The sequence below is a fragment of the Enhydra lutris genome, unplaced genomic scaffold (genome assembly GCF_002288905.1).
Source record: "Enhydra lutris kenyoni isolate GAN:26980312 unplaced genomic scaffold, ASM228890v2 scaffoldscaffold6, whole genome shotgun sequence".
NCBI lineage: Eukaryota > Metazoa > Chordata > Mammalia > Carnivora > Mustelidae > Enhydra > Enhydra lutris.
The window spans coordinates 11,533,328-11,604,066 of NW_019154090.1; the positions used below are offsets into that span (position 1 = coordinate 11,533,328).

The window sequence follows — 70,739 nt, forward strand, 5'->3', positions numbered from 1 at the left end:
GGAGTCCCTAATAACCAGCGTGTTCTGAGTGCTAAAAATGTTCTAGACCTACACTGAGCCTTTATGTGCATTATGTTCCTTAATTCTTAGAACAACTGGCAGGCCAGTACTAAGATTGTCTCCATTTTAGAGGAAAGTAGACTGAGGGTCCCTGTAGTAACCAGGCCAGGGTCACACAAGTAAATGACAGAGCTGGGATTTGAAACCAGTTTTGACTGAGTTCTGCTCTTTTCACTGGAATGGTACCCAGCATCTCATATCACTAAAGCACAGTGGGTGGGCTTCAGAGTCACTGCAGGGAGGGGGCTGGTCTGCTGAAATAGAGAACCCACCTAGCATGGACCCAGGGATCTGCACTGTGAGCATCTCCTAAGTCCGTTCTCAGTGATTCTGATGCTGACCATCTACGCACCACACTTGGGAAAAAAGACTCTCTCAGACCCTGCTGTTCCTCCTCTTAAAACCCTCAGTGACTCTGTTTTCCCTCAGAATGGAGTCTAAAGTTCTAGGCCCTCCTTTTCTCATTTCTGAGTTCTTGAGTTTGTGTCCTGCCTCACACCCCTGGGCCTTTGCACATGCGGCAGCCCTGCCTGCTGCCATCCCTCTCCCTCTGGGTGGTTCCTGCAACTGCTGGGCTGAGAGTGAGGACTTCTGGGTCTTAGCCTCATCCGGCAGCAGTCACACAGTAAAACTTTGGGCATGCCTTCACTCTTGAGGGGCCTCTGCTTCTCTACTGGAGCCACAAGGATCTGACCAGATAATGGCTGCGGGAACAGTCGGCCAGAGCGGGATCTAACCACCAAAGGCAGGCATTTGGGCTGTTGCACTTGGCTGTGGGTCAGCAGCCTGCTTTCCTGGCAGGTGCTAAGCACTAAGTCATGTTACTGGGAAGTCCGGCCCCAGAGTCTTGGCTAAAGCCGCTTTGGCCAAATCAGTGTTTCCCCACCTTATCTCCAGCCTACTTGCTCATAATATTTAGACATTTGGTCTTAAGTTGAGAAATCTGGTGACTCAGAGAAAAAGCAGCTTTGGCCAGCCCCCGATCCTGGAGCCCTCCGCCCCTAACAAGGACGCACCCTTCCACACAGAGAAATGTACTTTCCTCCTGCCGGCAGCCCTTCATGGTGGAAAGAGCAATCTGAGGCCCAGAGAGGGAAACCAACTTCCCTAAAGCCACACAGCCAGCCAGCAGCATGCATGCATTAAATATTTTCTGAGTACCTACTATGTGCAAATCTCTGTGGCAGGTGCTGGGAAGACAGTGGTGAACAGGACAGAGAAGGAAACGGTCCTTGTGGGAATTTTAGCCATGGCCAAAGGCTCTCCAGTGGGTTAGATGCTGACACATACAAAGCTCTTATCGTGTGCTTTATGTGATGACTTGATTTAACCCTCATCTTAGCCTACTGAGGTAGCTGCTGTCATTTGACAGTAAGGAAACTGAGGCACAGTGAAGTTAACACACTTGCCTGAGGTCACACAGCTAGTGTGGTAAATGGTGGGCTTCCAAAATATCAGGTCATAATCCCTGGCACAGGTGAACGTTACTGTATATGGTGAAGTCTTTGCAGATGTGACCAAATTAAGGATCCGGGGATGAGATGAACCTGGATTAGCCACATGGGCTCTCAGTGCCACCAAACGTGTCATCAAAAGGGGGAGAGTAGACAGACACACAGCAGAGGAGAGGTGATGGGGAGTCAGAAACTGTGCTAATGTGTCACCAAGCAAAGGGATGCCAGCAGCCGCCGGAAGTGGGAAGGGCTGGAAGTGGGAAGGAGCCAGAGATGGTACCCCACCCGCCCCCGAGCCTCTGGAGGGAGAACCTTGGTTTCCACCTGGTGAAGCTGGTGTTGACCTTCTGCCCCCCAGAACTGAGCCGGAGTAAGTTTCTGTTGTCCTAAGCCACCAAGTTTGTGGTAATTTCTTATTTATTTATTTATTTGACAGAGTGAGAGAGATCACAAGTAGGCAGAGAGAGGGGGAAGCAGGCTCCCTGCTGAGCAGAGAGCCCGATGTGGGGCTCAATCCCAGGACCCTGAGATCATGACCCGAGCCAAAGGCAGAGGCTTAACCCACTGAGCCACCCAGTTGTCCCTGTGGTAATTTCTTACAGCAGCCACAGGAAACAAATACAACTAGTAAATGGCCAAACCAACATTTAAACCCTGGCAGCCTTCCAACGTTCAACGTCCTAGATGCACCTTATTTCTGTTCCACAGGCTGGAGCTAGTCTCACGGTCAGCCCGGATTCAGGGCCATGCTGCTGAGGGCTCGGATCCAAGGAGATCATGAATTAGGGCATCAAGGCAGTGAAACTGCCCCAGTCCCCACCTCCTGCTCAGGAAGTGAGCTGGAGAGCCAGAAGGGCCAAGAAATAATAATAATAACTATAATAATTATTATTACTATTATTTTGCTTAAGCCAGGATGAGTTGAGTTTCTACCCTCTACAACGAAAAACATGTCGACTATTCTACATAGACAAATGGTTCTCATACCGAACCCTTTGTCAGTAAAGCAGAGAGTTCTTCCCTTAGGGATTAAGTGACATGGGCCAATAGGAGCATAGGAGCTTCTGAATGGGGTCCCATCACTTGGAACCGGAACACAGTTGATGGGAGCAGAGGAAAGCCAGGCTTTGCAGTCCAACATTCTGGAGTCTCTGCCTCCCCCATTACCTGCAAGCTTCTAAACCTGGTTAAGGGAGTCTTGAGTCCTGCCATGGGGGAGGGGGTCCGGGGGGTGGGGGAGGTGGCGTTATGAGGATTTGAGGACCTCGCGCACCTGGGCCTGCTTCGTGCAGAGGGGACCCTCACTAAATGGCACTCAGGAACCTCAACTTTTCTCCTCGGAGCTCTGCTTCGCTGTGACCAGGGCAGGGTGCAGGCAGATGCCATCGTGGAGAGAAGCAGGGGAGGAAAGAAAACGAAACAAGCTCCCTTGTCCCTGAAACAGCCAAGCGGAACCCGTCTTGCCTCAACAAACAGTTTAAATTATCGTCCTAGCTGAAGATTTTGCATTTGTCCCCGCACGAAGACTCATGACAAGATCAGGCTAGGGACCCAAGCAGAAACTTCTGTGGTACTTACTCTATGCCAGGCCCTGGTCACATGGGTCCCAAGGGAAACTGAGGCCCAGAGAGGTTAAGTGACTCGCCTGAGGTCACACAGTAAGCGGCAGAGCTGGGATTTGAACTCGGGTCCTCTGGCTCCATAATATCCCTTAACCATTGCACTCTTAATCATTGCACTAGATGACACCTAAGGAGGGTATAAAAGGCTAGTTTTTCTTTGCATATCCAAATTCAAAGTAAGGAAATTTGTAACTTAGTGCAACCCTGTCAGTGTAGGCCCTTGTAGTGGGGCCTTAATCTTTGTGTGCACAAAGGAGCCTTTCAGAACTTACATGGGCCATCCTTAGGCTGCCCCTGACCTGCACAGATTTTGTTTATCCATGAAGTGTTTTGCATCTTGAATAACTAAACCTCCCACCCACCCTGCCCCAACCTTCCTGGCTTCTCTTAAAAAACACAGGGCTGGAGCTGAGGGGCAAGCCTGGATTTGAAGGGAGTGTCTGTTCACTGCAGAAAGAGAAAGCAGAGGAGGCCTAGCCCCGTGAATACAGCTCAGTCTGAGGTGGTTTCCTGTGCCCAGAAGACCTTGTCTGGGTCAGGCACATCCCCATGATCCAGCCATTCATTCCTGCCAGGAGCACAATGCCTCCTTGTTCCCCTGACGGCCTGGAGGCCCGCAGGGGAATGAAAGCAAAGGGTCTCTGGTCAGAACCCCACCGTCCAGGGCTCCACCGTCCAGGGCTCTGTGGCCTTGCTGATTCCTGTCCCTCTCTGGGCTTCCCTTTCCTCCTCTGTAAGGTGGGAATGCAGTCATCCCTGCCCAACATCCCACCTCCCCACCCCACTGTTTGGTCCTCCTTGGGGGATCTACTCCTCTCACCTTGTTTGGCTGTCCATCAAGGTCGGTCGGGGGTCACATGACCCAAACTCAGCCAATCAGATTCTCTCTCGGGAGAAGAGTCACTAAGGAGAAATTAATGCTAAGAGGGGGAATACTTGGTGCTCCCAAGATCTGGCCCTTTGGTTCCTACTCCCCACAACCCTGGATCCTGCTTCCTGTGTCCCTGGAGCTGACTGAAGACTGTCCCTTCCAAGTCCCAGCTGGTCAACTTCTCCTTCCATTACCCTCCTTTCTGCTTTTTTTGCTTAAATTGGCCAGGGTTGGCTTCTGCTGCTTGGCACCCAGGAACTCTGCCTGATGCCAGCGTGACAGCTGTCGCTTCTACAGTTGGCGTGATGGCCACATCATACGCACTAAAGTAAACTGTAAAGTGCCACAAAAACATGAGGAACTGTCGAGACGCTGCATGTAGATCTTATTCACTTGGGCCTTGGAATCAGAATGAGACTCCCGGTTTTACCCCTTTCTTGTTGTGTGACCTTGGGCTACTTGGGACCCCCTGTCTTGAGTACCAAATATGGAACAGAAACTTTTGTGTGCTATTCTTACTTTATTCAGGCCTCAGAATGGACAACTATTTATGATTACAAGTGACAGAAACCCAACCCAAACCAGCACAGCAAAAAAGATAATCTAATTGTTCCTGTAGTCAGGAGTGGTCCGGCTTCAGGCATGGCTGGATCCAGAGGTTCAGATTATGCCTAAAGAAATTAGTTTTTCCCCATCTCATGGCTCTGCTTCCCTATGTGTTGGTTTTGTGTTCAGACAGGCTCTCACATGGCCCCAGTATCCCACCAGCTCAGAAATCCTTCTGATCACCAAGGCAGGAGACATCTTCCTTCACCAAAATGAGGGAAACAGCTATAGATCTCCCTTTATTCCTCGTGTGTGTGTGTTTAATTAGTAAGGTCAGAAGGCTATAATAAGTATGCTTACCAGGCTACATTTAACTAATGTTTCTAATACTTCCAGATACTAACTTTTTCATCCTCCCAGCCGTCCTGTGATATAGGATCTACGACCATCCCCATTTGCTACATGGAGAACTGAAGCACAGAGAGGTTAAGAAATTGCCTGGGGCCACACAGCTTTTAAGCGGAGGCACCAGGCTTTGAGTCCACTCAGCCTGGCTCTGGAGCACAAGCTTTTACACTTATAACACCTCTGTGGAAGCAGAACCATAGACATTTGGGCTCCGTGATGACCTGGGCATCAGAATTTGGAGCTGTGGACCGCATGCGTGACTGAACGGCCACCCAAAGACTTCCTAACTCACCACTGATTTGAGATGTTAACTATTCCCGTTACCTGTGGGTGCAGAAAAATTACCTCAAAAGTGGCTAAAAAAAATAATTTCATTAATGGGTCTTCAATCTGAATAGGGATCGGTAGGGAAGACTGTGTTCCACTTAACATCAACTGGACAGAGACCACCAAGGGCTAGAGGATCCACTTTCAAGATGACTCGCTGACATGGCTGGCAAGTTGGTGCTGGTTGTTGGCTAAGAGTCCAGCTGGGATGGAGATTTGGGGACCTTGATATGTCTCCACACGGACCTCTTTAGGTGCCCCGGGCTTCCTCCCAACCTGGTGGCTAGGATCTGAAGGCAAGCATCTCCATACAGAGGGAGAGAGCCAGGCAGAGGCTGCATTGTCGTTATGACCTAGCTTCCAGAGCTAAATAGCATCACTCGAACAGTACCTTTTTAATTAAGGTAGTCACAAAAGCCTGCCCAGGTTCAAGGGAGGGTGAAGGTCTGGAAGAGTTTGTGGGACCAGAAATACCATCATGGCTGTTTTTAGAAAACACAACCTGTCACATTAACTTTGTCATATACTAGATTCCTGAGTGGATTTGGATCTATTTCTGGTTTTGTTCCATTAATTTGTCTGTTAATATCCACCAGTACCACAATGTTTTAATTTATCAAGACTTTATAATTTAGCCTAATATCAGATAGAGCTCTTCTCCCCTCATTGCTCCTCTCTCCCAGAAATCTCTTGGATATTTTTGCTTGACTAATTTTTTGTATGATTAATTTTTAAATTAGCTCATCTGGTTAAAAAGCTGTTGGTATTTTACTAGGATAACATTGAACTTAGAAATTCATGTAAGGAAAACAGACGCTGCTTTAATGACGAAACTTGCCACCCAAAATCATGATGTATCTTTGTTCAGGTATTTGAAACATGTAATAAATACATTTGTTCAAGGTTTTTTTGTGTGCCGTTCAGTAGTGATTTCAAGATTTCTTCGTGGAGGTCTTACTTATCTTTTACGTATTCAATCTTGATTTTGTTACTGTAAGTGGGAAATTATCTTTCGGTAGATCTTCCACTTGATAGTCGTTTGAATATAGGGAAGCTATGGATTGATGTGTGCTAATTTTGTGTCTTGACATCTTACCGCATTATCCTGGGTTTCCCACAGACAGGATCATTTTATATATACAATACTGGTAATTTTACCTTCTCCTGTTCAGTCTTCATGTCTCTGTAACCCCTTTCTTTGCCACTTAATTTAGCACTGACTGATGCCATCTTAAATATCCAGTTCTATGTTAAATTATAGTATTGAAAATGGACATTTTTGTCTTCGTCCTTTCGTGGACACGCCCCTAGGAATTCTCCAATAAGCATGATGTACTTAGATATATTTTATCATGTTAAAGAGGCAAATACCTATTTATACTTTACTGAGTATCTATGGATTCTTATTTATTGAATGCATGAGTGTGTTTTCATCAAGAATGGATGTTGAACTTTCTCTAATGCCGTTTTAGCACCTAAAAAGAATCACATCTATTAATATCATAAATTACATTAACAAGGGTGCTTGGGTGGCTCAGTTGGTTAATTGGCTGACTCTTGATTTCGGCTCAGGTCATCATCTCAGGGTTCTGGGATCTAGCCCTGTGTCCTGCTCCGCTTGAGAATTCTCTCTCCCTTTCCCTCTGCCTCTCCCTAGCCCATGAGCACACACACACACACACACACACACACTCTCTCTCTCTCTCTCTCTCTCTCTTTCTCTCATAAGTAAATAAATCTTTTAAAAAATTACATTAGCAGATTTCCCATTATTGAACTAGCTTTGCATTCCTAGAATAAAACCCACTTGGTTATGATGTCTTGTGCTTTTTTTCCCTAGATTTTACTTTTAAGTAAGCTCTGCACCCCACATGGGACTTGAACTCACAACCTTAAGATCAAGAGTTGCATGCTCTACTGACCAAGCCAGCCAGGTGCCACTGATGTGATATTCTTTTATTGTGTTTCCAGTTCTGTTTGCTAACATGTTATTGAGAATTTTTGCATGGACAGTTACAAGTGAAAGTTGTTACTTTCTTTGTGCAAGCCAAGGCTTCAATCTCAACCTCACGCTTGCTTCTCAAAAATAATGTCAAAGTTTGTTGTTTTTTTTTTTTTGCATATGCTCCAAAAGGACTTAAACACCTTAGAATGGTTTATTCTTTAAAAGTTTCAGAGGATTTCCCTGTGAGGCTACCTAAGTAGGTATTTTTGGTGTTGGGGGTGCAGATCTCCGACAGCCTCCTCTATTTCTCCCATGACCTTCACCCTCATCCAGACATAGCAGCAGCATCTGGGAGATGCTTTACAAAATTGAGGGTCTCGGGCAAAACCCCAAAACCAGAATCTCAATTTTAACAAGATCTTCATGTGGTCTGTGTGCTTCTAAGAGCAGCATTTCTGTGGGAATCAGTCTGGTTTTTTCCTTCTGTTCTGAAGCCAAATATGGTAAATTATATTTTCCTGGAGAATTCTTCTTTTCATCCAAATTTTCAATTTCCATTACAGAGAGGTGAACAAAGTAGATAGACCCCTGTGATCTTTTGAATTTTCTCTTTTTCTGTGGCTAATTCTCCCCTTATTATTTCTTATGATACATGCTTACATAATCTCCGTTTTTTCTGGATTGTGTTAACTAGTGATTGATCTCTGCCATCATCCAAAGAACCAGCTTTGGGGATTTATTTATCAGTCTTCTATTCTTCCCTCCGTTTTACATGGCTGCTCATTAAAACAAAAATAGATATTTACCTCTTTAACATGATAAAGATTGATTTCTGCTGCATTCATATTAATTACTTTTACTTTCCTTCAGTTTGTTTTCTTCTGTAATTACTTTTCATAAAACATTTTATATTTTACCTTTTTTATCATTTCATTTTTATTAACATAAAATGTATTATTTGTTCCAGGGGTACAGGTCTGTGATTCATCAGTCTTACACAATTCACAGCGCTCACCATAGCACATGCCCTCCCCAGTGTCCATTACCCCACCACCCCATCCCTCCCAACCCTCTCCACTCCAGCAACCCTCAGGTTGTTTCCTGAGATTAAGAGTCTCTTATGGTTTGTCTCCCTCTTTGGTTTCATCTTGTTTCATTTTTTTCCTCTCTTCCCCTATGATCGTCTGCCTTGTTTCTCAAATTCCACATATCAGTGAGATCATATGATAATTGTCTTTCTCTGATTGACTTATTGCACTTAGTATAATACCCTCTAGTTCCATCCACGTCATTGCAAATGGCAAGATTTCATTTTTGATGGCTGCATAATATCCCATTGTGTGTGTGTGTGTGTGTGTGTGTGTGTGTGTGTGTGTGTGTACACCACATCTTCTTTATCCATTCATCTATTGATGGACATCCAGGTTCTTTCCATAGTTTGGCTATTGTGAACATTGCTGCTATAAACATTGGGGTGTGGATGCCCCTTCTGATTATATTTTATTTTATTTTTTAAGTAATCTCTATGCCCAGCATGGCTCTTGAACTCACATCCTGGAGATCAAGAGTCACACGCTCTACTGACTGAGCCAGCCAGGTGCCCCTTAATTCTGTCATTTTGGGATTTTTGTGGTGGGAGAAGGGGGCAGTTAAAAGTATTTCACTGTGAATTCTGCTTCTCCAAAATTTGTTTTGTTTTTTTCAGGCGATTCTTCCAATATTTAGTGAAGTTTGGAGTCTTTTTCTAATGGCTCCTTTTGTGCATATACCATATAATATCCATAGTCCCTTATCTCTTTAGACAGTGTCTATTAGTTCTCTTTTATAAAATTGCATTTTACTTCTATAATCGTTTACTTCTACACTTATACGTGATAGATCAGTTTTGAATTGTATGCTCCAACTCCCAGGTATTGCAAATGACATCTTTTGCCCAGTTGTCCAAAGATTCTTTCTTTATCTTTAATGTACAACGAGTACTGGCATGTGGCTTCGTGTCATTTTCCCTGGCACAGAATGTGACCCCCTACTGTGTAGATTCAAGCCTTCTTTCACTTCAAGTTTTCTTGAATTATATCTTTAAATGTTCTGTTCAATTATTTTGTATTTCTTCTTTGTAGGTTCCAATCATGCACATATTGGCTCTCTGCTGTCTCATCTCCTTTTCTTGTCATTTTCTTTCGCCATTCTCTTCCACGTCATTTTCTCCCCCTTTCCTCGTTTCCGTCATCTGTGTTCCTCACTGTATTTTCCACAAGGTCTGTTCTTCATGTTTCTTCCAAGTTGGTCTTACTTTCTGTGCTTTTTTTTTTTTTTCCTTCTGTTTCTTTCCTGATCTCTGCTGATTCTTCGTCATTATCTCCTTGGACCATCTTCTGAGTTCTTCAGTTATTGTTCTCCTTCATAGAGGTAATTTCTCAGTCAGTTTTTATTCATTCCAAAATTATCTGGGTGCAATTTTCATCCTCTCTGTGTTAACCTTTTCCATCTGTTGGTAGAATTTAATGCTCTTTTCTGCAGGATTTAGTACAATAGCTTTGTATCAAGGCTTCTACATTTATTTTAAAAAATTTTTAAATTTTATTTATTTTTTTCTTAAAGATTTTATTTATATATTTGAGAGAGAGAGAGAGAGAGAGAATGAGAGGGGAGGGGTCAGAGGGAGAAGCAGACTCCCTGCCGAGCAGAGAGCCCAATGTGGGACTCGATCCGGGTACTCCAGGATCATGACCTGAGCCGAAGGCAGACGCTTAACCAACTGAGCCACCCAGCTGCCCCTACATTTATTTTTTAATATTGGAAGGGCTTGCTTTTCCTGGGTCCACTATTTGCTGATTGTTCCGGTGGGTGTGGGGAAGAAGGATAGTTGCCTGGCTTCCTAACTGAATGGTTCTCCCCTCTACCGCCAGAGAGACAGACTGTTTCCTGTAAATGTCTTCTCTCTGTACTCCTCTGTTCTACTCTGTTTCTCTGAACGAGACCAGATCCAAGAGGGCTTCTGGGCCAGCACAACTCTCCCCAGGGTCTACATTCATAGCTTTCTACCCTGGGGCAAGTGCTAATCCCCAGAAAGTATTTTTGCTCCTGCTTTCTGAGATTTGCCACCCCTGAACCCACTCACTACATCATGTGTGGCTTCTGCCCTATTTTAAATCTGCTTTTGGAAAACTTCTCATACACTATGAAGTTTATGGATTATATCCTTCTCCTGGTTTTGCTAAAAATGGAGTTTGTGAGGCTTCTTCTTCTTCTTTTTTTTTTTTTTTTTAACTCTCCTTGATGCTTTGGTATCATTTCAGGAAGGAGAACGGGGAAATGTTGCCATATGCGGCCACTTTTCCTACCCCCATTATCTTCCTGGGTTCTCTTCAGCTACTCTGAGACATAACCAAACAATGATGATTGCTGTCCCCACGTTTCTACATGAGGAAATAGGGGTTCTAGAAAGTTCTCAGAGTGCTGTATTATTGTATTGAAAATGTATTGGGTGTATTGTATTGAAATGTATAGGGTGACACGAGGATCTGCTCTTGCAGATTGGATCCACATGGGTCTGTTCTCTCCTTGTCCTCCCTGTCAGGCTTGTGCTCAGGCATGAGTGGAGGAGACGGAGGTCTGGTGGCATCAGTTTTTCCGCTCCAAAGTGCCAAGGCAGCTGGTTGGGAGCCATGGGATCGCCCATACCCCCGTCCAGGGGGCAATCGAAGGAGGGGAGGCTTGCTGGAGCCCCTCTCCTCAAGCACCCTTCCCCTTTGGCAGATAGCCCGGAGACAGGACGAGACCCCTCCTGAGCATCATATCCCACCCTGGGAAGCCTGAGAAAGTTACAGAGAAGCCTGCCCAGCTCAGCCTTCTTGCGTCCATCTGGAGAGCTGCCCCCAGCCTCTGGGCTCTTTGCCGACTACATAATGCATTCCCTGCATAATCCTGGCTCTCCTGGGGAAGGATGCTGGAGGATAGCTTCATGGCAGCTCAAAACCTTGTTCTTTAGAGAACCTCCAGTCTCCTAACCCATGGGTGTGCCCCCATCATAGAGACAATCAGCAGCAAAGCCTGGATGTCAGAAAATAGGTCATTCCCTGCAGCCTTTCTTTGCCTCCAATCCAGATATGTTTTTTTTCTACTCCTGTACGAAAATGACCAAATACGGAATGTTTTCCTTCTTTCCTACTTCTAAAATTCTCAATAAAGAGGCTTACACAGTGCTGGCAAAGAAATACTCAGCAAGTGTATGCCGAAAGAATTACACTACGTCATTTTTATTAAGCACTTACTGTATGCGCTAGACACACAATCTTCTTGACTCTTTCCATCCATCCTGGGAACGAGGCCCTGTCATTACCCTTGAGAAAACCAAGATTCCAAGCATAAAAAGCAGCTTACTCTGTACGTAGCTGATACAAATGGCATCTAGTCAAACTGACACAGAAAAGTTCAGAGATTAAGGCATGCATTAGTCAGTTTTTGCTGGTAACAAAAAACCTCAGAATCTCCGTGATTTAGAATCATAAATCTTCATCTTCTTACTCACAGGTCTGCTGAGAAATCTCTGCTTCGGGCTTCAGGTTGAATTCCGATTTCTCCATGTGTCATGACTAATGACAGAAACCAAAAAGTTCAATGGAAATACACAGTTCCTCTTGAAATCTGTGCTCAGGACTGGCCCGTCCACCATCACTTCTTCACCTCCCACTGGTAAGAGCACATCACACGCCTGAGTCCAGCATCACTGGTGAGGGAGAGATCCTCTGCCCACCATGGGAGGCCCCGCGGGCATGTGGTAAAGGCTGTGGATGTTTAATTCCAATACAGGGAAAGGGTAAGAACAGGACACCATGGTCTACTCTACCACAGGACCGTTCCAGGGCAGTTAGTTAGCAGTAGGGCTTAGCCATGACTCTCCTCCGGGTCCAAGATGGCTGCCACAGCTCTGAACCAGTCTCCAACTTACCTTCATGTCAACCTGGCCTTCACCTCCTCGCTCTCAGGCTTCCTTCTAAAACTCCACTATCCTTCTCTGATTCTACAGAGCAGTTCAGTTCCACATCCCAACTCCAGATCTGTTTTACATGCCCCAAAGGGCTTAGCCACTGGCCTTTGGCACAGCTAAACTCCAGGGCCAAAATCAGGGGGCAGAAGGGCCTTGCTGATCTCTGTGGTGTTTTAAAATAATGTGAGCTATCATTTCTGGCTTCTCTTGAATCAGAAGACCTGGCCACACCGGACACGTAGTTCTACATGGCCATAGTTAATTCAACTGAGTAGAAGTGGCTTCCTTTTGGATGGCACAGGACTCTCCACTTTCCCCTGTCTCCACCCCTCCCTATTGCCTCCCTAATAGGACAGGCTCACTTCATTCGTTTACTGGACTTGCTGGCAGACTTGACTTTGCTGCCCTCTCTTTAGCCGCATGGGAACAATAGAAACTTTGCAGCTTGGGTCTCTCCTTCCCCCCGACCGCCCCCCACCTCTCAAACTGGCCCAGTGTCTCTAAACGGAAGATTCTATTCTTGCACTGATATGATTCATGCCTATAGAAGCATATATAGTCAGCTGATTATTATTATTTTTCTGGTTCTTGTTTTAGATGTACTTCCTTACTTTGGCAGCCATGACGTGCACCTGTCAGGTCTCCAGTGTGGGGCCTAACGGACAGATGGACCATGGACTCATCCTAACAGTCGAGCCAAGACCACACTTCTGCATCTCTTGGTTCAACAGTGAGCGAGGCAGGGAGGAAGGCTTCAGGTTGAAAGGAGAGGCTCCCAGGAGACACAGGGCTCCTCCAGAAGCACAAGAACTCTTTGTCGCATTATGGAATTTTCTCAGTATGGCACTGCAGTCTACAACTGCCCAATCTTCCTTCCCCCCTCCCTCCTGGCCTCCTCTGGATCCCTCCTCACTACTCCTCCCCCCAACCCTGGCATTCTCCCCCCAAAAAATCTTTTGGATAGTTCATCCCTTCTTGACTATCTCAGAGGACCGGGACTAACACCACTTCCCATAATAGATTTGGGTAAACTAAAAGAAAGAGAGAGGTCTTCCAGGCAGGTAAACAATTTGAATAAAGGTGTGGAGGTAGCAAAGCCCAGGGTGTGCTCACACCACATGTGTCCTAAGAGGACATCAAATCCCCATGCTATAGCCTAGCAAAAGAAGTGCTGTGTGACCTTGGGTAATTAACTGAGTCTCTCTGGGCCTTGGTTTCACCATTTGCAAACTGGGAATACAAATAGTACCCACTTTGCAGGCTCTTGTGGGGGATTAGACAAGTTAATATGAAAAAAAATTTTTTTTAAGATTTTATTCATCCATTTGACAGAGAGAGAGAGAGAGCACAAGCAGGGGGAGCAACAGAGGGAGAGGGAGAAGCAGACTCCCTACTGAGCAGGGAGCCTGATATGGGGCTCAATCCCAGGACCCCGAGGTCATGGCCAGAGCCGAAGATGGACGCTCAATGGACTGAGCCACCCAGGTGCCCCTGAAAAAGTATTTTGAATGGTCTAAATTACCAACTAAAGTTAGAGTCATAATTACAAAAATATTTAAAACTCGCCTTGTCTGATGAGGCTGTATTTTAGCTTTGAAGAAGGCAACACACATAATATTTTCCTTTCCAAACATAATTTGTTTGTGGTCTTTGAGCTATAGACATGAACAGGATCTGGTCCCTGGAAAAAACAGGGGTGTGGGAGGAAAGATGTCCTTTCTCAGCCGAGTCTCCCATTTTCTGGAGTTGGGTCTTGACATTGTCCTCATGACCCTATGGCAGCCAGATAAGAGAGCAAAGGTTAGGAGGGATAAGAGTGTTACCCAGATGTCTTGTCTCTGCTGAACAGTGGACATCTGGACACAAAAAGACTCCTACAGGGAACGTGTGGATGCTTGTCCCTGGGTGACATCCCCTGGGAGAGGTGGAGGGAAGAAGGAATTTCCTGAGACTCCACCTGACATGTGGGCTTCACCTCCCAGAAGAAGACTTGGACGCCAGAGTGGAAACCTGCTGGGTAACTCTCTGCCATCACCACTACTGGCAAAGTGCCCATTATACAGATGAAGTAGTTGAGGCACAGTGAGATGAAGTGATTTGCTTAGGGTCGTGCAGCGAGCGAGCTTGGGATTTGAATTTAGCTCTTAAGCCTTGTATGTCCCAGCCTTTCCACCACGGGCTGAAGGGATGGCCCTTGAGAAAGTTCTCCCTCATCTTCAGTCTTGAGGCCATACCAGCCCTCAGCAGGGCCCTGTCAGGCCTCCTGGGTCAGGGGAGTTTGGAATCTCTGCTTCTTGCCCTAGCCTGCCTGTTCGGCAAGACATCATAGTTGGAGTTGGGCCGTCTGTGAAGAAGATACCCTATTAGCTTAATCAAGTTAGCAAGCCTGGCCTGTAGTAAAAGTGAGGCTAATTAGATGAAGGGACACCCCTGAAAGCTCACATGGGCCGGTACTGTGAGAGGTGCTTTGGACGCATTTACCTCACGGGGTCCTCACACAGCCATGCCCCGAAGGTCGTCTTAGCTAGAAATGTTTTTGGCTGCACGTAAGAGAAAAATCTGACTCATGGTGTCTTTGGCAACACAGACAAATTCTTAAACAAAAGCCTGGAGATAGGTGGTTCCTGGGATAGCTATTCTTTAGCTCGGGTTTGGGGTTCTGCAATTTTCCTGGCCTCCCCTCAGGACACCCCACCATCACATCCTCATACTACAGCCTCCAGAGAAGAGGAGGCAAATAGGAAGGGAAAAAATCTCCCAGAATCCCCCAGCAGAGGTCCAGAAGGCTCCCACGTGGCCTCGCCAGGACCAATTCCTAGCAAAGAGGGATATCCCTGCTTGGGTCAGACCAATAGGAAGAAGGCGGGGCCACCTTCCTAAACATGTGCCCCATTCCTGAACAAAATCAGGTTCTATTAGCAAAGGTAGAGGCCAGGGGCCCCAATACATTCTTCTCTTATTGATGTGGGAACAGCTGGTCTCCTTCCCCCTGGGGTGAGGGAGGGGGAGTCGTCCCTAGATTGAGTAGGCAGGAGAGACATACTATTTGGGAGTGATTTGGACTGGGGAGCTGCTGGTTTACATTCAAGCCTGGGAAGTGAGGTGAAAGAACTGACATTTATTGAGCACCTACTGTATACCAGTCCCCATGCTGGATGATTTCTGTCTCTCATCGTGTAAACCAGTCCTCACAACAGACCTATGAGGAAGGAATTATTCTGCCCATTTTTCAGATGGTGAAACTGAGACCTAGCCCTGATCACATATATGGTGAGAGGCTGAACTGGATTAAGTGCTGACAGCAGTTCACTTTCACAAATGCTCCCTCGTGCATCTGGCATCCAAGACGTGTCCGCCAGATCACGTCATTTCCTCAGCTCCACTGACGAGGCACCTTGCCTCAGGGAGGTGAAGCAGACTGCTCAGAGTCACACAGTTGAGCATTGGCCAAGCTGGGCTGTGAACCCCACTGCCAGAAGGCTGTCCCATCGTGCTCCCCAAATTTGGATAAAACCCTACAGGCCTGTTCTGTGGCCTTTTTGGGACTGTTGGCTTTGTAGGCGGATAAGCTAGATAAATAAACAAGAGGTTCAGTCAACTCCTTTTGCCTCTTGATGTTCTGAATCCAGAGGACACATGAGGGTCATCCAGCTGCCTTGACAGCCAACATTAAACAGGCAAATAAATGAATCTTTAACATCATAGCAGGAATGTTAAGTACTGTCAAGAAAAAAACCGAAACAGGTTAAGGCAATAGAGAATGATGGCATGACCACTTTAGACCAGGTGGTCAGGGAAGGCCTCTTGGAGGAGGTGACAGTTGAATAGGGAGAGCGGGATGAAGGATGTGATGGAAAGAGCCAGCTATGCAAGTCTCTGAGAGATCGTTTGAGACGGAGTATTGCGTGCAAAGGTCCTCCTTGGGGAAGGACAAGAGATGAGTGTGGTTGGAGCAGAGTTCGGGAGTGGAGGGCATGAGGTTAGGGAGGGAAAAGTGGGAGGAGGCAGGTCATGCTAGTCGTTACAGGACCTCGTAAGGACTTGGAGCTGTGCTTTGAGTGAGATGGAGCCATGGGAAGTTCTGAGCAGGATTCAGTTACAGGATCTGACTTGGTTCTAACAGGATTCATCTTTGGAGCGAGGAGGCTGAAACCAGGAGACCAGGGAGGAGGAACAGCTCCTCCAGGGGGCTACTGGAAAGACAGAAAGGAAACCTGCCTAAAGGCACCAGCAGGGGTGCCTGGGGGCTCAGTCCGATAAACCTCCGTTAAACCTCTGGCTCTTGCTTTCATCTCAGGCCAGGATCTCATGCGTCAGGACGTTATCCGTGGGGAGGTCAAACCCAGCATCAAGAGATCACTCACGATCATCACGGAGTCCGCTTGCGATTCTCTCTTTCTCTCTCTGTCCACCCCCTTCTCGAATAAATAAATAAATCTTAAAAAAAAAAAAAAAAAGAAAAAAGGCACCCAAGCAGTAAGAAACAGACATGGGATTAGAATCAGACCTCCACCCACTGACTCACAACAGTCACCTGTGCCAAGCACAGTTGTTTGCAACCTCTTTTCACTGACAGGTTCACATTGATTTCTCACAACTTCGACATGTCTGTTCCGACCAGGAGCTGGCCTCAGAGCGGGTGTAAATCATTTGAGGAGTCAGTGGTGAGCGTGGGGGCGGGGGGTTTCCTCCTAGCACCCAGGGGTGGTCTCTTGCAGAGTTACAAGACCTGGAGACTGGCACCCTCCATCACTGAGCCCCTACTGTGCTCCAGTACGGGTCTGGGTGCCTTACCGGGTCTCCTGCAGCAGGGGAGGACTCGGTGACTCAGAGCTAATCCGGGGCAGCTGTTGTAGCTCCGTTCACTGTAGCTATTGAAGGTAACAGCGCCCTGTAATCCAGCCAACCCCACCTAGTCCAAACAGGCTAGAGAACTCCAGGTCCGGGGTGAGGATGGGATGAGACTGTAGGTAGAATATGGGCCTCTCCCACGCCTCTCACTACATCTACCCGTGTCCCCACATCACCTCCCATCCTCGTACCCCCTTCCCTATCCCCATCATCCCTGGGTTTCCCCATAGTCCATCTCCTCCTCCTCTTCTCCCACCCCTCCCTCCCAGGAACCCCTCCTCTTCCCTGCATCACCCCTCCCGTCCCACCTCGTCCATACCACCCCCCGCCCCCCAGCTGCCCTCCGCTCCATCTCACATTTTCCACCCCCCTTTACGGGCCCTGTCAGGGGGCCGCGCCGCCGAGCTGGAGGAGGGGCTCCCTGAGGGCGCCCCGCCCCCCCGGGACCCCGGCGCGGCCGGCGGGCCCGCCCCCTGCCCCACAGCTGCAGGCGCGCGGGGAGCGAGGGCGGCTGGGCGGAGAGGCACCTGAGCGCCCCGGAGCCCGCGCGCCGCCGCACCTCGCCCGCCCGCCGCCCCGCCATGTCCTGGGCCCTGCTCCTCGGGCTCCTGGCTGCGCTGCTGCTGCTGCTGCTGCTGAGCCGCCGGCGCACGCGGTGAGTGTCTCCGCCCGTCCCGCCGCCCGGACAAAGGGGCGCTTTCGTGGGGTCCCGAGCCGCGCCGGGCCGCCGACCCCGCTCCCCCGGCGGAGCCCCCCGCGAGGGGCGAAGGGGCTCGGGGCCGGTCCGCCGCCCCACCCCGGGGAGGGCGCCCGGCGGGGCCGCCACCTCCGCGAGAGGCTCCCCGCGGGGAGGAGGCACGGGAAGTAGGGGACGGGGTGGGGGACCCGTCCGATGGCTCCCGGTGCACAGCGCTCGGCCGGCACCTGCGCCGGGCTTTCGGGGGAGAGAGCCCGAGGTCTCCCGGTGGGGAGTGGGTACGTGGACGGGCTCGAGCGGCTCCGGGTGCGAGAAGACCCCTCCTGCTCCTCAGCCTCTGCCTGGGTCCCCCTATTGGAGCCAGTCCCCAGCCTCTGTTGGGTAGCCTTGCTCCTCGCCCCATTGCACAGATGCGAGTGTTGAGGCTGGGGAAGGCAGAGGCCCTGAAAGATGCCCTCTTACCGGCCCTGGAACCATTTTCCATGGGATACCCCCTCCTGGACGAGGGAGCTCGGTAGGCTCGGACCCAGAAAGGGGTCTCCCCTCCCCTGAGACCCCACAGCCTGACAGGGTAGACCAGGGACCAAAATTAACAGCTTTCTCATCCCAGAGGTTGTCCTGCTCTGCTATTTAGGATATGCAAATCTCATACATCTCAAATCAGGGACATGGCAGTAGGTCTTTCTTTTATAAAATATTTAAAAAATTGATTTGGATCGCCCATGGAATAGCTGAGTACATTTGACTTGAGTATTTGTGCTGTTATAGATAAGACTGAAGCCCTTCCCTTCCTTTCCGGCAATTCCAGACTTCTTTGTTGATCAGGGCTCCCTCATAGGGCTGCCTGAGAGCAGGGCTGGCGGGGAAACTTCCAGATTTTTTTTTTTTAAGTACGCTTTTTATTTTAGACTGCTTTTATATTTACAGAAAAGTTGCCAAGGTTGTACAAAGAGTGCCCAAATACCCGTCATCCAGTTTCCGCCATTGTTAACACTTTACACTATGGTGGTAAGTTCGTCAAAACTAAAAACCAAGACTGGTCCGTTAAGATCAAGCAAACTCCAGACTTAATTTGAATTTCGTCAGTTTTTCCATCATGTCCTCCTGTGCCAGGATCCAGATCAGAGTACCACACTGCCTTAATTATACCTCTTCCACGGGGCTGTAGGTAATACAGGGCAGTGTGTGTGTAAGCGTGAAATGAGAGTGCCTGAAAATTCCAGAACATTTCTGGGAACTTTTAATTTTTAAACAATGTATGTTAATTTCCAAACAATAAACTCATGATATTTTTCTTCAACCTCTGGACACCTTTTCAGGTTAGATTTAAAACTATGTATTCATTCATTTGCCTGAAAAAAATAAATGAGGAAAAAAGGAAAAAGGCAAAATGTAGTTTTTTCTATGAAGAAATGAATTATTCTTCGGAAGTGGTCAGGCTTTTTGGAAACTCTGGAGGTGTTTTCAGTCTGTGCGTTTGCTTTTTTTTTTTTTCCTCCAGATTTTAGTTTGATATCCGTCCATATTGCTACATGGAGATCTGATTCATTCTTTTGATTGCCTGTGTAGTGTTCCATAGTAGGAATAAATGGAATGTTTCTTTTTTCCCTTTTTATTCCTGTCCCCATTGATGGACTCTTAGGTTGTCTCCAGCGTTTTTGCTGTTTCGGACAAAGTGTTGTGGTCTTCCCGTGAGACCCACTCCTCTGTGCTCTACTCCGGGTATATGGGGCAGCCATAAACCACATGGATTCTGGGAGGCAGAGTCCCTGGGTGCTCAGCCTATGGAAATTCTCAGCCTCTAGGAATAAGAACAACCTGAGTGACTTCTCTCTGCCTTAGTTTCCCAATCTTTAAAATGGGGAGCATAATGGGAATAGGAGAGAGTGGAATTGCTGGGTTAGAAAAAATGCCAGTTAAACGTTGTTTGGGAAAATTCTTGCTCTAATTCAGAGAGCAAATTTATCTTTGAGGGTGTGCTGTTGATTTTTATACCTGGTGGCTTAGGAGGGCCAGCAAGTGGGTACTGGGGAGAAGTGTGGGTGTCGGGGTCACAGACAGCTCAGGGGCAGCTGGGAGGACCCTGGGGAGATCCCATGGGGAATCCACAATTCAGGTCTCAATCTTATTTTCTTCTCCCAGCTCAGTAGGGGGCACTCTTGTTCCTTCCATTTTACAGAGGAGGGAACTGGGCTCAGGGAGGCTAAGCTACTTGTCCAGGGTCTGCCTGGTTTCCAAATCTGGGCTGTAAGAATTTTGAATTCCCCGGAAAAACGAATTTCCATGCTCCCCACACAGTTTCTTTGTAATCTGAACACTCAAAAGTCTTAGAACCGTATGATGTTAAGATGGTAAGATGTGGCTGTAACCAGGAGGTTCTTAAGGAGGGACAAGTAAGTGTTGCAAAAGAGGCATCTGACCCTAATGCTGTGTAGAGAGTGAGCCAGTGTGAGTCAAACAAGGAAAGCCCAACACCTTCCCTTCTGCTCACTGACCCTCGAGGTACGGCTCACCACACTGCGTTATGGCTGAGGCCTGCAAGGGCTCGGTGATCTCCTCAGTGCCACACAGGAATTATATCCCACATCTAGCTGGTTCCAAAAATTCATGCTTTTCTCAGTAAAAAGCAAAAAGGAAAAGAAGAACGACTTCAGTCGATTAGCAGCTATCTTTACCTCTCGTTTGCTTTTTAAGTTAAAATTTGTAATTATGAAAAATCTCAACTATCCAGAAAAATAATAGCGTAAGAACCCCCACGTATGGATCCCCTTTTGATCTGACAGCATTTTTACCAAAAAATTACAGATGGTATAGTATCTCTCCAGGGAATATTTCAGAATGCGCATCAAAAACAACTACGGTTCTATTATTCTGCCTGAGAATATAAAAATTCTTAATGTCCTCTAGCCTCCAGTCCAGACTTCTGCAGTTACGGCAAGGATATTAAAACCCAGCTCGGTAACTGTGACTGTCTTCTGCTGGGACAGGTTGTGAGCTGGAATTGGGAGGTCTTGGGTCGGTAATTAGGAGTCTGATTTCTGTGACCACTGGGGCTTATGATCTGCAGACAGGTGTCAGAAACCTTCTTCCTGCTTTCCTTTCGGGCCTTGGTTTCTCCATCTGTACCCTGAGGTGGCTCACAGAGCTGCCGCTCGTGCCTTAGCCACTCTGCGGACAGAGTACATTGCCCTCTCTCGCTCTCTGGGCGCATGTGTCTGCTGCTTGCTCTAGGAGTATTGGAAGAGGTCTCCGGGTGGGAGGCCCCTCTTCCAGGGCACCAGAGGGCACCCTAGCATCAGGTGAGGGTCCCCTGGTGGCCCAGGATCTAGGCCTTTGAAGGATACGAAATTTCTAGGCACAATTAGATCTATCTCATTCCAACATGCACTAACCAGAGTCCGCCAAACGGAGGTCCATGGCCAGATTCAGCACCAATGAGGGGCTGCTATGTGCCACACAGAGAGCAAGAGGAGAAAATTGGGGGGTTTCCACACACAAAATTCCCCATTTCCAACTCCTCATGAAAAATGGGACAATGGAGCAGCACCTGAGGGGTGTCCAGAGAAGAGCCCTCTCCCAGCCTCACCACAGTCCCCACCACTCCTTGTTGCCTCTCTTGCCCATCTGTTCTATCACTCTCCTTGCTCTGACTGTTCCTTACTTTGTTGAGAATTCTCTGAACCTTCTCTATCAGTTACAAAAACGGGAAGACAAAAACTAGAGCAAAATGGCCACATGCTTTTTCTACACAGTGGGAGGCAAGGGGCAGGAGGTGGGAAGCCGAAAGGTGTTAACGGCAGACAGCTTGTGCGTGAGTCCTGGGAAAGGATGGGTCCAGCACTTTAAGTGGAAGCTCAGGTGGCGGAAACCAGCCCCCCGCTGCCCCCCCAGGAAATCGTCCCAGAGCCCAAGGCTCTGAATGGAGGCACACTACTGGATAGAGAGGAAGTCTACCCACACGGCACAGCTGAGTGACACAGCCTCTGCTCTGGGCAATCCGGAGTCCCTTGACTCCCTCAGCAACTCTGGGGGGCAGGTGGGGCTCTTTGAGCACCAACTGTATACATGAATCATGCATCTGACACGTATGTATTAGACGCCTGCTCTGTGCCAGGCACTGATGTAAGTGTTGGGGTCGACAACAGGTGTCTACTTTGGTGGAACTTCCATCCCGTGTAGGTATAATACTTGAGGGCACAAAGCGGGAGTGATACGCATCCTTAACTCCCTCCCCTTATTTGCAGAGTGTTGAGTGGGAGAGAGATGGGACAGGTGGCGAGGCTGGCAATGGAGTCTGTGAGTGAGGAGTGGGCAGTTTGGGAGGAACCCATGTGATGGGAATTAAAGCTGGGGCGGGATGGGGGGTGGTGGTGGTCAGAAAAGGTGTCCCAGAATCTGAAACAGGAAGGGCAGGCTGTGTGGGCAGGAGCTGGGGATGAGAGGGTCCAGCACTCCCCAGGGCCTGGCAGTGCCTCAAAATAGTGAGAGTGTCAGTGGTTGAGGCTAGAGACCGCAGACCCCAAAATAGAGCCTCCTTCATCTCTGCTAGCTGACGGCTGAGTCACCCTGGAATGTGGCCTGGGCCGGAGCTGGATTCAGAGCCCAGCCTCCGAGAGCCAGTGACCACATCAGGAGTCAGACGCCTGGGCTCCCAGCTTCCTGCCTTTGTCTGAGCCTCCTTGGGACTTTTCTGGGGGGACAATGGAAGTTGCCAGAAATAACACCTGACTTGTGGGAGAGTTCTGGCAGCAGCCTGGACAAAGAGCAAGGAAAGGAAGCTCTAGCCCTGCCCCTACCCCCAAAGATGTCTTGGGGGAAGAAAAGCCCCCTGTCCTGGAAGTAGGGGAGCCGGATGCTAGCCTTGCCTCCACTTCCATTGTTGCTCCCCTGGCTGATCACAGTAGTCTCTGTGTTGACACTTTTTTTTTTTTTTAAGGTTTTATTTATTTGACAGAGCGATAGAGAGTAGGCAGAGCAGCAGGCAGAGGAATAGGGAGAAGCAGGCTCTCCACTGAGCAGGAGCCCGAAGTGGGGCTCGAACCCAGGACCCTAGGATCATGACCTGAGCTGAAGGCAGCCACTTTAACCAACTGAGCCACCCAGGCGCCCCTGTGTTGAGACTTTTTTAAAGCATAACTTCATCACTTCCCAGCTCCCACTTCCAAACCTCTAGGGGCTCCCTATGGCACCCTGGTGGAAGCCTGACTCTGGCCATGGGTCATGTCCTGCCTCTCAACCCCCACACTCTCCATTATAGCTACACCGGCTCCTGCTGCCTTGAAAGCCTCACAGGCATGCTCCCACACCAGGGCCTTTGCACTTGCTGTTCCCACTGCCTGAAAGCCTCTTCTCCCCACTCTTCCACTGCACTCCCTTCTCATCCTGCTGGTCTTTGCTCACGTGGCACCTCTGTGGGGAGGCCTTCCCGGACTCCTTCTCTAAACCAGTCCCCCTCATTGTGTCCTATCACCCTTCTTTCTTAAGGACCTATAATTTGCATACTCTACCATTCAGCCTCTTAAAGTATACAGCTCAGTGGGTTTTAGAACAGCCACAAGGTTGTGCCATGATCACCACCGCCTAACTCCAGGATATTTTTTGTCATCCCTAAAAGAAATTCTATCCGCATTAGCACTCACTCTGCATTCTCCCCTCCCCTCCATCCCCGGCAACCACTAATCTCCTTCCCATCTCTATGGAGGTGACTTTTCCGGACATTCCATGGAAATAGATCATACGGTACGTGACCTTTGGTGTCTGGTTCCTTTCACTTAGCATGGTGGCTTAGAGGTTCTTGCACACTGTGGCGTGAATCAGTACTTCGTTCCTCTTTGTGGCTAAGAACCCGTCCGTGGCACGGGCACCCGTATTTGGTCTCTCAGTTCATCAGCCGATGGGACTCCCGCGTTGGCTCCCTCTTTTGGCTGCTGTGCATGATGCGTCCGTGAACACTAGCATCTGAGGTTGTTCCTGAGCTTCCGTTTTCAGCTCCTTGGGGTGCACTCGTACAGTAACTCTGTTTAACCTTTCAAGGACCTGCCAGGCGAGTTTCTGAAACAGCCGCCCCATTTTACATCCCACCAGAAATAGGGGAGGGTCCCCATTTCTCCCTGTCCTCGCCCGTGGTTACTTTCCTCGTTTTTCCTTGGATTACAGCCACCTTGGCTTGAAGGGGACCCACTCTGTGGTTTTGCGTTTCCCTCGTTCCTCAGGACATTAAGCATCTTTTCGAGTGCTGGCTGGCCGATCGTACCTCTTCTTTGGGGGACTAGACTGTCCATTCAGATCCTCTGTGCATTTTAAAATTGGGTTGTCCTTTTTTTTTTTTTTTTTTTTTTTTTAAGAGAGCGTGAGAGTGAGCTGGGGGATTGGCAGAAGGAGAGGGAGAGAGAAAATCCCAAGCAGACTCCACGCCCAGTGTGGAGCCTGACGCAGGGCTCGATCTCATGACCCTGAGATCACGACCTGAGCCTAAATCAAGAGTGGGGCACCTGTCGGAGCCATGGTGGCTCTTTGTCTTTTTACTGTTGAGTTATATCTCCTTTATCTTATCACACTTCACACTCCCTGAAATGCTTTTGCTTTTTTTTTTCTTTTTGTCTCCCTCCCCTTATGAGTATGGAAGCTCCGTGAAGTCAGGCGCCTTGCCTCTCCGCTCGCGGCTGTATCTCCAGCACGCAGAGCGGCGCCTGCTCCCTAGTTAGTATTTGCTGAGTGAGTAAATGACTCCACGGTGACCAGAGATGGGATGACTCAGTCATTCAGCAGACCGGGAGCTCTCTGCATCCCTGTGGTCCTGATAATTCTAAGATGAGAACACTCCTTCTAGTCTGGGTCAGTCATGGTGGTGACGTAGCTCTCCCTAGCTAACAGCCCCTCCCCCAGAGGATGGTGGGCCAGGGGCGGCCGGGGGTCAGTGATCAGGCTAGTCCTTCCACTATCTTCTGCCACTCCCCAGTCTTGACATTTCCCTGTGGGCATGACAGGGAGTATGACGTGACCAAAGCCCTGTCCAGGCTGGCTCAGGCAGAGAGCTCTGGGTCCTTGTACTATTGCGTTCTAGAAAGCTCTCGCACCCACAGGGAAGTGATTGGACTTCCTAACATGTACCAAGGTCTACTGGTCACCCAGCTTTTGCTCTTGGTCCCCTGTAATCCATCTTCTACTCAGCAGCCAAAAGGATTCTGGAAAGAGAAAAAAAAAAAAAAAGCCTAAGTCAAATCATGTCCCTTTGCTACTTGAGACTCCCGGGGCTCCCACCTCACTCAGGAGGAGAGGCTAAAGTCCTCACAAGTGCGTCCAGACCCCTGCATGGTCTGGCATCCATTACCAATCTGGCCTCAGCTTCTGCTGTTTCCCCTTGCTCCCTCCAATCCAGCCACATTGGCCTATTTATTGTTCTAGGAACACACCAGGCATGATGGAGCCTCAGGGCCTTTGCACTTGCTCCTTCTGTCCGGAAGGCTCTTCTTCCAGATATCTATGTGGCTCCTTCCCTCACCGCCTTCAGGTCTTTCTCAGATATTTCAGGGAAGCCTGCTCTGCCCTCTCTACTTAAAAATCACACCCCATGCCCCACTCTCTTTGTCTTCTTCCCTGCTTAATCAAATGGTGATAAGTACTGTGGCTTCTGCAGGCGACCTGGCGAGCCTCCCCTGGACCTGGGCAGTATCCCTTGGTTGGGCCATGCATTGGAGTTTGGAAAAGATGCTGCCAGCTTCCTCACTAGGATGAAGAAGAAGCATGGTGATATCTTTACTGTAAGTGCCTCCTGTGCCTCTAGGGGCAGGAAGGGAAGGAGATGAGCATCTGGGCTGGCCATACCTGGTGTTCGCAGATTCCTTCTACATCCTTCCATACACTAAACCCACCCATCCACTGGTCCTACCAACTTTCTATCCATTTTTCATCCAACTGTATAGCTGGCACTTAACTAACATCTGTTCCTTCATTGTCCCTTTAGCATCTTCCCATGATTGAGTTATTCGATGTCCAGTTCTTGTATGTCCATCCAGCCAACCCCTATCCATCCACCACCAGCTTCCATCTACCCAACAACCATCCATCCATCCAACATTTATCCATCTTCCTGTCTACTCAGTATATAAGCAGCGTCCTTCCATCCTAATATCCACTAAACCCTCATTCATGTACTCCGTTTCCATCAAACCTCTATCCACTCACCCATCGTTCCATAGATCTATCTAACATCTGTCTATCCATCCATTTATCCATCATCCAACCTTTAATCTGTCTACCCAAATGTATCTAGCATCCTTCCATTCATGTACCTAACATCTATCCAGTTTTTATCTAGACATTCAGTATCTTTTTTTGGGTGAGCCTAGTGTGGGGTTTGAACTTAAAACTGTGAGATCAAGACCCGAGCCAAGATCAAGAGTCAGGCAGTTAATTGACTCAACCTCCATATGTTCAGTTTCTACCAACTTCCATTTATCTACCCATCTTCCTGTCCATCTGCCACTATTAACCTAACATCTAGTTACCTATCCATCCAGTATCCAATGTCTGCACACTCTGTGTGCATCTATTTATATCTCCATCCATCCATCCATCCATCCATCCATCCCCTCAACATCCAAACACCAACACATCCATCTACCTTCCATGTGTCCTTTCAAGTTCCACCCATCCAGCATTCATCCTTCAATCCTTTTACCCAGTATCCACCGAGGACCCTGCCATCGTGTACCCAACATACATTCAGACTTTTAGTTTCCAGCTAACCTTTAGCTACTCCTGCATTCATCTTTCCATCCAACATACATTCACTGACGACATCCTTCTGTTTACCCACCCATCTAATAATCTGTTCAACAGCATATTTTCTTGGATATTGGCCTATATTTCAAAGATTTATTTACTTATTTTAGCGGGTGGGGGTGGGACAGAGAGAGAGAGAGGGAATCAGCACAAAGCCCAATGCGGGGCTTGATCTTATGACCCTGAGATCATGACCCGATGGTCTGTATTTTATAAGAGTTTGATTAACGTGACTCCCAGATCACACTTTGGAAACAGGGGCCAAGGCAGTGGGTGGTTAGGATTGTGTGACCTCCCCCCCCGACTCCCCCACCCACCCACCCCAGCAGATGTTTGAGGGAAGAATGCCGTTTCCTTTGTTAATTACAGGCTTACAGCTCTCCATGGCTCCTTCCCTTCTTGGGCAGCATAGCCTCCCACAGAAGCAGGTACTGCTGGCACGTCCGCTAGCCTGAACCCAACAGCATCCCTTCATCCGTCCGTCCGTCTGCCTACCCAAGACGCACACAGCATCCATCTGCTGCCTTCTGGAGGGCACACTCTGCTCTGGAGGCTGGGGATCCGGCAGTAACCGAGATAATGATGGGAGGTGCTTAAGAGCGAGGTGGTTAAGAGCACAACCTGTGATGCAGAAAAGCCAGTGGCTGTCCTCACTCTACCACGTCTCAGCTGCGTGATCTCAGGCACATCCCGTGCCTTCTCTAAGCCTCAGTTTCCAGCCATCAGTGGTCCCAACCTCATAGGGTCATCATGAAGGGTGGCTGAGAGGACACTGTGTGTTAAGTGTCTAGCACGAGGTGGGCCCCAGGCCCTGAGAGCTGCTGTCCTTCATAGCGGCTCTCCTCACTCTGTCCCTGCTGACCTCCCACAGGTGCTGGTCGGGGGCAGGTATGTCACCGTCCTCCTGGACCCCCACTCCTATGACGCGGTGGTGTGGGAACCTCACAGCAAGCTGGACTTCCACACCTATGCGGTCTTCCTCATGGAGAGGATTTTCGATGTGCAACTCCCACATTACAGCCCCAGTGATGAAAAGGCCAAGATGAAACCGTGAGTGGCTGGAGATGGGGCCTATGGGAGGCCGGGGAGGGGCTGATGGGCTTCTGCCTGGGTAGCCCAGGCGCCGTGCGGCCCGAGTTCCTCTCTGCAACAGGCATCCAGTAATGGCATTTTGTTCAGAGAAGACAGACAAACAAAACAAATAATAGCCCAAGAGAATTAGGCAGAAGGAAGGCTGCTTTCATCTTTATTCCTTTTCGGAGGCGGGACTGATTTCAGTAGGAGGAGACCGGGGTTTGGGTCGGCCAGACCTGGATTCAGATCCCAGCTCGATCACTTCCTAACTGTGTGACTTTGAGCAAGTCCCTTGCCCTCTCTGAGCCTCTGTTTCCTCATTGTAAAAGGAAGGGAAGTGGATGAGGTGATTATTATTTTTGAGTCCATATTCTGTGATCTCATTAGCTTTCCCAGCGATGCTGGAGGGTAGGTCACTCACAGCCCCCACTTTTTGGACGAGGACACTGAGACCCAGAGAGGAGCAGTGACTTGCCCTAGGTCACACAGCAAGAAAGTGGTGCCAGTCCTAAAACACAGGAATCATTCTGTCAACAAGAGGCTATGTGAGCACATTTATTCTGCATTCATTATGTCTGCAAATATCTGAGGACCTACTGTACGCCAGTCACCGTCTAGATGTGGGGCGGGGCTGCACCACGATGCCGACCTGCCTACCATATGCTGGTATTCGCTAGGAATGCTTGACTCTCTGTGCCGTTGCCTCAAGAGATAGGTACTTTCATCCCTATCTTACAGTTGAGGAAACAGACTCAGGGAAGTAAAGTGACTTACCCACAGTCCACCATTAGCAGATGGCACCCCCGAGATTTGAACTCAGGTTTGCAGACTCCACAGCCTAGTCCCCTCCAGCTGACGTACTGAGGAAAGAAGTCTCTGGGTCTGCTAGAGTTCACGCAGTCTGATGGTGATTCGTAGTGGTCTGTCTCCAGGAAGGATAGCCTCCTGGGGTTAGGAAAAGCATCTAGAATGGGTTTTGCAGGACTGCTAACGCTGAAGAAAGCCAGAGTGTGACATGAACCTCAGTGAGAGGCGATTCCCAGTCTGACCTTGGCTTTGTGGGGTGGCTGCTAAGAATATTTTTGAGCCCAAGTGTCCTCAGTCCTGGCATTCTAGGGGGACCATCAGGTCCCATTGACAGTAAGAATCCCCAGTTCACTGCATTCTGCCCCCCTACCCAGGGAGGCCTCCACTTTCCTCCAGTGTCTGCGCTAAGAGATCCTAGGAATTTCCTCCACTGTCTGCCCTGAGTGTTCCTGGGAATTCCCCATCAGCCAGCATGTGGTCTTCTGGGCATAGCTCCCACGTCTGTTAAGGGCTACTGTCTCCATCGAAGACTAGTGCTTAGTGTGGGGTCTGGGTCACCGGTGGGTCAAGGTCAATCACTAGGCCAGCTCCCATTTATCCAGCACTTACCATGTGCAAGGCACGGCAGTAAGCCCTTTCACACGTTATCTCACCTGTGTCATGTCTCTCGTGTCTCCAACAATGTTTCAACTTGAACATCCAAAAGCTTATATTTCCTGGGAGTTTGTGGAGCCCTTCGGGAGGCTTTCCCCTCTTGAGTTAATCTAGAACCCAGTGGCTTTCTCCATCTACAGGGGTCCACCCTGATTCCGAACAGCAGGTGGGGACAGAGAGCAGGTGGGGTCAGCACAATGGGCCTGTTTCGGTGCTGCCTCGAGGTGTCTCTGTGAAATGTTCTTTCTGCCATGTTAAGTGGACACTGGGCTTGGCGGGGGGGTGTGGAGGATGCGGGGTGGGGGGTGACCTTTTCTGGTCTAGATGCCTGCGCATGCTCCAAAGCGGCCTTCACCTCAAACACAAGATCCTACCTTCGGTTGGCTTCTAATCACAGGCTCAGCCTTGGCTCGGTGTTGGCTCTGTACTGTGGAGGCTCAGTACAGAGGGGCTTCTGCTTTAGCTGCACACCCTGCAAGGCTCCTAGGCACACGTGGTGAGACCATGTCACCAGCTCAGGCGACCTGATTCCTTGTGTCGCCTTCACTCAGGGTCATGTCTTAGCAGTCCTTGGCCAGGGGGATGCTTTACCCAAACAGGTGTCACTAACTTCAGATCTCAAGGAGAAAGAGTTCCCTGGCTAGTTCTCTCTCCTCCAGAAGTGTGCGGGTTCCTCATCTGAGCTTGTGTGTCCTGAGGAGGGACAGACTGTCATGGTCGGGAGTTCAGACTCTGGGGTCGGGTAAACCAGGGTTTCAATCCCAGCTTCATCGCTTACTGGCTGTGTGACCTCGGGAAGGTTGCGTTCTTCTCTGTCCCTGAGTTTCTCTGTCTGTAAAATGGGTGGCATGGTAGTACCTGGGATCCCTAGAGTTGTCAAAAGATGAAATGAGATCATGACACTTGGCACAATAAAAAGCAACTGCCACTGTCTTTGTTATCGACAATGATCGTAGTAATAATAATAATAATAATAATAAATTTATGCCAATTGTCCACAGGCCCCCATTGCCAATGAGGAACCAGAGCCCTGGGACCCTAAGGTTTGAGGATGGGGGGCACCTGTGTGCACGTTCTCCTTCAGAGGCTGTACCCTTACTCTGTTCCCTGCCTTAGGACCCTCCTTCACAGAGACCTCCAGGCACTCACGGACGCCATGTATAGCAACCTCCGCACCATCCTGCTGGGTGACACCTCAGAAGCGGCCAGTGGCTGGCACGAGATGGGTCTCCTCGATTTCTCCTACAGCTGCCTGCTCAGGTGAGCCAGGGTGGCTCCCCATCTCGGGAATGGAGCCCAGCTGCCCAGACCTGGGTCAGCCACTGATAGTGGCCACAGGAGCCATGAAGACTTTATGGGTGAGGAAGCAGTTTGGGACACGCAAAGCAAAGACTATAAGATGACCTGTTGTATCTGGGATCCCAGGAGTTTACCTGGCTCAGGCTATGAGTTGAAAAGGAGGCTCACCCAGGTCAGGGAGAGGGACCTTGCCAACGGTCCGGAGAGGGAATAGCAGATCAAGGTTTTAGAGACCGTCTTGTCCCGTGGCTTCCAAACCTTGGACTTCACAGACCAGGAAAACAGTATTTTGGAGACCAACCCAGGACTTGAATTTTTTTTTTACCAGATCTTGTAAACTCAGATCACACACCACACTAACCAACGTCCCTTCCTTCGGCAGTGGCAGACACGATTCCAAGCTCCAGGCATACAGCAGGGGGGAAACAACACCCGAAACTCATACAGCTGACAGGAGCTGGAGAGACAGATCACAAACCAGTAAATAAAGACGGATGCGTCCAAGAGGGGAAACATGGCAGCAGAGAGCAGCAGATGGGGCGAGAGTGCCTAGGGGGCTCTTTCGACCAGACTGGAAAGGAGGCCTTTTCCGAGCGTCTGGCCTGAGTTGGGGGCTGGCTACAAGTGCTACCTCCCACCCCCCACCCACCTCTGCTGAGATTGTAGGCAAAGGAGTCAGCAGGTGCAGAGTGGTGGAGGTAGGAGGATGCTTGGCCAGAGGGCCAGTGCAGCTGAGCCCAGCGACCGAGGCGATGCAGTTGAGAAGAGGTCAGAGCACTTGGCTTTGGGAAACCGGGTCTCACTGAGCTTCAAGGCGGGGAAGGGCTTGGGAATTTATTCTAAGTAAGATGAGTGACACTGGGTGTTTGGGCAGGGGCGTGACATGATTGGGCTTGGGTTTTAAAGCTCTCTTTGGCTGCGGACGGAGACCAAGCTTGGTTGGGCGGGGTGGGGGTGGTGGTTGTGGCTGTAGAGGCGGAAGGTTCATGTTAGGAGGCTGTTGATGTTGGCTAGGTGAGAGAACAGGAGTCTGGACCTGGAGGTGACCAGGAAATGGCGACAAGTGGTAGTTCTGGGGGACAGACGGACTTGGTAGGACCTGCTGAGGATTTGATGGGAGGGGGGTCGGGGAGCATGGGCACAGGCAACAGGAAAGAGCTGGAAGGATAGTCCATGGATTTCTGGTAGTACCAGTAACTGACCAGCATTTCAGAAACCAAAGACCATTTCAACTACTGCCAAAAAATTAGAGACACGATTTCAGAATAAGGGACAGGCCCTCGCTGACACATCTGAGCACACAGGTACGTTTATGACACCTACGTATGTGCTCACATGTAGGCTCAATGTGTGTTAACACTTTTCACCCTCGCAACAGCTCCACGAGGCTGGAACTTTACAAACCCCATTCGACAGATGAAGAAACTAAGGCCCGGAGAGCCTAAGACATTTGCCCAGAGTCCCATCGTTTGGGGTCCTGGTGGGGCTGGCTATAGAGCCTGCACTTTTTTAAATAAAGATTTTATTTATTGATTGATTTAAGAAAGAGAGAGAGCAAGCGGGGGGAAGGTTGAAGGGAGAGAAAGAATCTCCAGCAGACTCCACGCTCTGCACGGAGCCTGATGCGGGGCTCGATCCCACGACCCTGAGATCATCATGAGCTGAAATCAAGAGCCAGTCTCCCAGCCGACAGAGCCCCCCAGGCAGCCCGGCAGGGTCCCCACTCTCACGCACACCCTTGCTGTATAAGTGGTCCGCGCCTTTCTCCTGTCACCCTGGAGTGGTGCGAGCACCGTCAAGGGCTGTAATTCGTCCGGGTGTTGCTGGTGCAGTCCACCTTGTCATTGTGGGATTGGGGGGAGTGGGGCTGAGGCGCAGAGAGGAGAGCTAAAACCACACAGCAGGTTCACAGCAGGGCGTCTCCCACAGCTCCTGGCTCCTGTCACCCTATGTCCTTGGTTGAGAAAAGGCAGGGAGGCTGTGCCCTTGGGGGACGTGGGCGCAGTGTGGGGGCAGCCGAGTCTGTTTACACCCATGGTAACACCCTGTGCATGTGGAGGTGGGGAGTGGAGGGAATCACATGTAGACAGATCCCTGTCTTCAGGATCTGAGGCCTGGCCTGGAGCTTCTGTTTCTTGGCCTGGTGGACTTGGCCTTCTGGGTGCCATCTGCAGCCCCTGAGATAGGAAGTGAACGACTGAGTTGGATGACAGGAGGTGCAGGCTCGTGTGGCCCCAAACCATGAGCTGCCACCACTTAGGCCTTCCAACCCGTCCTATGGCTCTCCTGTCTCTGTCAGTCCTGTCCAAAGTTCTCACCCTGGCTCGATCTTCCTGTGTGATCAGCCGCAGCCCAGCACACGTCCTGCCCCAAGGGCTTTGCACTCTCTGTTCCCTTGCCCAAGAATGCTGTTCCCTACACGTCCGCATGGCTCTCACCTCACTTCATTCATGTGTCAAGTGATATCTCCTCGCAGAGGCCACTCCCTGATACCCAGTTCATAGGATGGCCCCCACTCCTCACCCAGCTCCCTGCCGGCTTTTTCTTCCTGACTTCTAGCACCACCTACAGGTCGTGTGTGTTTACGCACCACGATTTATTCTGTCGGCTGCCTTGTCCTGGTCCCTTTGCTGTGCAGGTGCCACAGGAGGGACCCTCCCTTCCACAGTGGGAAACCTCATGGCCTTCTTAGGTTTTACTGGGATTATTTTTGATAGAAATATATATATATATACACACACACACACACAGGAAAATGGTTCTCTGTTTTAAGGAAAACACTGGTGCAAACAGAACCAGAGACCACAGGGCTGGCTGACCCAGCTCCAGGATAATAAGGGCAGCAGCTGTGACTCCATGGCTGCCCAGGGTTACCAGGCAGGACTGCAGGTTTTGGAGGGGGTCCTCTTCCAACATGAGATAAGAGAGGGCATCCAGATTTTGTGAGGTTTTCCCAATCTTTCAGTTTGTTTGTAGGAAAACTCTATTCACCAAACCAAACATGTCAGTGGGCTGAATCCAGTTTGCGAGTTGCACCATTACAACTCTGCTGGAAGGAAACTGGGGGCACTGGTCTGGAGAACAGGGTCCCGGGGCCTCATGTGACTGGAGGGGCCCTGGGACGAGTAGGATGCAGAGGTACGAGCCTGGGAGGATCCGCTCTTCCAAAGGAAGCGTTGCTGTCTTAGAGCAGTGGGATGGGTCGGTCGTGAGCTTTCCATCTCTGTGGGGTATGGAAGCCAGGCAGGATGAGGGAGATGGATGAAGGGGAAAGGTGGCACAGGAATAGCCTGGGTGACTGAGCTCAGAATCAGGATGACCCTACAGTTTCTCCCTAGATCATGTTCTTAGGATCAAATTCTAACCCATCCAACTACCCACCCTCCCTCTCTCCCAACCATCCAGCCAGCCAGCCACCCACCCGTCTATTCACACAGCCTCCGACCCATCCGTCTATCCCTCCTTTGAATATTGTTAGAAGATCTGCTCGGAGCCCTCACTGCACAGATGAGGGACAGAGGAGTTCTAGACCGGCCTCTCTGGCACCCACCCATTCCTGCTTCCACCCTCGGGAAGTCCCTCTCCTGGGAGATCAGGGATGAGCAGCAGCTAATGGGGGGACAGGTCAGGGCATCTCTGCAGAAGGCCAGTCTCTCCCACCGCATGGAAAAAGTGAAAACCTGTGGCTTTTCTCCCAGGACGGAAGCCAGTGGGCCTGGGCTTTTGGAACATTTACAAGTGGCTGGTGGAGAAAACATTTTCTTTAAGAGCATTCCTGTGGTCAGCGTGTGTGCTCATACTCTCTCCTGGGTCTCATCCTCTGTCCACACCCCGCCAGGCCCTGTCCTTCCTGTTCAGACCCCCAGCACCCTTCAGGTCCAGCCCAGACTTCTCCCCGTGGCCACCCAGCCCCCTGCCCTGCCCTGCATCACCGGCCCTGCCACCCCCCTGGTGCTCCCGTGCTGTCCCCCACATCCCAGCTCCAGTGCCTGGGCCAGTGACACCTAGCAGCTCTCTGACTAGACCATGCTTGCCCCCTCAGTTCTGAACCTTGGCCCAGGTTGTGCTTTTGGCCCGCACCCCTTCGTCTACCCTTCTCCCTACTCAGCTCAGACCCTGCCTCCTCCAGGAAGCCTGCCCTGACTTCATCTGTAGGGTCAATAGCCTCTTTTCCTGATCGGTGCCTCCATCTTGCCCTGCTGCCCCCTCAGTCCCTCCGTTCCAGCCTCACCAGCCTCCTCGCTGCTCTTCAACCCTGCATCTGCTTCCTGGCTCGGGGTGTTGCCCTGAACCCCCCTCTCTGCTCTTCATACTCTGAGCCCCCGCTTCACTCTTCACTGCCCCCCCCACCCCACATTCCAGCCAGTTTCGTTTGTCCTCATCTCTGAGCACCGGCAGGTAGGACTTGTTCACGTACTCTATTGCCGGCTGTCTGTGTTCCGCATGGGGGGTCACCCCCTGAGGGCTGGAGTGCTCTGTTTTCTCCATTGCTAACTTCCTGGTATAGAAGAGTCCGGCGTAAAGCAGGAAAAGCAGGTGCTCGTTAGCTACATGCATGAAAAAACGCAAGCCGCTGCGGGAAGCTTTCGCCAGTGTGCCCAAGGAGGACCCCCTCACCCACTGTTTGCTGCCCACAGAGCCGGCTACCTGACTCTGTACGGAGTCGAAGCTCTGCCGCGTACCCATGAGAGCCAGGCCCAGGACCGCGCCCACTCAGCTGATGTCTTCCACACCTTCCGCCAGCTCGATCTCCTGCTCCCCAAACTGGCACGTGGCTCCCTTTCAGTGGGTAAGCACTGCGGGAGCCGTGGTGGGGCAGACTGAGGGACTCAGGGAGCCCACGCTCCAGGTGAAGCATCACAGACAACCTAAGAGGAAGGACATTCTCTCACCCAGGGAAGCAGTGAGATCCCTGTCACTGGGCATATGCAAGAGCACAGTGGTGGGGGGCAGGGTGCAGGCCAGAGCTGGGGTTCCTGGCAGATACAGCACGCCTGCGGTAGGGCCTGAACACCTATTTGTGTGTTATTTTTATTCTATTTGTAAAGGTTTCTGTTACTTTTTTTTACTGAGATACAATTTTCTTTTTTTTTTTTTCTTAAAGGTTTTATTTATTTATTTGACAGAGAGATCACAAGTAGGCAGAGAGGCAGGCAGAGAGAGGGAGAAGCAGGCTTCCCGCTGAGCAGAGAGGCCGACTCGGGGATTGATCCCAGGACCCTGAAACCATGACCTGAGCCGAAAGCAGAGGCTTAACCCACTGAGCCACCCAGGTGCCCCTGAGATACAATTTTCATAGACGAGAGCACACAGGTCCTAAATGCACAGCTGAGAGGTAAATCTAAATGCTTCATGGCCTTTCCCAGTCAATATCCACCCCACAGAGGAAGCCACTGGATGGGTTCCTTTCACCTCGGATTAGTTTTACCTTTCTTGAGCTTCCCATAAATAGAATCAGGCCGTGTGTGCCCCTCTGTGTCTGGCTTCTGTCACTCAACTTCTTGTCTGTCAACTTCGGCCAGATTGCCTTGTGGGTCAGTAGTCTGTTTTCATGGTAGCGTAGCGTTTTGTTAGGGTGATGTACCATGATTTGTCCATTCCCTGGTTGATGGATGTGGGGTTGTTCCCAGTTTGGGGCTGTTGTGACTTAGGCTGTTCTTGTCTGTGTCTCTCGTGGCCTTCATTTCTCTTAGTTATCAACCCTCTGCTCTTAACAACGTTGATCTTGCACACCGAAGGAATTGTTCAACCATTTAGCATGTTCATGAAATGCTACATCTCAAGTGTTTCCACTTGGGTTTGTGAAAACCCACCCCATTTATTTTTGTGGCTCCCAAGGGGACTCAATGTTGGTAAAGAGGTTCCGGCAGGATTCAGTACCTGGGGCCATGGGAATCACTGGGCTGCACTGTCTTCTGGCCACTGGGTCTCCAACTACCTAGTGAGAAGAATCCCCTGGCGCCCTTGTTAATGGTATAAGTCCCCAAGCCCCATCCCGCTCTCCAGGGAGGCCAGGAAACTGCATGTATGACAAGTGGCACAGGAGGTTAGAGAAATAATGTGTGTCCTGGACTCAGATACTTGCAGCAAAACCTGGATTCAGATCCCTGCTGTTGGGTTTCTGCACTGATGACTTTGGGCAAGGTACTTCTTTTTGCCCCAGGTCCTTTCTCCAGAGGGGCCGTTGAAGGGAGTGACTGAGACAGGCTCTCAGCTCAGGTGGCTTGAGATGATTTACTGGATCCTATATATAGTCCCTGTTCCTCAGCGATCTCATCTGTAAAATGGGAAAAACAACAGGATCTTCCGACAGGCTGACTTTAGGAATAGCTGAGGTAATAAGAAAAAAGCACTTTTCTGTTGAGGACTTTCTATAAGCCAGATACTAGGTTAAATGTGGTCTTATTCAGTGCTTTCAACAGCTTATGACCCCATTTCCTTTATGTATTTTTTAAAAATCAAAATTAATATTAGATTGTTTAAATTAAGAAAGAAAAATTCTTGGGGCACCTGGGTGGCTCGGTCAGTTCAGAATCTGATTGCAGCTCAGGTCCTGGGATAGAGCCCTATGTCGGGTTACTTACTCCGCAGGGAGTCTGCTTCTCCCTCCCTGCCCACCCCGCTCATGCTCTTTTTCAAATAAATAAATAAAATCTTTAAAAAAAGAAAGAAAGAAATATTATTGGGGTTAACAATTCAAAGATGTCGACAGTAAGAGTAACAATACTCTTCCAAGCCTAGCTTCTTGTGGAAACCAGTGTTAACGTGCTGGTATATACCCCTTCACACTGTTTTATAGGAATACTGCATTTTACGATGAGACAAATATACATATCTAGAGTTCTACCGTGTATTTTAGAAAAGGATTATATCTGTGGTCTGCAATTTAATTTTTTTAACCTAATACTGTAGCTGTAAATTCTTCCCTGTCAACACAAACATCTTCTAGTGGTGTTAGCCAATGCAATTAGATTAGAGAAATCAATTACTGGTATAAGAATGGGTAGAGAAGAGGTCAACTGTCCCTGTTTGCAGAAGATGTCACGTTATGCTGGGAAAACCCCAGGAAATCCATGATAAAAATAAATCAAAAAAGACTCTAACAAAGTAGAAGGATATAAAGTCACATGCGGAAGAATTGAGACATCTTTGCAGCTCTTGTGTGCCAGCATTTAGACAGCCATCCCCCTCCAGTGGATATTTATCATTGTTTCCTTGTATGTGTGTGTGTGGCTATTACAGTATTTCATTGTACTTGTATCTTCTCTACCATCCGGTGAGTTTATTCCTCTCTGACAGTTTCCTGGAAGTGGGTTTGCCACGTCAAAGGGCAGACACATTAAAATTCTTCTTAGCTGCTGCCACATCATGTCCAAAACCATGGAGCAATTCATACTCCTGCCTGAAGGGAGGGAGTCTGGTCATTCCCCACCAGATGTTATCAGTCTTTCTATTTGTTTGCCAATCTGATGGGCAGAGACGGGTAACTTGTTTTAATTTGCATTTCCCCACAACCTTGTCAACAAGCAGTTATCAGCCTTTAAAACCTTGCCAATCTGTTGGACAAAAAAAAGGGCATCTGGCTTTATGGACATTTCCCCAACCACGGTGATGAAACAGCCGTTTGCTTCTCCGCTCTGAGTTACCTCTTCGCATCCTTTTAGAGACAGCTCCTTGTGTCATTGAATCCTGCCATCAAGGCTAGAAGGTTGGCATTATTATACTCATTTTGCAAGTAGGGAAACCGAGGCTCAGAGAGGTGAAGTCATTTGTCAGGGACACACAGCTGGGAGATGGCAAAACCAGCAAAATGAAAAGTTGGTCTGATTGCAAAATCCTGTGTGTAAAGCACCTGACAAGGCACCCGAAACATCCCAGCCCCCACTGCTTCTCCAGGAAGGAATGGTTTCTCTCCATTGCCCATTCCTCCATACAAAGGATCCCAGGGACCCTGGGTGGTTCAGGGAGCAGCCCTGCTCTCAGTATAGGAATGCTGCATTTCCCAATATGGGCAGCAGGTGGCAGTGTTGGGGAAGGTTTCTCATCTTGGGGTTGGAGGCTGGAGAACGCTGCCCCCAGATCTTGGGCTTGCGAAGAGTGCGGCCTCTTTGGAACAGTGATTTGGCAGAATCTATCAAAACAGAAAGGCCCATTCCTTTGAGCCTGAACTTCCACTATTACACTACTTCCACTACAGCAAGTCTTGCACATGCCTAGAAACATACAAAGATATTCCTTGCCCCGTTGCTCATAATAGCAAATGTTGCAAACAGCCTAAAGTTTCCCCGGTAGGAACTGATGAAATAAATTATGCATTCACATGAAGGAGAACTGCACCAGGAAAGCAGAACGGGATATGCTGTGATAGAATGAAATCTCTTACGGAAAAGGGGTAGAAAAAGGTGGGTATATTGTGAGGTGTTGTTTTTTTTTTTTTTTTTTTTTGAGGCTGTAAAGGTAATTTTATTGTAAAGCAGAAACAGTGTTTTTACGATCTTCCAAATTATTGTGAGTTTTTTTATTTGTTTGTTTCCTGTTTTGTTGAGCTCTGATTGACATACAACATTGTACAAGTTTAAGGCCTACAGCATCATCACTTGACTTACTTATATTGTGAAATGAGCACCAAAATAAGTTTAGTTAACATCCCTGTTTGTTTGTTTTTTTTTAAGATTTTATTTATTTATTTGACAGAGATCACAAGTAGGCAGAGAGGCAGGCAGAGAGAGAGGAGGAAGCAGGCTCCCCGCCAAGCAGAGAGCCCAATGCAGGGCTCGATCCCAGGACCCTGGGATCATGACCTGAGCTGAAGGCAAAGACTTTAACACACTGAGCCACCCAGGCGCCCCAACATCCCTGTTTTTTAAGAATGTAGGAACACGTATAGATTTTTGCTTCTGAGGAGGCTGAGGTGGTATGAAAATGCCCACTGGAACTCTCAGAGAAGCTTGCTTGCTTTCTTTCTTTCTTTCTTTCTTTCTTTCTTTCTTTCTTTTTTCACCAGGTGCATGTATTATTCCCCCTCCACTATTAAAAATAAAACACATTTTAAAAGAAAATTGACCCTTCATGGGACCTTAGATCCCTGAGTCTGGTGCTTCTCATACAAGAGGGAATTGGGGGCAGTTAAACAGAGCCCCAAGCTAAATATTCTGGAACATTCAATTTACCGGATTATTTGGGAAGGGCCTGTTTTCTTTGAATATTGCTTTGAGGGGGGAAGGCATTCTTATTTTAAAGAATCACAGAGTCTAAAGCAAAAATCTAATATATCTCAAAGGGAAAACACAAGACTTTAAAGATACATCCCTCTCTGGACTGTGTCCCCAGGTTCCTGGGGAACAAATAGGCTTCTGAGGAAAAACTTGAGAGGTACTCTTGTCTGAGCCCCTCGTTTTACAGATGGGGAGACTGAGGTGCAGAGGTAGACAGGGCCTTGGCTAAGGCCACGCAGCCTGGGAGGTCTGGGATTTGAAACTAGTGCCATTTCTAGTTACACGGGCCTGGCCGTTCTGAATCACAGCACTGAGTCATTACACTGGGGCTGATGATACCTTAGAATAATGGCAAGAATGAAGCAAGCATGACCTACGAAGCCCCTACCAGTACCAAGTGTATTCTGTGTTTTTATATCCTCCTGATAATCCCATGAGCTAGGTTGCTTCCATTTTACAGATGGGAAAACTGAGCCTCAGAGATCCAAATTATTTGCACGAGATCATCTTTCTAGGAAGGAACAGTGCTAGGATTTCTACCTGGGTCTCCCTGGCTGTGAACTCTGTGTTGTTTATTTCACAAGCTACTAGTTCCTAATTATAGAAACAATATGTGAATATATTTTCCATGGACTAATAATTTGCTAACGTTCATTAGTTCATTTAATAATATAGCTACTGTTTACTAGGCCTATGCCTGGCATCGCTCTCTGTGCTTTATAGGTTAATACATTCAATTCCTGCATAACCCTTTGCATGGGAACTCAAGCTATCCCTGTTTACTTGAGTTGAGAGGTGGGGTGGATTTTTGTTGTTTTTGAATTGTAAGAGTTCTTTATATATTTTGGATACTGTACCCTTATCAAATCCATGATCTGCAAATATTTTCCCTCCTTCTACTGATTGTCTTTTCATACTGCATTGCTTTCTAAAGTCATCCTTAAAAGCTGTGTTGACAGTGATATTCAAGGTTTGTAGTGTGCGTGTCAGACCTCAAAGAATGCCAGTCATTTCCAAATCTGTGTTACATTTCTCTGCTTTCTTTAGCTTTTTCATCAGATAATTCTTCTAAGCATCCGGATTGAGCATCAACTAGGGCCACTTCAACACTTCCTATACCTTCCATTCACCTGCTGAAACCCTCTGCGTGCCCGGGTCCCACCCCCCGAGGTTTTGGCAAGATTGTTCTGTGGTGGGACCTGGGCATCCAGAGATTTCAAAGCTCTGGGGTGATTCTCCAGGGCCCCCAAAGTTAAGAAACCCAGAGAGGTAATGTAGTTGGTGAACAGTTGGGCTCATTGCTTTAAATTGAGAAGTATATCACCTGAAAGGTGAGAAGTGTATCACTTGTAAGGTGTATCTCCTGAAAGGGTCTAGAGGTTCAAGAACAGCCTACAGGGCAGAGTATTTGAAAATGTAACTAAGATGCTTAAAATATGTGCATAGTTTAATATAAGTTGAGCTTACATTTTCCACCCTTTCAAATGCCCTGTAACATGCAGCCCAGTTTAGAACCATTGGGTAGATGGGTCTTCCTGAGACACTGCTTTGTGGTTCCAAACAGCCAGTGAGAAATTCCTAGTGCCTGGGAATCCTATAACAATCCAAAGCAACATCCGCTTTTCCAAAGGGCAATTTCGGAAGAACCCAGTATTTCATTTGCATCCACACATGTAAATACAGCATCGTCTTGTAGCGTTCACACAGCGTATGCGTAGTAAGCACCCGGCTTCACACCCTTGGCAGTCTGCCCTTGTGGACCCATCTGGATCTGTACATGGTTTCCACCACCACCACGGCCCTCCAGAGCGTGACCCACCTGTGTTTGTTTCATGGTCACCGCCGACTGGCGATCCGTAGGCCAAAGCTGACCTTCCGAGATGCTTTTGTGGCCCACGTCGTGATGCACAGCTCTTGCTCAGACAGTAACCTGAAAAAATGGGAAGATTCCATATGAACATCTGGAGTTTTATCATCTGAAAACTTAGCCTCCCTGGCCATGCTGGGCCAGGTTTCTCCATCAGGCCGGTGGGGCCGAGAAGAGGGACCCCGCCTCTCCGGTTCCCCATGGCCCCTTCTTGGCCCTCCTCTCTCATTTATCTATCTTCCCTGCCTTCCCTGGAGGTAGTTGAGTGTGAGACCCCAAACCCGTCTGTCCCCACCTGATGGCAGTTAGATTATTTCCCAGTGTCTCCTGAATGCCGCTGTGCTGAGTCTGCTCATAGGGTCCCCCCCATGAGCACAGGCTGGCGTTGCTCTGGGGTTGGAGCCTGGGAAGGGAGAATGCTGCCTGTGTTCCGTGTTCCTTCCCCTGTGGCGTAAAGAAGCACCGTTCACCTAAGGCATACTGATGGGGCGTTGACTGCGGGCCCGGTGCTAGAGACACAGAAACAAGTAGTACCGACCAAGCCCTTCACTCCTGTCCACCGGGGCCAGGGAGACAGAGAATAATAGCTCAGCATTTCAAGGCCTTCCCTGGCGCCTCTTTCCCCATCCCCGAGAAGTGACACCCAGCAGACCCTTGACCTCATGGGACATCAGGCTGGGTAGCCCTGGGCTGGGCTGGGGGGAGATCCGTAACCTCCAGCCTCTGTGCTCTGGCCCCATAGGGGACAAGGACCACGCGTGCCGAGTCAAAGGTCGCCTATGGAAGCTGCTGTCCCCAGCTAGGCTGGCCACACGGGCCCAGCGGAGCAACTGGCTGGAGAGTTACCTGCAGCACCTGGAGGAGACAGGCGCGTCCGAGGACATGCAGGCCCGGGCCATGGTGCTACAGCTCTGGGCCACGCAGGTGGGTGTGGGCGTGTGAGCAGGGCCCCGCAGGTGTGGCTGCGCCTGTGAGCACCTGTGTGTGCTGTCAGGCACACGTGTGTGTGTGTGTACGCGTGCGCATACGTATGTGTGTGCATTTGTGAACGTTTGTCCACATGAGTGTGGGCGTGGGTGTGTGAACACAGACCCAGCCGTCAGTTCCCTGACTTTCTAGACTGCCAGACTGTTAGCACCAACAGGATGGGTCATTCAGTGTTCAGTTTGGGTTTTAGTTGGTCAAACTGGGAGAAAAGCTGTGCGACTAGTTTAATAAACACTTACATACACTTCACCTTGATTTCCCCGTTTTGAACATTTTATCACATGTGTTCTCTCTCTCCCCCTCTCCCTCCTCCTCCTTCTCCCCCCACCCCCGTCCTACTGTGATTATTTTACTGAACCATTTGCGAATAAGTTGCAGACGTCATGGCTCTTTATCCCTCATTACTTGAGCACACGTTCCTGGGAGCAAGAATTTTTCCTTCCAGAACCCAGTACAATGATCACATTCAGGACAATTAACCCAGATTCAGGATCGTTAGTTAATAGACAGTCCCTCTTCCAGTTTTGCTAGTTGTCCCAGTAATGTCCTTTATGGCTCATCTTGGTCCGATGGCCAATGCAGGATCACATGGTACATTTAGTCATTCTGTCTTTTGAGTTTTTTTCAATATGGAACAGTTCCTGTGCCTTTCATTGTTTTTCATGACCTTGACATTTTTGGAGTATGCAGAACAGTCATTTTGAAGAATTATGTAAAATTCCTTTGAGTACTTCCCATAGGCCTCAAAGACCTGCTTCTGTTGCTTATGTTTTTGCTGGCTGTGGGGGTGGGGCAGACAGTCAAGGAAACACATATAGGGTGATTTTAGATGTGGATATGTGGGGTGTAAATGGAGTCATGAATAGAGATCCTGCGGTCTCCTGTAGCCAAGGGAGTGGGTGAGGACTCTCTGAATGAGGAGATGTCTGGCTGGTAAGAAAGAGCTAAAGTTGGGAGCTTGGGAGGGAGGTGGGAGTAGAGCCCTCCAGTGGGGGAAGCACAAGTGCAAAGGCCCTGAGGTTGTCTCATACCCAGTGTTTGAGCAACAGCAAGGAGTTGAGTGTAGCTGAAGCAGAACAGGAAGGGGTGGTTCTGGGAGTGAAGGAGGAGATCATGGAGGGCTTATGGGTCCCAGTAAGTAAGGACTTGGGATATTTCTCTGGGTGAGATTGGGAGTCCTGGGAGTGTTCTAAGCAGAGGAGGGACAGGATCTGAGAGCAAAGGCAGAAGCAGGGACACCAATAAGGAGACAGTGGTGGTAGGACTAGGTGGTGGCCGTGGAGGTGATGAGGATTCTGGAAACAGAGAAGACAGCGTCAATGGATGTGGTAAAGGACCAGATACTGGGGAGAGAGTGGGGATCAGGATCTCGAGGCCTGGTTCCTGCTCTCTCCTGGACCCCAGAGTCCCGTTCCTTCTCTTGGCCCCTCCTCACAGGGACAGCTGCACAGACTGACGTTTCCGGGTAATTCCCTTCCCATCGACTTGCAACTTATTTTTAGTTTTCTCTCAGAGCCATTAACTATCCTTGCAGGCAAAGGCTGGCAAGGGGCAAGGGCTGGGTTTAATCAGCAGTTGGGGCCCCATTAGTGCCTAATAACATATTGATGGGCAGAGACTTGGAGTTCCAAAGTGCCCCCAGCATCCCTTGCCGAATGACCTCTGTTAGCAGAACTGGACACTGGCTTGGGGGCTTGAGTGGCAGAAAGTCTGGGGAAGAGCCTTTGGCGGGGCCAGGAGAACTGAGCAGGACTTGGGGACAGGACATACTCTGACTCGGAGCCATTGGCAGCGTGCAGAATCCAGGCAGGTGGGAAGACACTTCGAGAGCCTGAGTCTTGACAAGAGGGCCAAGATGCTGAGTAGCCCAGTGGTTTCAGGCACAGGCTCTGTGAGCACCCTGCCTGGATTCGAATCCTGACTTTGCCACTCCCTGGCAAACCAGTCACTTAAGTTGTTGGTGCCTCAGTTTACTCAACTGTAAAACAAAAATGGCAGTCCCTTCCTCAAGGCTCTATGGTGAGGAGGAGAGGAAGGGATGATGCAAAGCCTGGAACTGTGCTTGGAGATAGCTAGAGCTCAGGAGACACATTCAACAGATACTTAGTGAGGGCCCACTGTGTGTCAGTGGGGAAATTCTAGAAGCTGGGGATAGAGCAGTGAGCAGTCCAGAGATCCCTGCTCTTATGGAGCTGATATTCTGGGGAGAGAACAACTGATAAACAAGTAGGCATATTAAAATACAGTCAAGTTCTGCAGAGAAAGGATAAAGCAGGAGAGGGACTAGCAGAGGGGAGTGAGGGAAGGCTGCTTTATATAGGGTGGGCAAGGAAGGCCTCACCAGGAAGATGACATCTGAGCAGAAACTCAAAGGGAGGGAGGTGAGGGAGCCATATAGATACATAGGATGAGGGTATCTGAGCTGGGGACACAGCAAGTGCAAAGGCCCTGAGGCGGGGATGAAGATGATGAGAGAGATAGCAGGTGCCAGACCATGCAGGGCCCTGCTTTGACTCTAAGAAAGGAATTCTTAGAGGGCTCGGAAGAGGAGCAACATGGCCTGCCATCTGCTTTAGGGAGATCATTCTGGCTACATTCCTAAGAATTGGCTGTAGTGGAGAAGGGGAAGCAGGGAGACTAGAGATAAGGCCACTGCAGTATCCAGGCAAGAGATGATGGTGCTGGACCAGGGTAGGCCCAGAGGATGAGTACATGCATTCTGGACTCCCTTCCGGGTAGAGCCAACAGGATTTGCTGTTGGACGGGACATTGAGAGGGGGCACCAACGAGGACGCCTCCAGGTTTGGGTCTGATTAACAGGAAGGATGAAGATGCTGTGAACAGATGAGCAAGATTGTGAAAGGGGCAAGTCTGGGGGTAGAAAATTCAGAAGGTTGATTTTGGGTGTGCTGAGCTCGAAACGGAGAACTGAGTGGGCGGTAGGGAGGTACACCTCGAGTAAAGAAGAATCTGGAGTTCAGGGTTAAGGTCCAGGAGGGAGATGTGCATTTGGGAGTTGGCAGTGTAGGGGTGACTGGAGACAGTGGGGGCTTGGGTGGATGGAGGAGGGACCAGGCCCTGGGCCTCTCCAGCTCTGGGGGTCAGGAAGATGTGGGGGAGCCCACACAGGAGGCTGAGGAGGAGAGGCAGGGGGCTGGAGGGGAGCCAGGAGGGAGGCCACCCAGAGGCCAGGTGCAGAAAGAGTTCCGCAAGATGGCAGAATGGTGTAACTATGATTCCTGGTGTCCGATCAGAGTGAAGTCAGGAGGAATAATAGAGGGGCCAGGGAAGCTTCCAGCATCCAGGGCCCTAAAGGGCCACACACTGGACTGAGATCCAAGGTCCAGGACTCTAAGGGAACGGGTGGGCAGAGAGAGGAGTTCATGAAGGTCTGCCCACCAGGCCCACGGCAGTCCGGGCTCCCCTCCCAGCTCTGAGACTTTGGGCAATGGGCAATCTTGTTGACCCTAAAAAAAATATTTTTTAATCATAAACAATGAAAAGAAAGATCGTCTATGATCTCCCAGCCTTCAGCTCTGCTTTCTTCTGCAGCGGCTCCAGCCCCAGATGGCCTTCCCCAGCTGTGGCAACAAAGGTCCCCGTGGCTCCTGGCTGTTGGGCAGCCCCTGTGGAGGAGGGCCTCTCCTTCCCTGGGATTCTTGCAGAAATCCCAACTGTGGTGCTCACTGGCCCAGCCGGGGTCACATGTCCCCTCTGAGGGCATCGCTCCCAGTGGCCCAGGCCAGGTCCCATGGCCACAGCTGAGGTCTAGGGAGGTGGGTCAGTCCCAGATGTGAAGTAGAGGTAGTTCTTTGAAGGAAAATGGGGCTGTTACCCACAGGCAAGGGGGGAATGCCAGGCAGGCAGGGCTGCAGGTGTCCCCACTCCGACTGACTGATGAGGTGGCCACAAAGTGGCACTCAGGAGTCTCCCGGAGCTGAGCTCTGCACACTTTGAGCGCCACCTGGAGGCCAGCTACCGCCATTCACAGAAAAAGTAGAGCCGAGGACAGGTGCTCCTGGGTGAATGGACTTTGGCTGCAGGGGTAAGGGACGAGGCCAGATGGACATGTCCTCTTGGGGAAACTGAGGCAAGGCCCTATGGGAGACTCAGCTTCCAGGATAGTGAATTCAAGATCTCTTGTAGCAGTGTGACCACACGCACACGTGCACATTCACATGTCTGTGCAGCGGGAGGAAGGCAGCCTTCGCCACCTCCCTAAGTTGCCACAGCTTCTTCCTGAAAGCAGAGATCACTGAGCAGCCTCCTGTTCCCCTCCTACTTCGTAATCAATCAGCAGGGGCCCCCATCAGACTGTCTGGGCGAGATAAAATGGCCTTTGCACTGAGTTAACCCAAGGCTGAATTATTTATCATCTCCCCTCCCCTGGCTATTTAAGTGGACAGCAAGTGACCTTGCCTGTGTCTGCTGGACCTGAGATCCCCCTTGCTCTCGAACAGGGTGGGGGAGGGTGAAGAAGGATGCCGGGAGGAGAAACCCCTTCTGAGCCCCTAGTCTGTGCCCTGCGTGTGAAAGTTGCTTGTATCCAGTCTCAGGCCCCTTGTGGACACCCCAGGAGTGAGCATGTTATCCCCTTTTTACCAAGAGAGAGGTTTTTTGTTTTGTTTTTAAGATTTATTTATTCATTTATTTTAGAGAGCTGGGAGGGGAGGGACAGAGGGAGAGCGAGAGAGAGGTTTGTTTTTTTTTTTTTTAAGATTTTATTTATTTATTTGACAGGGAGAGATCACAAGTAGGCAGAGAGGCAGGCAGAGAGAGAGGGAGAAGCAGGCTCCCCGCTGAGCAGAGAACCTAATGCAGGGCTTGATCCCAGGACCCTGCAATCCTGACCTGAGCTAAAGGCAAAGGCTTAACCCACTGAGCCACCCAGCGCCCCAGGAGACAGTCTTAAGCAGACTCCACACTGAGTGCAGAGCTCGACGTGGGGCTCGATCTAATGACCCTGGGGTCATGACCTGAGCCAAAATCAAGAGTTGGATGCTTAGCCAACTGCACCACCCAGGTGCCCCTCAAGGAGGTTCTGAGACCCAGAGAGGGAAGAGATTCATCCGGAATCATAGAAAGGGGGCAGTTGGGATTTGAACCCAGCTCTGTCTGTTCCAGCCCAGAGTTCTGCTAGCCCACCTCCTGGGCTGCTGTGGGACATAGACATTTATTTGACAGATGCCATTGAGCCCCTACTTTGTGCTGCGCCATGAGCAGAGGCTAGGGAGTGCATAGTTTTCCTTTCCATGGCAAAGGGTGAAAATGGTCCCTGCTTGAAGGGAGGACTAAGTGAGGAAACGTGGTACCTCCTTGTTAAGGAATTCACAGCTAAAGAAAAAAAGCAGAATTTGTGTCCCCATTGTTGATGCTCTGGCGCTCTTGTTTACTACCTTGTTCTGAATGTTTTCTTCTGTGATGAAGATCACCCAGTTTTTAAAATCCACATTTTTAATGTTACTTAATATGGTGTCATGAGCCTTCCTCCTGGTCATTGCAGATCACTATAAAAATACTTATTTTTGTTTTGCTTAAAAGTACTGTATCCAGGAGCACTGGGTGACTCAGGTAGTGAAGTGTCGTCTGGCTCTCGATTCTGGCTCAGGTCATGATCTCAGGATCGTGAGACTGAGCCCCATGGCGGGTTCCGTGCTCAGTGGGGAGTTTGCTTGAGATTCTCTCTGTCCCTCTGCCCCTCCCTCCTCTCTTTCTCTGAAAAAAAAAAAAATAATTTTTTTTGGTTTAAAAAAGTACTGCATCCATTAAAAAAAAAGTCAAACAGTTTAAAAAGACAGATGCGGGTGGAAATCAGTACCTGCCCCCCATCCTTCCCACTTCTGTCCCAGAGGCTCCTTGAAGAGCTGGTCTGTGCTTCTTCATATGATCCCTCATGAAACGTACCCACAAGTGGGAGCACAGGGAAGCCGCCTTCCCCATCACACTTCTGTGCGCCTTAGCTACGGTCCCGTCAGTACACACACCAATGCAAAGCCAGCTGCCTTTTAACGACATCCTGTATCACCATCGGGAGGACCGATCATCCTTTATCTCATCGATCTATTGATAGACATAGAGATTGCTTCCAATCTTTTGTTGTTACGTCAGCACTGTGATCAGTATCCTCGTGCAAATGTCCTTTTGTCTGCGTGCGATTATGCGTGTAATAGAGTCACCGGGGAAACATGGTGTGTAATGACTGTTAACGTTATCGAGATTGGACGGTGGACACACTCTTTCCGCCCCCAGCCGAGGTGAATTGCTGTTCCACCCATGCCTGGAGCTCGTTTCCGGGAACCCCACACACATCGTAGCCACATGCTAAATACCTGAATATTAAAACATTCAGCTAAGGCTGAAGTCTTGGAGCAAAAATTTTATCCATTTTCCTGATTATTAAACTATTGGGAATTTTTTTCAAGAAATTACGGGCTCTCATTGTCCCCCTTGATTATGGCTTCCTTGCTTCACACACAACACTCAGATATTTGAAAGTAGATGTCCGGATGTGACGTCACTTGGCTGTTGTGTACCAGCCAGCCACAAAAACCCAGTGGCATACACCGCTGAGCACTCACTTAGCTCCCGTGTCTGTGGGTCTGCTGGGAGTCAGCTGCTCTCCACTGGGCTCAGCTGGACCGCCGGCTCTGCCCCGTGAGTCCCGCGTCCTCCTTGCGGGACCAGCAAGCCAGCCGGGCAGGTGGAAACACACAAGGTCTCTCAAGACCTAGACTTCCTGCTGGTGCTCTGTCAATTCTGCTTCATTCTGTTGGCCAAAGCGAGTCACTGATTCACGGTGACTGGGAGGAAGTGCTAAGTCCCTGGCAAGGGGCATGGGTACAGGGAAGGGCAGAGTACTGTGGCTGAGGATGCCGTTATCCTCAGATGTTAACCACAGTCTTAGGGGATACGCCTGGTTCCTACTTCTGACACTGCTTCACCGATTCGCTATGAAGATTACCTGTGTGAGCTCAGATCAATGAGTTTGCTCAAGGTCAAGGATGCCAAGAATAGCCCTGAGGTCGACATTGGGCTACACCAAAGCCCCAGAGCATATTTGGGCCACGGCCTGAGCCGAAGATAAACATGAGTCATGCCTAGATGTTTGGCAGGCGTGGGAATCTCCGTGCCTTGGCCTGGGCTGTGTTTGTGGCACAGACCGGTCAGCTCTCGCCCCAGGCCTGCCTTCTTGGTGGTATAACAGGCTCCTTCTCATTGCAGGGGAATATGGGTCCTGCTGCCTTCTGGCTTCTGCTCTTCCTCCTCAAGAATCCCAAGGCCCTGGTGGCGGTTCATGGAGAGCTCGAGCAGCTCCTCTCCAGAGCAGAGCAGCCCATTTCACAGATGACTACCCTCCCCCAGAAGGTTTTGGACAGCATGCCTGTGCTTGGTGAGAGAAGCAGACCCTCCAAATTAGCCCCAAAGACTCGGTCATAGTGGGCACGCTAAGCCCTTCCCAGCATGGACTCCCACTGTCCGGAGTCCATTGTCGTCCTCTGACCTAGGGTCCCCCTAGACCTCCTATCTTCTTATATCTGGCATCTTTGTGCCCTTCTCTCAGCTGCTCAGGACTCATGGACTCAGTCAATCTGTGGTTGCTATTGGCAGAAAACCTCACTTAAACTGGCTGAAGCAGAGGAAGGACTTTTTTTGAGGGCGTTAACTAGAAAGTTCAGAAGATAGCTAGCTTCAGGCACAGGTGGACCCAGGCGCTTTAACAGAGCTCAGTACTCCCTCTCAGCCCTGCTCTGCTAGGTTGGCTCCAGTCTCAGGCCTGCGGAGGGTGGGAGGGTACACTTCTCTGCAACAATGGTACCCAAAGTCCCAGGAATTTGTCTTTGAGTTATATGTCCACCTGAACCAAGTCCAACCCAAATTTTCAAAAATTGGGGTTGCTTGGATTGGCCAATTACACACAGCCCTTGGAATTGGGAGTAAAGTCAACAGCCCAACCTCTGAGACCTGGAGAGGGCATGGTCCCCAGAAGAAAACCAGGGAACTATGTCCAGATGGGGACTGTAAGCTGGGCAGACAGAAACAACCAATATCGATGGCCTTGCTCTCCCCTAGTCTGCTCTGATATCTCCCTGCCTCCCCTGGTCCCTCACAGATTCTCCTAGAGTCAGACCCAAACCCTCACATCCCTCTGAGGACCACAGTAATCATATCTCATCACTTGGCCTTTTGTGGCCTCACGGTGTGACGGTGGGCAAGTTACACACCCTCTCTGAGCCTGCCCACCTTCCTCTGTAAAATGGGGGCCGCGGGTGGCATGTGAGTGTGTGAGGGGACAGCTGCTGACCCTTCCTGGTACTTGCCTGTGCAGATAGTGTGCTGAGTGAGAGCCTCAGGCTCACCGCCGCGCCCTTCATTACCCGGGAGGTCGTGGTGGACCTGGCCCTGCCCATGGCAGACGGGCGGGAATTCAGCCTGCGACGTGGAGACCGCCTCCTCCTCTTTCCCTTCCTGAGTCCCCAGAAAGATCCGGAAATCTACACAGACCCAGAGGTAAGTTACATACTCGAGACCGTGTGGGGGAAATCAGGGGCTTTGGGACCAGTCAGATCTGAGTGGCAGCCCACTTCTGCTCTTTGCTGTGTGACCATGCCCAGATTACTTCACCTCTCTGTGTCCCTGTTTTCTCACCTGTGAAATGGACCTCATAATAGCACCTGCCTCACAGGGTTGTCAGGAAGATTAAATGAGAACATGTAAGAAAGGCCTTCACAGTACCTGGCACACAGAGTGCTCTGTAAGTGCTAGCTGAGCAATTTTCCTTTTTTTGGAATGTTACAGTGTCAGCTTCTCAACACTTTTCTCTCTCCCTGGACTTTAAGATGGGTCAAATTTTCATAATTTCTAACAGATTTGGGTGCTTACTGTGTGCCAGGCCCTGTGCTGTGTATCCGTCCACCCACCTACCCACCCACCCTCCCATCCCCCCACCCACCTATTCAGGCATCCATCCCATCCACCCACCCATACATCTGTCCACCCCATCCACCTACCCATCCATCCATCCTTTCCAGCCATCCACTCACCCATCTGTCCATCTGTCCACCCACCCACCCATCCATCAACTCACCCTTCCGTCTCTCTGTCCACTGATCCATTCCCCTTCCTTCCACCCTCCTTTCATTCACGACCTCCTCCGTGCCAAGTCCTGTGCTCAGATACAATCTCCCCTTACCATTCTACAATGTAACCAAAGGAAATTGGCATCTTCTTTTTTAAAAGTAAATTTTTTTTTAAAATTTTTTTTTTTTTTTTAATTTGACAGAAATCAGAAGTAGGCAGAGAGGCAGGCAGAGAGAGAGGAGGAAGCAGTCTCCCCGCTGAGCGGAGAGTCCGATGCAGGGCTCGATCCCAGGATCCTGGGATCATGACCTGAGCCGAAGGCAGAGGCTCCAACCCACTGAGCCACCCAGGTGCCCCTAAAAGTAAATTTTTAAAATAACCTCTGTGCCCCTACCCGGGGCTTGAACTCATGACCCCGAGATCAAGAGCTGCATGCTCCCCTGACAGAGCCCGCCAGGCGCCTCTCAAAATCATTTTAATCTTTAAATTTTAAACTGCCTAAGCCATATATGCTTATAAAGTGAAATATACAGGCACGTATGTTTAAAAGTAAAAATTTTCCTTTATTCCTTTTCTTTCCAGTTTCACAGAGTTCCCTAACAACAGTTTGGAGTGCAGCCTTTAAGTTATTTTTATGTCTTTGCAGACATACACACAACACACTCACACACATAGGAACAGATAGGTGTGTGGACAGGATCACACAACACGCGCTCTTCCGAAACTTCAGCAACTGGTCTAAAAATTTCTGTGTGCACACACAGACCAAGCTCAGCCTCCTAAACGGCTACTGTAATTACTTTAACCAGTCCACTATCGATTGACCTTTACAATGTTTTCAGTCTACTCCTCTTATAAACAACACTTTGAGGAACATCCTGACACGATTTTCTTCGGGGACACATGTTGTGGGGGCGGAGTCGGAAAATGGACCTCCTTCCTCTTCCAGGTATTTAAATATAACCGATTCCTGAGCTCTGATGGGTCAGAGAAGAAAGACTTTTACAAGGACGGGAAGCGACTGAAAAATTATAGCATGCCGTGGGGAGCTGGGCACAACCAGTGCCTGGGGAAGGCTTACGCCATTAGCAGCATCAAACAGTGAGTGTGGGGGGGGGGAGCGGGCCTGATGGGGGAGGTTCCTGCCCCAGCTCGTTGGCACACGCCCTCCTCTTCTGAGATCGTGGCTTCTCAGCCAGGAAAATGGGCAGAGGCTCCAGAGGGCCTGTGAGCCATCTCCTGCCCACAAATCTGTTTATTTGTGTGCTCGAAATGCCTGCTAACTTTGAAGAATCAGAAGATCTCACATAAAAAGCCAGATTTCTGGTCTCTTTTGAAATAATCAGATCTGGCAGTGAGCTCTTCCCTCCGAATGTGGTATCTGAATACTAAACTCGGGACGTTCTGTGCAGCTGACCGCCGCCGTCTGTCTGCAGCTGCCCTGCACGGTCAGACCCCCTCGGCAGGAACTGGCCAAACGGCATTGTTCCCTCTTGGTTATTTTAACGCCTGTGGACCCGAGTGCCTTATAAATTCTCTTCCCTGGATCCCAAGAGCTTTGGCCCCCAGGCCACAAACAGATCAGGCCAGGGTTAGGACATTCGCCCTGTCCTGTGCCGCCCCCATGTGACTGTAAGCTGGATGACCTGCTGTGTCTGGGTCCTCAACTGTCCAGCTGGGGGTACTGATCATACTATACCCCAGGGGTGTCAGAACAAAGGAATTGGGTCTTGCGAAGTACTTAACCCACTGCCTGGCTCCTTGTAGGTATCTAATAAGGACTAGTTATTACTGTAATTACCAATATGCCGGCATTGTGCCAAGTGAATGGGCACGTTACATTAACCTCTGGGTCTCCATTTTCTCAGCAGTGAAACGGAGCTCCTAGTATAGCCTGTTCTGCCATGATGCTGCAGGTTATGTCCCTAAAAATCATGGCCATGTGAAACCACACAATAAAATCCACAGGGATTTGGGGGGGAGGGAATGGGGCTGGGACCCAACAGACAAAAAAACCTCCTAAGTGCCACGTGCAAGTTGAGAACCCAGAGGGGAGAAGGTCGTACAGGCTCACACGTGTTTCAGGGCTGAGCAATACGTAGGTGCTGCCGTAAGTATGGTGTTTGACCTTGAAAACCACCTGAAGCTTGGTGGTGGAAGCGGGCGGTGGGCGGGTTGCGGCTGTGCTGTGAAGCGTGGAAGGAGGGTCCCTTGAAATCGGACACCCGGTGTCCGTGGGGGCGCACCAGCCGCCCCGGGAGCCAAGCTTTCTGGGGGAGGTCAGGTGTGTGCATGCGTGGGTGCGTGGATGCCGACTCAGTGGGCCCCCCTGGGTTCGGCTTTGCATTGTCCTCGTGCTTCTCACACACACACGAAACACATGAGCAAATAGGAAGTTTGCCTGAGGCCTCCTCGGGGCCCCAATACATCCATCACGTTGAAACAGACCCACGTGTTCAAAAGTGTTGTAGCAGAACTGACTGCAGGTCCTACTTCATCAAGTTTTTGGACAGATAAAAAGAGACCTGGGATGCTAAATGCTTAGCCCAGCGCCTGGCACCTAGCATTTCAACAAATCAGTCAATTTGTTATTTGCTCTCCCCTCACTGTCCTGCAACACTGCTGGGTAGGGGTTAGTCCAATACTGACTCTGGAGGTCAGATCACCTGCATCTGTGTGACGGTGCCCCTGGGTGAGGGGAGGTGCCAGGATCCCCATCCAGCTGCGGGTACAGAACTCCCCACCCTGTCTAAACTCACTCTCCGACGTCCTATAGCTTCAGCGTTGGGACAGATCCATCCCATCTCTTCAACTTCCTTCGACCAGGTGGGGAAACTGAGGCCCAGAGTGGGAAAGAAACTTGATGAGGGTCAAGAGGCAGAGCCACGTTTGCCTAGCTCTGCTGTGGAGAGCGTGGACTTCGCTCTATCTTCAGAGCAGACAGTCAGGGTTCCAGGAGCTGGGTGGGGCGCCAGGGGTGAGGAGGACTCTGGTCTACAGGAGTCTGAAAGGGTCACTTAGTCAGGAGGACTCATTGGGTGATGCTGCTGTAACGAATGACCCCCGGGCCCCTGTGGCCTGCAACAACGGGTTTAGTTCCCGCTCACTAAGTGGGTTATGGGTGTGGGAGCCCCTGCCCTCCACACACAGATTCAGGGACCAAGCTCTTTCCATCTCCCCACTCCACCGCCCCATCTCGAGGTACATGCAGCCATCCGGCAGAGAGCACACCCGGAGTCTCGTGCTCACCACACTGTCTTTGGTGTGGAGTCAACCCTTGTCACTTCTGCTCCCAGCCCCGGGGGCAGAACTGGTGGGTGGGCCCCCTAGCCACGGGTCAGGTGGACGGGGAGGGGCTCGTGCACTCCAGCTGGGCAAGAACCACCTGGGGTCAGACTCAGGAGGAAGCCATTGCCTTCCTGCCCTACTCCAGAGATGCCCCCTCGCCTCCCAATCCTGCACACCTTCAACACCATCTCTCTGCAGATTCGTGTTCCTTGTGCTGGTGCACTTTGACCTGGAGCTGATCAATCCCGACGTGGAGATCCCTGAGTTTGATCTCAGCAGGTATGGCTTCGGGCTGATGCAGCCAGAACACGACGTGCCCGTCCGCTACCGCGCCCGGCCGTGAGCTCCAGGAGCAGACGGGGCTCCGCACACATGCCTCCACCCAGCCTGCCCCCCATCACCCAACTTCCTGTGTCTACGTTCGCCCTGGGTGCAGGAGCTTTGACCAATGGGGCCAGCACTTTCCTGATTTTTTCCTAGAAGGCTGTGTCCGGGGAGGGGAATGCAGGTACGCTGAGAGGAGGGGGATGGAAAAGGACACCAAAAGCTCTATGAATTGTCTGCAGCTATGACTGAGTTCCACCTGAGGCTCTGCTCCCAGCTCACCTTGTTCCCCCCCCACCGCCCACCCCGCCGCCACTGTAGGATAGCCACAGAAGCTGGGGCAGACAGGGCAGAAGCGGAAGTTCTGCCGTGTCCCAGCTCCCCGACAGGGCCAAGTTCTTGACAGTGCTGTGGTCCAGGCCTTAGCCAGTCAAAGCAGATCCTGGCTTTAAAAGGGCCAACCAGGGCCTCACGGTGTATCTATTGAAATAAGCTGTGTCCCCAAATTATTGTTAAACTAGCCAACACCAGAGGAGTCCCTTAGAATATGCCTTCCCTAGGTGCCCCATTCACTAGACACATCCCTCATCTCTCCAATCACACTGACGCTTGAGAAAAGTCAGGAAGGTTTTCCCAAAGGTCAAGGTACAGATCATGAGCCCCCTGCAAAGGCTGAGGTCTGAGGAGTAGAGTTCTCTGTTCTAGACATACAGCATCCAGATGGGAGAGCTTTCCCAGGGTCGAGACTCAAGTAGGGAATAAGGAAGACAGCCCAACAGGATGGTCCTGATGGAAGGAACCAACCAGGGCTTGTGGGAATGGTTAAGCAAAAAAAAAAAGAGGTGTTGGTTTTCTACGTTCTAGGTGTTGGTTTTCTACGTTCTAGCTTGGGATCTCCAGCCGCGGCGTATGGTCCATTGGCAGACCTGTTTCATTTGGCCTACACTTGTGAAAAAAATACATGAGTTGTTACCATGTCATCTGGGGGAGAGTTCATTTAAAATGCCCAGCTTCTCTTGAAAACTTGGAAGAGCGGGCTGCGCTGGGCCCATATTCCCAAGGGCAGCTGTTGGCCGGGCTGAGCAACAGCCCACTCCCTTACCCAGGCCATGGGCATTCTGGCTCACGAGGGTTTCCACGTGGTGGAAATGTTTTTCTGCTCCATTCACAGTCTCTCGTGGCCCTTGAAGGCATTCCTGTTTGAGAGCCCTGTTCTGATTCTTAGAAGTGATATTGGAGGCGGTGGTAGGAACCTACTCATTGGTCCTCAGACCAGTGGCCCTCCCTATCCTGGCTGACCACCCTTTGAACAGACAGATTAAGGATGAAAACTTGCCTTTGCCTCAGCTTTAGAGAAAAACAGGTCAAAGAGAAAAACTGCCTGGAAACATTTATTCTGATGTTAAGTATTATAATGAACATTAGGTCCTGTTTACTGAGGATCCTCTATAGGCCCCTGACAGGCACAGTGGATGCAGTATTTCTGCTTCTCGCAGCATCTCTGTGAAGAGAGGACGATTAGGCCTTCTTGAGAGATGAGGAAATGGGCTCAGAGAAGTGATGTGACTTGGTAGGATTTGACAGAATTATTGTCCCAGTAGCACACGATAGATGGGCAGCTCTGCGTTCCTTGGGCTCAAGGGGGGTGGTGGAGGGCCAGTTCCGATTCATACTGGAGAGCTGACAGAGCCAGAGGCACCCATGGCTGGCAGCGTCTCACGAGACACAGACATGCATATGCACGCATAGCTCGGTCCCTGTAGCTTTAGCTGGAGGGAGGAGAGGACATGAGATCTCAGAACGGTCCAGGGGCCAGTCTCTGCTCGGAGCTGCGCCAGGGCTTGGGGGCTTCCCTGGCCCTCAGCCTCCAGGCACCTCCAGGATTCCCAGACAGACGCTGTGATTGGCAGGAGGCAGGATATCCCCAGGGAAACCCATCTTCACGCCTGGGTGACCCCCGCTGCCTCCTGCTTCTTAACTCTGCAGGAAATCGGGGTTGGCAGCCTTCCGTGGGAGGACTGAGCCGGTTTCCATGGCAACCGTAGCTGCCGCCTCCTGGCTTGGAAGGGAAGGAAAAGGCTGGCAGAAATAGACGCAGGAAGGTCTCTCTGTGTGGGGCTGTACCCTGGTGCGCTGGGGAAAAGCCCTTATGACTGCCCCCACCGCCAAGTCCCGGCTGCCCTATCACCGGGACTAGGTTCTCACCCACGTTCCCAAAAAGGCCAATTCCTTTTAAAGGTGGTGCCTCCTTGGAGCCACAGACATTAGGAAGAGATGGTTCTCCCACCAGGCGGCCCCAGCTGGTACCAAAGATACTGAAGCAGAGCTTGGGAGCCGATGCTTTAAGCCCTCCCTTGTTTTAATCCTTTTTCCTTTTTCCTTCCCTCCACCCACCCTTTTCTTCTTTTCAAGAAAAAAAAAAATCAATATAAGATATAGAGTAAAGAGGGGAAGATGCATGTGTTAGCTCCTTGCTGCAGGTTGGTTAGGAAGGTACCGGGACATCGTTGTATTTCTTCAGACTTCGCTTTAGAACCACAAAGGTGCAGGACGCAAGTCAGAAATGCTCTTAGGCCGACCCGATGAAGCGTTTCCTTCCCATCGGCATTATTATTTTGTTTGTGTTCTATTTCGTATTGTTGTTTACCAGATATTTTCCTTTAAAACAGACTCATTGTTTCAACTTTAAATTTGCTTAAAAGGGGGAACTTTATTCCACCGCAGCCAGTAAAGGACAACATGTATCACTCGCTGCAAAAAATAGAAAGTGGCTGTGAAAAATACATTTGCGGGGGCGGGAGGGGAGGAGGCGGTGGGGAACGGTGGGGAACGGTGGGAGGGCCTCTGGGCCCCTGTCGCCGAGGCTCAGAGCCTGAGCTCTGGCTCTTCTCCGTTGTAAAATGAGACAAGCAAGCATTGCCGGGCGTGTTACAGCGAGGTGGGCACCACCCCAGACCTTCTCCCTGACCATCCCTGGCTGGAAGAGGAGTAAGCGAGCTCCGCCCCTTCTCCGGCAGCCGGCTGGCCCCGCCCACGGCGAGCTGGGAACGGCCCACCTGCCCATTCTCCGGATGGAGAAACAGGCTCCGGGAGTTCAAGTGTCTTGCCAAAGTCCTTGATCTTGGTGTGCGTGGTGTGTGTGTGTGAGCGCGCGCGTGTTAATAAACACAGTGTTTGGGGTGGGGGTAGCAGTCATGATTATGCCTTGCTGTTTTAATAAAGAATTCTATTTTCATATTATCTTGATGAACAGAAAAGTGCTGAAATGTATTAAACCATCCTTGTTTATGGAACTGCCTCTGAGTATGATTCAGGTTGACGGTCGGCCATGTCCGCGACGGCAAGGCTGGTTTCTGGGAAGGGAGCACAGAGGACCCAGTGTGCCTGCTTTGGGACAGGGGCTTTCGAATCCAGTTGCATGGCAAGCGTTCCTCTGTATATTATGACCCATTTTTACAGATGGAGAAACTGATGGTCGGAGAGGTGAAGTGGCTTGCCCGAGATCACGTGGCTAGTTAGTAGCCACGAGAGTTGAGGGCAGCCCTCTCTGCCTCCCGAGACTGTGTTCGGGATCTTTCTATCAACAATCCTGTAGACAAAAGAGGGCCCAGATGCCCATAGAGGACCTTGGGATAGGAGGCTCACAACCCAAAGTAAGACAAACAGAAAAAAATCGTCTGAAAAATTCACTGGATGTTCTCTGTCCTTCACTATAACATACATTTGGGGTTTTGTTTTGTTTAAAGATTTTATTTGTTTGAAAGAGTGCATGAGCAGAGGGAGGGGCTGAGGGAGAAGCAGACTCCCCACTGAGAAGGCAGCATGGGGGACCATATGACCCGTGGCATGCTTGGGGTAGGGCTCTGTCCCAGAACTCTGGGATCATGATCTGAGCCGAAGGCAGACACTCAACCAACTGAGCCATCCAGGTGTCCCTGCATTTATTTTAATACAAAAATGAAGAGGTGAAATAAATTAGATTTGGGGAAGTTAAAAAGAAAATTGTTTTTTCTCTCCAATCTTAGATGAAAAAGTAATTTCCCAAGGTAAATGTCCCTCGCATCAGGTTCCTCGTTTATAAGGGGGCATGGAGGCATGGAGGCAGGTCTGGTGGGATTGAACTTGGCTGTGATAGACCTCTCAAGTAAGACAGTGACATTTTTTTTACATATGTTTCCATTCAATATAGCAGACAGTTCTTGCCCTTCCATCCAGATACAGGAGACCAGAGGTGGTGTGGCAGCTCCCCTCCCTTCTGGTTGCTCCAGCATCTGTGTGTGTGTGTGTGTGTGTGTGTGTGTGTGTGTGTGTGTGTGTGAAAGATGGTGCCAAGTGGGGAGAGTTGGTGGCATGCTGTCCTCTTGCCCTGGGACCTCCCCTAGGACCCGCTCTATGTGAGAAAGAAGGAAATACTCAGAATTCTGGCAACTGTCTCCCCAAACCCAAAATGCCATGAGATGCCTCCCCATCTCTGTGGAGGGGATGACGGGCAGGGGACGCAAAGCCCATCTGGGGCTGGCCCTGTGTGAGAGGGGCCATCACACTCCCTTGAGGGAGGGGACTTGTCACGATTGTCCTCAATTTGAAGACTGAGGCCACAGCAGAAACTGAGAACTCAGAAGTCTAAAACACCCTTTTACATCCTAAAGGTAAAAATCAAATCAGCTACTCCCTGCTTAAGACTCTCCAAGGCTCTTGACATAAAATCCAAACACCTCTCCACAGCCCTCACCTACGTAATTTTTCTCCTTCTCTGTTTTTCTCTCCTATTCCTTCTTGGACCACTCTTGCCCTCCTCACTTAGTCTGCTATGGCCACACCTACCACCTTCCATCTCCTTCAACCCTCTTGCCCCAGGGCCTTTGAACCTGCTCTCCCTTCTACCTTTAGCTTGGAATGCCCTTCCCCTTGCTCTTTTATGGCTTGCTGATTACTCTGATTCATCATTCACCTGTAGCATCCCTCCTCCCTCCTTTCTGTTGTTCTGACATTCATACTTTTCTTATTTCCTTCTCAGCAATGATCAATATCAGATTATTTTTAAATGTCTCTGTTTATGCCTCCCAGTTGAATATGATCTCCAGGAGGGAAGGTTAGCTTTACCACTCCCTCATTCCTAGCATGCAACATAAGCTTGACACATAGTAGGTGCTCAGGAAATACACACTAAGAGAACAAGTGGTCTTTTCCTCATTGTGGGCGAGTTTGTCTTTTATCCTGGATGGCAAGGAGTCATGAAGGTTTATCAGCAGGAGAGTGACATGGCCAGACTTCTGTTTAAAGCCTACCCTGGTAGCTGTGGGGAGGTTAGGTTAGAGGAAGGATAAAACTAGGGGAGGAAGATCAGAGAGGAGTCAGCTGAGACCAGGAAGAGGTGGACAAGGGCAGTGGAGAGAAGGTAGAAAAGATATCAGTTCCCAAAGGGCAGGGGAGCTAGATGTCAATGAAATGTAATGTTGTAGGAATCAGTTCATTTGCTCCCAATCTCTGTAGCTTTGATTTCCTCCTTTTGCTGACTTGCTCATTTTCTATCACATCTTGGAGTTCCCAGGCCATCTGTGGGGAAGAAATATTACTTTACCTTTAATTGCTTTGCTGGAAGCTCATGCCTCAATCCATCCATGCCCTGTATTTCATCATTTTTTGGCTGCAGACCCTGGGAGTCGATGGCTTTGGCAAAGTCCAGGCTACAAAAGGGTTTGATGGACTGTGTGCAGATTTACCTATCTCCTTCTGTGGGACCCTCGGGGGCACCCATATTTCCTCCCAGGAAGGGAGCTGGAGCTTACCACAGAGCAATACATGTAATAACAAACTTTAAAATGGTAGGTAGAAGATGAGTGAGTGATGGCCAAGAGAGTGATGGCCAGTGAGTGGATGGGTGGACAGATGAGGGCGTAGGTGAGTGGTGGACAGATGCATGAATATTTGGTCTAGATAACTGTGTGGGGGGAAGAATGAGTAAGTAAGTAGATGCATGGATAGGTGGATGGATAAATGGATGAGTAACTAGATGGGTAGGTAATTGGGTATATGGGTGAGTGGGTAGATGAATGGGTAAATAAATGAATAGGTAGCGGATGGATAAATGGTGGGTGTATGAATGGGTGGAAAGATGGGTAGTGGATAGAATATGTGAATGAATGGAAAAAAAGATGGTTATGTGAGTACATAGATTGATAGATAAGTGGGTAGATAAATGGTTGGGTGTGCAGTTGGATAATTTGATGGCTATATGGTTGGATAGTATATGGTGGTTGAATAGATGGCTGGATTGATGGGTAGGTGCTGGGAAAAAGATGGAAGAGGAACGGATAAATATTTGAGTTGGTAAGAAAACCGGGCTCACCCTTTACCAGGAAGCTGGTCCAGGAAACCCAGGGCTTGATGAAGTCCATCAGGTTAGAGTAGAATGGGATGGATACTAGAATCAGACATCTGGTCACTCAAGGATCATCCAACAGCAAAGAGGTCTTTATATTAGAATATTCAGCCCAAGGGTGAGAGAGCTTGAAAGAATCTTAAATGAGGTCAGATATATGCAAAGCGTTTAGTACAGTGTCTGGTATAGAGTAACCACTCAGTGTTGGCTGTTACTATTGTGGCTGTTGCTACTATGTTATATGAGCATGCACTTCCTAGTGTTAGGCATGGGTGCTAAGCACTACATATTATCTCATTAGACTCCCCAGCAACTCTGGGGGGTAGATTTTACCATGAGCCCCATTTTATTTGTGATTATGATTATTATTATTGGGTGTGACAAAAGAGAAGCAGGCGAGAAGACAGGAGTCCAAGCTGATGGAAAATCCCCCGGGGCTGCTGGAAATTTGGGCAAGGCCACAGCAAAGAGGAGTTGTCCTGAGTGACATCCCCTCAGAGATGTCAATGATTTCCCTTGAGCCTTTGGGTGTCCCCGTAACTACCTCATAAAGCAGTTATTCCTTCCCAGGGGTCTGTGAGGGAGAGGTTAGAGGGGAACTTCTCGTTCTGTGCCTGGAAGTGCCAAGAAACTTGAGGACACTTAGTGGGATTTTAAGTAAGTGATAGCTGGTATTATGGAGTTTAAGAAGGAAAAAACTGACTTCAAGTGGATACATCTCTTGCTACCACAGTTGAGAAGGGATTCACTTGTATTTATAGGGGTGAATTGGGTTAACTTGTTATCACTCAGCCTCAGGTAAAAAATCTCAACACCTCTGGGCAGGAAGTCTCTCGAGAGGGCCTGAATAGATATGGTTTGTGACCTGGAACCAGCCCTCAGCTGCCCCCCTCTCTGGTTGACTTTTGGGGTGCTGTTCTCCTTGATGAGCTGTTAATTTTTCCCGTCTATAAAATGTCATGGTTATACTTGAACACTTACGGGGTGGGGGGAGGGGGCTTCTCTGTAAAACATTCTGAATTTTATTATTCTTTTTGCCCTGTTTCCTAGGAGTTCATTTGCTTTTCCCCTGTTTCTTGTAAGTACATTATAAGGAGATGGTAAACTTTTGGTTTGTGGAGAAAGAATTGTATCAGTTGGACTCTTTGGGACATAAAGGAAAACATCACAACTCAATCTGGGTTAGATAAAAAGGGAGAATTTACTAGCTCACACAGCTGGAAAACCCAGGAGCAATGCCTTCAGGCACGACTGGATCCAGAAACTCCAATGACATTGTCAGGACTCAGTATCTCAACCTCTGAGCTGTACTTTCCCCTGAATTGCTTTTAAGTCTCTCCTCTTATGATGGCAGAAAATTCTAGGAAATGAAGGCGAGATGTTTTCAAATAGTTATAGTCTTTTCATTCAGAAAGTAAAAATTCTCAGCTGCATGCTGTGCAGAGCCTGGGGAAACAGAGAGAGACAGAGCTATTCCCACTGTCTGTACTTCCAAGATCCAGATGTATCTAGATGTTCTTTATCTAAATCTGGAACCCAACTTTGCAGGACTTGGGCCACCCAGAGGAAAGAATCCAAATGACAAGGAATATCTAGCACTAGCCTTGGGCTTGGGGAAGAATCAATCTCCTGCCCGAGCCTTGTGACTGTGACCTTGCCTAGCCATCTCCACCACCACCATCCCAGTCTCAGCCCTTCACCTCTGGCCCTGACAGCTGCAGATGCCTCATGAGGGGTCTTCCTGCTGTCATCTTTGTCCCCCCCAAGTACTCCATAATGCACACAGCTGCTCACCTCACAGAATATATCAGCATGTGGGACTTCCCTACTTAAAACTCTGTCATGGCTTCCCATCAGGATTAGAAAAAACTCAAACTCATTCCTTATAACCTTGAGAATAAAATTCCAACAAGGCTCTGCATGGCCTAGTCCGGTCTACCTCTCTAACCTCCCTTCCCAAGGTCATTTCCACCTTACAGCCTTTGCTTTCATTGGCTCCCCTGCCTATACCCCTTCCTCAGAACTTCACATGGTTTTCCTCTCCTTGCCCTGAGGTTCTGAGCTTAGATATATCACCTCCTCCTGGAAGACTTCCTGTCTGACAACCCTGTCTAAAGTTGCTGGCGCCTCTCCCAGATATGCTCTGCACTTCCTCTTGTTTACTTTTCTTTGTGGCATTTATCACAATCTAAGTGATCAGATTTCTTTATTTAACTTGTTTACTAACTGTATTCCCCGCCAGAATGTAAGTCCAAGAGCATGGGGATTGCTTGTTTTAGTCTTCTCACTGTATCTTCAGTGTCTAAGAGTAGTATTTGGCATATAGCAGGTGCTCACTAAGTCGTGGTTGAGAGAATAGCATTTCCAGACCAGCAAATGCTTTTGCCTTCTATTAAATTAATCTAGGGTTTTTCAACCTTGGCACTATTGACATTCAGAACAGGAGGATTATTATCGTGAGTGTCCATCCTGTGCCCTGGAGGATTTTTAGCAGCATCTCTGGCTTCTACCCACAAGATGATGACATCTTGGACAAGGACCATGATGATGGAGGTAATGAAAACTGAACAGACTTCAAAAAATTTAGTAATATTGGGGCACCTGGTGGCTCAGTCTTTTAAGGGCCCGACTCTTGATTTCAGCTCAGGTCTTGATCTCAGGGTCATGAGTTGAAGCCGTGTGTTGGGGGGCTCCATGCTGGGCATGGAGCCTACTTAAAAAAAAAAAAAAAAAAATATATATATATATATATATATATATATATATGTATTTTGTATATTTTATTAAATATATTTTAATATTTTAAATGTAAAATATATTTAAATATAAAATTTTAAAAATTTAAATATAAAAGATATAAATATAAAAAATAAAATATACGTACATGTACCTATATATTATGTTAATAGTATGTATATAATTGTTATATATACACATAGTACTATGTATATAATATGTACATATTATACTACGTGTGTGTGTGTGTGTGTGTGTGTATAGTAATATTATGTGCAACACTATGGAAATGAATATTATGTGCAACCCTATGGAAATGAATCTCTTTGTTTTATAAATGAAGAAAAGGGTCAGAGAGGGGAAGGGGCCCTGTGGCTTAGCCACAGCTTTCTCATCCAAAGCAGGGTGCTTACTGTGTATCCCTATCACCTATTTACTTGTCAGCAGTAAATATGTATTTGAAAGAATAAATAAGTGAACATGAGGCCCAACTATGGCATCCTTAGGGAAGCCTTGCTCACCTCTTCAGGTAAATCCTTTGGTTCTGTATTCATTTCTAGAGATTATTTGATGGATTCTGTCTCCTCCACTGGACAGAAGCTCCAGGGGAGGATGGTACCTTTACCGATCCTGGCACAGGGCCAGACACACAGTAAACTCTCAATAACCAGCTGCTCAAGGTAACATGAACGAATGCATAAATCACCAGGCTCTATAAACCAGCTGATCCCTCACTCTCTCTTCCCCTCACCCTACTTTATTTTTCTTCTTAGCCCTTGCCACCAACTGCCGCATTGCCTATTTCTCTGTTGATCGACTTCATTGTCCACCTTCCTCCACTAGAATCCAGAATTCCATCCTACAATTCGATTTGAGAATCTAGCAAGGAAACTCATGAAAGCAAAGGCTATTTAAAATTGCAATCTGCCCCCACCGCACCCCCGCCTCTATCCCTCTCTTCTGCTTCCTTATCCCCCCAGCGCTTATCATCGTCGGACATATCTTTTGACTTTCTTGGTTTTTGTCAGTCTCCAGCCAGCTCTCCAAGGACTGAACATTTGTGTCTGATTCCCAGCTGTTTCTCAGCCGTTTATCCTAGTGCCTCACACAGAGTAGGCGCTCACCCCCACCTTCTTCACCTGACAAAGGAAGGCGGGATTGCTAGGCAGCCAGGAAATGGAGCCCAGGTGGGAAGGGCCGGGCCGCCAGGTGCAGCTCCTTCTCTCAAAGCCCTAGCCCGCCCCCATCCTCACCTGGAGGCTGGGCCGGGCAGGCAGGAGTTAAGCGGCGCGCACGCTTCCGACCCGCAGGTGGCGCCGTCCCGCCTCAGTACCCGACTCCCCGCGCTCCGAAGTGCGGGACAGAATCGCAGCCAGCGCAGAGCCTAAGCTCAGCCCCGACTTGTTGATCTCGCTCAAGCAGCAGCCACCGCCGCCGCCGCCGCCGCCGCCGCCGCGGGAGCAGGAGCAGGAGCAGGAGGAGGTGGAGCAGGAGGCGCCGCCCGATCGCGGACCTGCCACCCGCGCCCCCAGCGCTCGCCCGCGCCCCCAGCCTCAGAGAGGGCGCCCCGGCTCCGCGGCGCCTGCAGCCCTAGCGCGTCGCCTGCCCGGCCGGCGTAGGCCGGGCCCGGCCCGGCCCCGGGTCCGCCGCTGCCCGCGGGCGGGGGCGCCCGGGCGGCCGGGGCGATGCGCGTTCCCTGGCCCCGGGAAGCGGCCGCCCAGGGGGTGAGTGTTGAGGCGCGCGGCCAGCGGCGGGGACACAGAGGAACAGAGGAAGGGGACTCGGTTGCCGCGGTTCGGCCTGTTGGTCTACCCGGGGCTCCGCGGCTTCAGGCGGGGGGTGGGGGAGTGGGTGGGGGGATATTATGGGGGGGGGGATTCTTCGGGCAAGGGTTGGGGCCTAGGGAGGCACGAGGGGAGGGGGCGTCAGCACATGCTGGGGGGCTTAGGGCAGCCACCGAAATCACCAGCGCGCGGCGGGAGGAGGGCACGGTTTTGAAAAGGCCAGAAAATTCAGCTCCTTTCCCCGCCTCCCACCTCCCCCACCCATTCCCTTCCAAGCACCGGGAAAGGCGCAGAACCCGGAGTTATAAAAAGCCATCGCAGGAGAGGAGCAAGGAGGGGGGGAGGGGGCGGGGAAGGAGAAAAGGAAGGATGGAGCAGGTGGATCCGTAGGACTCTGCGCGCCCCTCCCGGTGTGGAGTAGGGGTCACAGAGGGAGGGTCAGGACTCCGCGCAGATCTTGGCTTTGCATCTTTCAGGGCTCTCTTAGATACCGGAGCGACCTCAGGAGATGCTCCCGTGCTTTAGGGAGAGGGGTCGCTCCCGAGCGAGGCTGTCTTTGACCACCCTGTCAGTTGTGACCTCCGACAGGTGGGCAGCAGCAATCCCCCCGAGAATTCCCCCCAAGTCTTTCAAGGTTTAGAAAAACCAAACCCGCTGCCACCCCCCTAGAACTCAAATTCTAATTATTTCGAAGCAGGGGGAAAGAAAAGATGAGAAATCTTAAAAAAAAAAAAAAGTTTTTCATACAGCGCCCTTTTCTGCCCATTGTGGGGCCTGGTTTGGGACTCGACGGGGAGACCCAGAAAGAAGCGAGTTTCAGCACTCGAAGGGGAGGACAGCGCCCCGGGCGGCTGGGTCGGTCCTGGGCGGAAGAAACCCGGGGTGGGGCCTCCGGGATCCCCGGAGCGCCTCTTGGGGGCCCTCTCCCCGCCCCGAAGAGCCGCCCCTCCCTCCACCCATGGGGTGGGGCGGACTTCAGCACCGGCGGGAGGGACAGCGCCAAGTCGTTCGGCAACCCCCACCCCCCTACCCCGCCCCCCAAGTCCTGAGCCGCTTAAGTACCGGGAAGGTCAGGCCAGTTGGGGCCCCGGTGGAGAGGTGGGGAGGGGCCGCGCCCAGCTCCCTGTTTGCTGACCCGCGTCCACTTCCTGCCTTGCAGCGGTCAGGATGGAGGTGAGAAGACGGCCGTGACGCGCGCAGGTGCAGTCCCCTGCACCCCCAGCAGCCCACAGCGCTCCCTGCCCCCCTCCCCCGCAGCGGCCGGCCTTGCCGTCCAGTGACAGCGGCCTGGGGGGGCAGGGGGGGCGGGGGCGGCCGGACCAGCGATGCCGGCGGGCATGACGAAGCATGGCTCCCGCTCCACCAGCTCGCTGCCGCCCGAGCCCATGGAGATCGTGCGCAGCAAGGCGTGCTCGAGGCGTGTCCGCCTCAACGTCGGGGGTCTGGCACACGAGGTGCTCTGGCGCACCCTGGACCGCCTGCCCCGCACGCGGCTGGGCAAGCTACGCGACTGCAACACGCACGACTCGCTGCTCGAGGTGTGCGACGACTACAGCCTCGACGACAACGAGTACTTCTTTGACCGCCATCCAGGCGCCTTCACCTCCATCCTCAACTTCTACCGCACTGGGCGGCTGCACATGATGGAGGAGATGTGCGCGTTGAGCTTCAGCCAAGAACTTGACTACTGGGGCATCGACGAAATCTACCTGGAGTCCTGCTGCCAGGCCCGCTACCACCAGAAGAAGGAGCAGATGAACGAGGAGCTCAAGCGGGAGGCCGAGACCCTGCGGGAGCGGGAGGGGGAGGAGTTCGATAACACGTGCTGCGCAGAGAAGAGGAAAAAGCTCTGGGACCTCCTGGAGAAGCCCAATTCTTCCGTAGCTGCCAAGGTGAGTCTGGGATCTGCGGGCAATTGCACTGGGGGCTCTGCCTGGGTCCCCCGCTTGAGGACCACCGCTGGGGGTCTCTGGCTTAGTTCCCAAATAAGAAGACCCGAAAGGGGGAGGGACTCTGGCCCAGACCTCAGAGGTGAGGACCAACCCCTTGCGACTGTTCTGTTTGCACCGGTTACCTCATCCCTTGATGATTCAATACTCGATATCTCGACTCTGTTGGAGAAGAGGATTTGCGGAGACGTCAACTCCCACAGCAAGAGGGTAGACTGAGTAAGAAGGCACAGAGGGACGTTAAAGCCTTGCTGGGATGGAGTTGAGTTTGGTCTGTATACCTAATGCTCCCTTGTGGAGTCCTAGACCCAGGTGGGAGGGGGGTCATCTGCGATTCTAATACTTATACCTGTATTTTTAACCCTACTTTGCCCCGAGGAAGGAATAAAAGCAGCTTACAGATGGGCTTGGAGGACACAGATACCGTCAGGCAGTTTCAACATCAGTAAGAAAAATGAGGCAAAGGGACTCTGAGGGGTGGATGTGTGCATATGTGATGCACACAGCTGGCTGTGGATGCTTGTGGGCGAAGGGTCACCCCTGGTTTGTTCTTTCTTTCTTTCGTGAGTTTATTCCAAGAATAATTTGGTGCAGCTTGTAAAGATGCTTTGGGTGTCGGAAGAGGATGTAAATTCTGAAATAAGACAGAAAAATGAGGCAACATGAAAAAATTAAGCAGAAGGAGGCAAAAGGCTTAGACCAAACCTAGGGGGCCAGTGTGCTGTGGGGAAAGGCAGAGGCTATGCCGGCCCGGGACAGACTTGGGGTGGGGGGGCCAGACCAGGGAAGGGGGTCAGTGGTTGATGAGCGGCTCCGTTGTGTGAGGCTGGGTTCCAGGAATGGCTCAGAGAGATGGGGCCTGTCTTCAGGTGGCCAGCGTGCTGAGTGTTGGGAGTAAATGGCAACACATGTGTTTGGTGCTCTCAAAGAGGTTGTGTGAGGCTCAGGGGGAGCCAGAAAAGAGAAGTGTGGTGTCATACCCAGGACTGCCATGTCAGGAAAGACATGTTGAACACTCTGAAAGAGTGGGGCCAGGAGGGGTGGGGATGGGGTGGACGGGCAGGTCAATGTGTTCATGGCAAAAGAAAAAAGGCAGGAGGAAGGGTGTACACCAACATCATGTATGTGCTTGGGCTGCTTCGTGTCCCCGCTGGCCTCTCCTTCTGGGATCCCCCTGGCTTAGGTGGCCCCTCACTGAAGATCCACCTGCAAGGTTGGGTCTGAAGGGGACACTGTGGGGTCCCTTTCCCAGATCTGGCAGCTTGGGGAGAGGCCTCTGAGAATAGAGGCAGGAGGGGGTGGCTGGAAGGAAGGTGGACGGAGGCCTGAACATTTTCCCTCTTCCCTGGCAAACCCCAAGAGGATGTAAAGATTTCTAGGCCTGGTTTCCTCTTCTGTGGGCTGCCTCTGACCATAATCCTGCCCTAGGGTTTGTGTCCAGAAAGCCTCTCTCTTAAGACAGTCACTCACCCTTAACCGGCTTAGGATCAGCAGATTTATTTTGCTATTTCCAGGCCTGACAAGGGTTCCTCCTACACACACCCTGGTTAGGCCCAAACATGACTCTTCCCCCACCCCCCACCCCTCCACCCTATCCTGTCCCTAAGACATGAGAATGAGGGGCTGGGGAGGGTCGCCCTGAGTCACCCTTCCAGAGAAGAAGGCGTCAAAGGGCTGTGTTTGGATTGGTGTCTGGCAGCAAGACGGGGAGGGAGTTCAGGCTTGCAAAAGGCGCTGTTTGGGAATAAACAGCCTCGTCTTGCCCTCGGGTTAATCCGCTCACGGGGAGGGGCTTCATGACCTCTCCATGATCCCAGGCTCAGGCTGTCCACTCACATTCCCGGCAGATGGACGGTCTAGGACATTCTGCAGCCAGAGCTCAAATGGGGAGGCAGGCAGGCAGGCTCATTGGTCCCTCAGTATAGAAATCCCGACCACCATGGATCAAACATTTACTGTGTATGGAATGTTACAACACAATTGGTCCTTATACCAGCTCTCTGTTATTATCCAGCCTTTTACAAATAGGGAGGTTCAGAGAGGTTGAGTAACTTGCCTAAGGTCACACAGCAGGCAAACAGGAGTAGACAGAAATTCAAACCCAAGTGTGATTTTGAAGATGTTGTTCTTTCCATAGTGGTTGAGTGCCACAGACTTCTCTCCAGTCTCCCTGCTTCCACTTTTGCCCCCTGCACTCATGGTGCACAATGCAGCCAGAGTGAGTTTTTCAAAATATAGGCTGGATCACATTTTTCATCTTCTTAAAATCCTCGGGAGGTTTCCCACCACACTCAGAATAAAATCCAAACCTTCCACTATGGCTTATCAGACCCTACTGAATCGGTCCCCATGTCCTCTCTCTGAGTTCATCGCTCAACTCTCCTCTGGTTCACTGGGCTCCAGTCCACTGGCTTCCTTGCTGTTCCTATACAGGGAAGGCTTCAGCCTACCTCAGGACTTTTGCACTGGCTATTCCTGCCACCTGGAATACTTCACCCCCTTGTCTCGTTGCCAGCTGTTTCTCCTCATTCTTCATTTAAGCAAGTCCCTGTTCACATAAGCCCTCCTCTGAGAGACCCCTGTCTAAAACATCCTCCTTCCCCTTACTCTGAAACCACACTCAGTGTCTTGCCTGCATAGGCTCTGAGCACCATCTGAAGTTGTATTTTCTTCCTTTTCTTCCTCCCCCCGCCCCCAACCCAGAGTGTGAGTTCCATGAGTTATAGTCACTGCTCTGTTC

General features: G+C 50.1%; 2 protein-coding genes across 3 annotated transcripts in view; both read left to right on the top strand.

Annotated features, from left to right (window-relative positions):
- Positions 1-16,872: 16,872 nt before the first annotated feature.
- On the top strand, positions 16,873-55,374 carry LOC111141584 (prostaglandin I2 synthase). Of its 2 annotated transcripts, none has more exons than XM_022494250.1 (10): positions 16,873-16,887; positions 25,408-25,531; positions 27,427-27,605; positions 30,207-30,350; positions 35,027-35,178; positions 42,214-42,395; positions 49,680-49,848; positions 50,785-50,966; positions 52,486-52,637; positions 55,023-55,374. In XM_022494250.1, the coding sequence occupies exons 2-10, from the start codon at positions 25,502-25,504 to the stop codon at positions 55,165-55,167; spliced, it is 1,335 nt and encodes a 444-aa protein (XP_022349958.1). In that variant the 5' UTR covers positions 16,873-16,887; positions 25,408-25,501; the 3' UTR covers positions 55,168-55,374. The 2 variants fall into 2 exon arrangements, with proteins under 2 accessions (XP_022349958.1, XP_022349957.1); XM_022494249.1 differs by lacking the exon at positions 16,873-16,887 and adding an exon at positions 17,656-17,729.
- A 12,001-nt stretch (positions 55,375-67,375) lies between these two features.
- LOC111141780 (potassium voltage-gated channel subfamily B member 1) overlaps positions 67,376-70,739 on the top strand; it is a 91,140-nt gene continuing 87,776 nt past the window's right edge. Inside the window, exon 1 of the mRNA XM_022494588.1 lies at positions 67,376-67,942. Within this exon, the coding sequence (XP_022350296.1) occupies positions 67,376-67,942 (567 nt within the window). The remainder of the gene's footprint in view (positions 67,943-70,739) is intronic.

Coding starts and splice junctions, on each gene's coding strand:
- LOC111141584 (XM_022494249.1), top strand. CDS start 17,656: ATGTCCTGGGCCCTGCTCCTCGGGCTCCTGGCTGCGCTGCTGCTGCTG. Junction 17,730..25,407: donor CTGAGCCGCCGGCGCACGCG/GTGAGTGTCTCC, acceptor TGGCTTCTGCAG/GCGACCTGGCGAGCCTCCCC. Junction 52,638..55,022: donor GCCATTAGCAGCATCAAACA/GTGAGTGTGGGG, acceptor ATCTCTCTGCAG/ATTCGTGTTCCTTGTGCTGG.